Source organism: Actinia tenebrosa, unplaced genomic scaffold (assembly GCF_029948245.1).
Source record: "Actinia tenebrosa isolate PJP-AT-01 unplaced genomic scaffold, QUT_ActTen_1.0 PGA_scaffold13__45_contigs__length_12533684, whole genome shotgun sequence".
NCBI classification, from domain to species: domain Eukaryota; kingdom Metazoa; phylum Cnidaria; class Anthozoa; order Actiniaria; family Actiniidae; genus Actinia; species Actinia tenebrosa.
Window position 1 is genome coordinate 8,179,355 of NW_028292573.1, and position 72,089 is coordinate 8,251,443.

Sequence of the window (72,089 nt, forward strand, 5' to 3'; positions counted from 1 at the left end):
TTTCTGCGCAAGATCTTATATTGCGGTTTGGGGGAATTGTACTCACCTGACGGCGGCTTCTGTCACTAACAGCTTCTTCTTTGGAAGTTTCACGAACCCAGATGGTCGGAATTGCTCCTTTTTCCAGCTGGCGCCGACTTCCATCCTGGTGAAAAGCTCTCGAAAAACAGCTGTCTTTAAAATGATCGGAACAAATGACAAATCGTGTAGTAGGATTGAAGTTCACGCGATGGGTGCGCACGAACCGCTTCCATCGGTCACACTCTGGTTTACTGATCGGTGAGTAATGGACTGATATTCCCGATTTTTTATCAGAAACATTGCTGCAACCGTATACAACGCAACGGGCAGATGGCATACTTCAATTTGAGAAGCAGCGGCTAATAAATTTTCGATTTTGAATACCTTAAGATAGAGTTTTTCCCTAGTTGTCAAATTTTCCATATACATTAGCCACGAGTGTTTTGATTTTGGTTGAGTAAATGACGTCACAACTCCGACTCGACCCATTCTCCCTGAGCCGATTGCTTGATACAACGATTTTAATGGCGGACGGAAAAAAAGCGTCAAATTTTCGATCTTCCCCTTGGAATACAAAGAAATCATTTACACCTGTTATTAATGAGGTCACAAGGATTCCTTATTGAAAGTTTCAACTTGTTTTGAAATTTGTTCGATTTTCGTCCAAGTGGCCCTTTAAGAAACTGACCGTCTCTTTCTCCCTCTTCTCCAAACTTGTACAAGAAAACTCCATTCACATCAAAAACACGAACATAGTTTATGTCAAAACAAGATACAAAATATTTCCCGTTACCATAGGTGATGTACCGAGGCTGTTCATTATTATCAGGCATATCAAACTCATGAACTAAATCTCCTTGTTTACTGAACACCTTGATACTTGGTTTGATACCCAGTTCTTGTTTTCCCTCACAGCACACTGCGATGTTTTTATCATCGTTAACACACATTCCACTCGGTACAAACCATTGGTCATGTCTGTAGATGGTTCTTACATAAGTACCGTTCAAGTCAAACTCTTGTATCCTGCCTTTACCATCTAGACCATCACTGACAATTATTCTGTCTTCATTAAACACCACTCCACGTGGAAGATACAGTTGACCTTCTCCTGTTCCTTCCCTGCCAAACTCTCTTAAATAGTTTCCATCAAGACTGAATATTGGAATACGGTGATTACTCAACTCAGCAATGGCTATCTCTCCATTATCACTGACTGCTATCGAATATGGTTTATTCAACTGTCCTCTACCACTTCCTCTTCTTCCAAATGTTTTCACAGGTTTGAACAACTCCTTCACATCGAGTATCTCTACATTCTGAGACGAGTTCTTGATCCTTTCTCCTCCAATATTCACCTGAATTTCGTGCCGTCCATTTTTTTGTGGCTTAAAACTCACACGGTATTTTCCAGTTTGCTCTTCAGACACTTTCTTTTCCACCTCGTTGCCCTCCACATCTTTGATTCTAACATCAATAGTCTCGATTCTTGTGTGACACACTTCTCCTTCTGTATTCCTGGTGATTATCTTGCACTCGTTTATAAAACCACGAGGAGTTTTCACTGATTTAATTGTGGATCGAGCAGGGTCCGTCACGTTCTTCACAATCCTGCCGATGTCTAGCAGTGATTGCATGACTTGCTCTGTCACGGAGTAACGTATTGTCACGTTACGCTGAACTGGCTGACGGCACAAGATTGAAGGAGCTTCTGATAACATTTGACTTCTTTCTACAATCATTTGCTTACTTTCTATTTCCTCATATGCTACATCTCTCTCCAACAGTGCTCGGCAACGTTTCACAAATTCATCTGTATCTTTTATTCTTGTTTGAATAGCCGTTTGTTCTTCATTATTTGCTGTTGTTAGTTCCTGGAGCGTCTGCTGTAGTTCCTCCTTCTTCGCTATTCCGTGTTCTCTGGCCATGTTCCAAATCATTTGAACTACATCATCGACATCTCTCTTTGCCACATCAATCTCTCTTTCAATTCTCTCTATGTTTTCTTTAGATTGTTGTAATTCTTGTAGGTCGTTTTGTCTCCGTTGCTCGACTCGATTCATCGCTCCTTCGATCAGTTTCCTCGAGTCCTGTCCAGCGTCTTCTAAGCTCTGCAGTTGGTGGTTTAGATGATTCAAAGTAGCGCATTTTTGGCATACGCTGAGTCTACATGTGTTCTCTTGACAATAGTATTCAAGCTTCTTTTTCTCGTGTAGCTTACACAGCATCTGGTTTTTGATGAAACTGTTTACATTTTCCTCCTTAAATTGATCGAGCATTATTGGTTGGTGTTCATCTTGTATTTTTTTCAATAACCGATGGGCGTTGCAGCAATCCTCACATATCAAGCCATTACACTGCTGACAAAACGCCACCAAGACTCGCGGTTGTTCACAGCTCACACAATGGGGCAAAACTGGTTGATTAGCTTGGCTTTTCATCCCATGAAGCAAGTCCAGAAGAGAATCCAAGTAGAACGAAGAAGGTAGCTTCGAAGGATCGCCGTCTGGCACAACTATCGTCGTCTTACACATCGGACAGTCCATGCGATTGCCTCCTTGATTGCCGCTTGTGTGATACCACTGAGCGATGCATCTTGCACAGTAGCTATGAAGACAGGAGAGAGTTTTGGGGTGAGTGAATATATCTAGACAAAGAGAGCAGGTCAGTTGTTCTTCGAAGGTATCTGTGATGTCTTTGAGCGATTTGAATGCAGCCATTTTCACAGGGATGCGGAAAAGGAATGCAGTGAGTCAGATTTCTTGGAACTAGAATGTGATATTCAAAGGAGTCACGTGAAGACCCTGTGGAGAATGCGTCTAGGCACGCCGCCTGTGATGACATCAATCTTGGAGATGCTTGACCTGACCTTCACTAGAGTGAATCAAATTGCTCGACTGGGCTTTGTTTGTGACCTACCGAAATAGATATTCGCGGACACAACTCGAAACCAAAAAAAAATTACTTCTTTTCTCCGACTTCCATATATGGGCCGTAGGAATCCTACGAATCCTACGCGTGACGTCACTCTCCTACAAAGCACGCAAGTGGAGCGGACGCTCAGTCTAGCTATAACTGATCGGTAGAGTCTTGTCAGTTTTCTGTCAGCTTGGTAGTTTACAACGGCGTTTTCACGTTTTCGATCTGTAAGATACCCAGGAAAATGGCTTCAAACGAAAGAATTGTAAGTGTTATGCCAATGAGAAGCGAGAGAGTGATGTAGGACAACGGAAAACTCACAGAATAATAATAGTTAAAGTCAATTCACGTATTAGACGGTAAACTCCGTTCAACATAATTTACAGTTCAAATCTTGACGTTAAAAATCTTACCTTAACAGTAATATATTCATTTTAAACGATAGGCCGGTGACACGTAAAGCAAAGAAAACACTGCTCTTATTTTCAGTCTAACAACTAGCATATACGCTGTATATTAAATCAGTCATAGTTTGGAGATGAGCTTTACTGATCTGGAGTTTGTATTTATTCTGTTCAATATTTAGGACTATGCTTCGGATGAATCTGAACACCAAAATGGCGAGAGTGGGGTAAGTGTCTGTGCAAAGCATTTCTGTATTTTTGTCAAACCCTTAACTAATTGCTATTCTTTGTTTACAGCATTCTGAACCTGATTCAAGTAGTTTAGATGAGTACTCTAGTAGTGGCAGCGAAAACGAGGTACTTTGAAGACTAGTTCTATAATATTATTGATTCATATATATAATTACATTTTTACTTTTTATCTTGTGCATATCTTTATTACTTTTCTTGACTTTCTTGAAGAAGGACGAATGGCTGAAACATACATGTTTTTAGGAACAGTTAGAATTGCCTGTTTTCTCTTTTTATTTACATATATATACATAAAGCCATTTGCAAAAATTATGGCCGCTTCCAATATAAATACAAGTATATCAAAAGCATATCAAAAATTATGGGATAGCCTCCCTGATATTTTTGTCAAGTTGTCTATCACTAGGGCTTTCTGAAAAAAACATTGAGAAAGATGTCCAGCCCTGACTGATATACTTTCGATATACTCGTATTTATATTTGAAACGGCCATAGTTTTTGCAAATGGCTATATATATATATATATATAATATGTGTGTGTGGGAGAAAGTAGGGAGTAAGCTAGAAAAATACTTGCCCTAGTACACAGGGGTGGTAGATTAGTAATAATGACCTTCAAACTCAACATAAACATTATAGACGACTTTTTCATAGGGTGTTTTGAACAAGAGATATTGCTTTCTGTAGACTTAGAAGAGCAAAACAAATTGTGAATATAAAAGCAATTTTTGACATGAACAAATGGGCATACCAAATGATTTTGTCCTGTATACTTGGGAGTTATTTGGAAATTCACCCTGATCCTTACCAAGTTCATATCTAAGTACCCCCTTCCTTCATGGAAGCCGATGGCAAGCTTATTTATTTATTTTTAATATAAGAATTTTTGTTGTAATACATATATCTGTATTTCAATTTCTTTGATGATCTATAGGTTTGTTCGCAGAGATTTTTGCTTTATCTTTAAGCTGCTTTATATTAATGCTTATTTTGTGTGAGGAATATGCAAGGCATGCACCCACATCCCTGTTCACCCAACTTCATCTGTTTTATTGACTTGACTCATTCAATTAGGGAGAATGTAAAAATTTTGTAAGTTGCCAAAGAAAGGGGTACAATCAGCTAATTCTATTTAGCATACAGTTCATCGATGCTTGTTCCACTTGTATCGCTGCCAATATGTGAATTTTTTAGACCGTTTATATTTGCATAACGCAACAGGCTCATTAGAACAAATGATAACAAATACAATATTATTGTAAGAGCAAAAAAGTAAAATGTGCCTTACCCTAAGAATAAATTTTGAAGGACTTAAAATCTTTTTGACCTCAGGAGTTGTATTAAGGATTTAAATTTTTAGATTTTGTGATATTTTCAAGCAAAAATCCCATTTAAATTTTTTTTTAAATTTTATAATTTATACAAATTAATTACACATAATTTTAGAAAGTTTCAGTGCAATCTTAACAATCTTAATATGGAGCAAACTGAATGATGCAAAAAATTTGCACTCACTGTTTTGAAAATTTTTTTTTTTGGTAACTTAAAAAGCATTGAAATGAGAATTTGCCGCCTTATAGCCATTCAAACATGGTGGCGACAGCCCTTCACACACCAAGCTACCTATTATTTTCCCCTTTCTTTCGCATTTCTTTTCTGTAATGAAAGTTGATGGCAGCATAAATAAAAATTCTTGCTAAAGACATGACACTCAGTTCTGGTATTGGTGAAATTCTTAAACTGAAATTTCTCGGTACGTGTTTGAGAGGTGTACAGATTAAAATCTTAAAATTTTTTAAAATTATTAGGACGTCCAAACATACAATGGTTTTCATATCCAGACTGATTGAGCGGACTGAGGGATAGATTATCCATATCAGATACTATCACTTTAACTCTCATCAATTTATATATATATATAAATACTTCAATTTTTAACATTACAAATTAGAGGCTTTATACCATTAGTTTGAGTTGACAACATTATGCATAGGTATTCATCTATTTCGTGTTTCTTCTTCTTCTAGTTTGGAAGTCGAGGATAAAATAAGTTTGAATTTTTACTTACGCAAAAAAGTCACGATCGTTGCCGTGAGAAAAGGTCTTTTGCTTTCTCCGAATAAAACAGCCTTGTCGTCTTGGGACTTGGCAAAATCCTCCAAATCCATGAGGCGGGTTTCATACCGACGGAGGGTTTCCTCATCTAATGATCTGCCTTGGTTTTTGGCAGCTAATCGCTGTCCAGCAGAGAGATTGCTCGTGAGGAAAGAAGATATGTCTTCGTCCCTGCCTGACGATCTTTCGTAACGCTCGACATTAGGACTACGTCCTTTAAAATTGCTTTTTTTCTTGGCTTTTGACATTTCGCTTTAGTACTACACGTGAACAACGCTGAGTTTGGTATGTCAATAACAGATTATGAAGTAAGATTATGACGTAAACCAAACAGAGTAGTTCATTGGCTAGATTTGGTAGGATTCCTACGGACCCCATGCGGTGTATCCTACATATACTACGGATAGGGTAACCCTTCAATATCGGAACTTTTTGGCAGCAAAAATGCAAAAAATCCAAAGCAATTAGTCAGTTCTTTTGTTTCTTGACTAGGCCGGGAAAAGCTTTTTTGGGCTCATAGTTTCTGTGTCACCATTCAGTACTAGTCCTTTTGAGGAATGGATAATATTATAAAGACGGCAGTCGAATCAATTTTCAAAACATTCTTCTAAACAACAAGGGTAAATATGAAAGGGAATGGAGTGATCCTACACCACCCCACCCTCCACCCCCTCCTTCCCTTATGTGCTTTGCAGGCTAAGACTCGCAACACCTCACCTCCAAGGTGTAAGCTTGTTAGAATTGGAGCATCATTTGTTCCATGAATCTTTAGATATGCGGAGAATGCTCATCAAAACACAAAATTGGTGTTTGGTATGTACTGCAAAAGTTGTTTGACGTTCATCTAAACCTACTTCATCCTGATGATTCCACAGATACTCTGTGCTTTAAACCATTACACAACTGTTGAAGAGCGGATTCGTTCAATAATTTTAGGGGGGGGGCTAATTGAGTTTAGGGGGGCTAATTGAGTTTAGGGGGGGCTAATTGGAGTTTAGGGGGGGCTAATTGAGTTTAGGGGGGCTAATTGAGTTTAGGGGGGGCTAATTGAGTTTAGGGGGGGGGCTAATTGAGTTTAGGGGGCTAATTGAGTTTAGGGGGGCCTAATTGAGTTTAGGGGGGGGGCTAATTGAGTTATAGGGGGGGCTAATTGAGTTTAGGGGGGCTAATTGAGTTTAGGGGGGGGCTATAAGTGAGTTAGGGGGGCTAATTGAGTTTAGGGGGGGGGCTAATGAGTTTAGGGGGGGGGCTAATTGAGTTTAGGGGGGCCTAATTGAGTTTAGGGGGGGGGCTAATTGAGTTTAGGGGGGCTAATTGAGTTTAGGGGGGCCTAATTGAGTTTAGGGGGGGGCTAATTGAGTTTAGGGGGGCTAATTGAGTTTAGGGGGGGGGCTAATTGAGTTTAGGGGGGGGGCTAATTGAGTTTAGGGGGGCCTAATTGAGTTTAGGGGGGGTCAGTAGTATAGGGAATGGGGGTTCCAGCGCAATCTCAACACGGGGTAAGACCCGCGTCAAAAATCCACCTACGGACGACCCCCACTCCAAGTGTGGTTGAGGGCAACAGCGCACTTAAATATGTTAGTCTATATATGGAGTGCGAAGAATGTTAGAAGAGTATATTTTTACCCATTGTTTCGGCAACCATTTTCGGCTACCTTTTCTACTCCCGCACGGGTATTCCTGGTAGGCACATTTTGCGTGTCCACTGCGCTGGTAGCAAGCACCAGAAATGTCCGTAGGGAAGTAGGTGGAGGCGAAATGCCTCTCCATGGTAGCAAGGGCCCAAAAACGAGTCCTCGTAGCAAGGGCGCGGCAAGACACCGCTACCTTTTGGAAAATCCATAGTAGTAGCCCAAAACCTTCGACCCCTATATATAGAAGATGGAAGAGCAAAAGAGTATTTCGACTACATTGCAAGAGATGGGTATACGAGCAAAGAGTAGGCTACTAGCACATTTGCTGCTGGACAATGCCTGCGACGGAAACCTGCTGCCAGACATATCCAAGTGCGACTACTTGCGGGGCAACGAAGGACCAACCAGTCTGCAGCCGCTGGAAGGATTGCCTCCTTTCGTAGACGATGTGTTTGTCTATGGTTTTGTTTCCGAAGAGAATTTGTATGGAAAGAAGCTGCTTTGTAGGAATGCGAAGGCAATAGTCTCCAAGATATCCATTGCAGCCACGGAGACATTTGGGGTGTTCCTACCAACCAGCATAGTGCACACGTGCAGGCAGGGAAACATAGTAGACCGCGTCTCCAATATGGCAGCCAAGTGGTCCAGTTTGCATGGAGAACCCGCCGCGGTATTCGTAGCCAAAGTAGACACCTCGGAGTTGTCCATAGAAGCCGTAGACGAAAACATTTCCAAGTTTGCTAGGCTGCTACAAGCACACGGATATGGAATATACTCCGTGGACTACACACAGGATTTCTCCGGAACTTTGGATAGAGCTGCATTGGTGCGTCGTTTGCGGGAGTTGGGATACGTGCCGCAGCATAGTAGCGGTTGGCGCAACGGTACGATTTTGGAGAACACGCATGCTGTGGGAGAACATGTTTGCACTTGGATGGAAGACGGAAAACGTACGAAAATATACAACAAAATAGTATCCAACTTCGAAGCCGGAGAAGTGCAAAACCCAGTAGGAGCAAAGCTAGCAGAGTACGTGGATTGTCCGAACGACCACCTGCGTAGAACATTCCTGCACCCAGACGTGCAGAAAAGAGGATGCAGCAGAGTGGAAATATCCATCTACGGCAAAGACTTCTCCAAATCCCACACCAACGCTATTGCGGAGACCATAGAACCTTTGCAGGACATATTCGTAGTACAGCCGCCAAAGAATTTGTGGTTGGCTCTCGCAGAACACTTGGATAGATGCTGCTGCATTTGCTGCGAAGAGACGGGAGAAATATTCCTAGCGTGGTACTGCAATTTGGGAACACGGCGCATAGCCGGTGTGCGAGTTCGAGGCAACGAAAAGTGGGAACAATGCGTACTTTGGACGATAGCAGAGTTTGGGTTCCGAAAATGTCCTATATTCCGTGTGGATATTCTGGGAACAGACCCGGTGGAAATAGCTCCACTGCGCTGCTACACGAAGGACTCCCCAACCATACTAGCGGAGTCCAAGTTTCCCACTCGAGTGCATGCAAATGCCCCCACCATTGCCACGATGCTGCCCCCAACGGAACACGTGGAGTGGGTTTGGCGCACAAAGAAGGCACAAAGGATCGGAGTAGAAAAGAGTCCGTTCGGCATTTTGGAAGTGCCTTCCTCCCGCAGAATATCCTTCCTGTCCAAAAGAAAACGACAGCAAAGATTGGAAGACATACGGGACGATTTGGAAGGCGACGAGTGGGTCGAAGCCACGAAAAGATACCACGCAGAGATGTCGGAACAAAGGCAGTCCATCCTGCGGCAAAAGGAAGAAGACAGGAAAGCCATAGAAAAAGAGTTGGAAAAATATAGGAAACTATTGGATAGAATTTCCAGAAGGACAGACAATCTGCGTAGATTGTTCTTTGGAGAGGAAAGCCCAGAGACGCCTAGGGCCAAAGTGCATAGGATGGACCAAATACCTGCAGGAGACTACAAGATACTAGGATACGCGATCCCCAGAGACTTGGATGCCAACTGGTTGGCAAGAGGGCACCGCGTAGTATTGTGAAGGAATAGGGAAACTTCTGTAGCATGGGCCACAGAAGCCCTATTGGAAGCGTGTGCGGCTGGAAAGTTCGAAGCGAACGGCAACATACGCACTGCCATACCAGGAGAAGAAATATTGGTGGAGTGGCAGAACAACATAGCCACTGTCTTCGTGCCCGAAGGACCTGGTTTGGATACGTACTACGAATTGGTTAGGAAAATAGAACATCCCAAACACCCGGAAAGACTACTAGAAGTGCCTGCGCCACCCAACAAAGAATGTGTACAGGCGCTACATATGCATCCAGGCGAATACCAATGCTGGAAATACGCCAAAACCACCTACAGAAAAAAAGAAAGGACAATCCTATTCCTTTCCGAAAAATGCTCGGAGTGCGTTTTGGAGGGCTGCACGGTAGAACATGCTACTACTCCGGTTTGGGGACACTTTCTGGACGAGCAAAAGATAGACTGGACATCGCAGTCACCGCTATACTGCAAAATTGGTAGAGAAAAGACTACCAAAGCAAAGAAGAAAGACAGACTGGTGCACGTCTCTACTCCATCTCCGGAATCCTAGAATTTCTCTGCGGTTTCGTATCCTCCGCTGGATGTCTGTAGTAGACAACTTTGGGTGGTTGCATGCGCGCCCAAACAATGGCAGCTATGCCTGCGACTGCAAATAGTACGTTGCCGGCTATTTGCCAGTCTATTTTCGTGGATACTTCCTCTACTTCGTTCTCTATTTCTTCCACGTCTATTTTCTCGAACGAATCTTCTTCCTGCTCCATTTTGGCTAGCAATTCCTCCTTTGCGTCTCGGAGTTCTTCTCTAGCTTTTTGGAGATCGTCCAAGACTATAGCAAAGGAATCCTGCACTTCTAGGAAATGTTTCTGCAGGTCTGTAGTTGGTGGCTTTTCGGGGATTGCTACCTCCAGACCATTCTCTCGCTCTATCCTACGAATCTTTGGTATTCCTATGCCGTACTTTTTGGCTGCCTTTTGCAGCCCTACTCCATTTCTCCTATCTTCCAACAATCCTGCGATTTCTTCCTCGGATAGTATTTTGGGCGTTGCCATATATATCTACGAATACGGTTCGAACATAGCTAGGTACCTATGGATCCATAGGGGTATTCCGTGGGTCCATAGGATATAGACATGTATCTCTACATAGCTGCGGGTATGGTCGCATACGCGCTAGGAAAACAAAGAACTACACAAATACTTTTGGAGATCTTGGAAGGTCTCTACCGAGCGCAAAAGACTTTGCAAGGAATTCGCATACCAGGCTACATAGCCACTTTGGCGCAACTACCACGAAATAGATAGTAGAAGGGGAATGAATCGTTCCTCTCTTGCTCTGGTGGGAAAATGCTGCCCTTGCTACCATGGAGAGGCATTTCGCCTCCACCTACTTCCCTACGGACATTTCTGGTGCTTGCTACCAGCGCAGTGGACACGCAAAATGTGCCTACCAGGAATACCCGTGCGGGAGTAGAAAAGGTAGCCGAAAATGGTTGCCGAAACAATGGGTAAAAATATACTCTTCTAAACGAACTTTTTACATTCTTCGCACTCCATATATAGACTAACATATTTAAGTGCGCTGTTGCCCTCAACCACACTTGGAGTGGGGGTCGTCCGTAGGTGGATTTTTGACGCGGGTCTTACCCCGTGTTGAGATTGCGCTGGAACCCCCATTCCCTATACTACTGGGGTCTAATTGAGTTTAGGGGGGGCTAATTGAGTTTAGGGGGGGCTAATTGAGTTTAGGGGGGGGCTAATTGAGTTTAGGGGGAGCTAATTGAGTTTAGGGGGGGTCTAATTGAGTTTAGGGGGGGCTAATTGAGTTTAGGGGGGGGCTAATTGAGTTTAGGGGGGCTAATTGAGTTTAGGGGGGGTCTAATTGAGTTTAGGGGGGGTCTAATTGAGTTTAGGGGGGCTAATTGAGTTTAGGGGGGCTAATTGAGTTTAGGGGGGTCTAATTGAGTTTAGGGGGGCTAATTGAGTTTAGGGGGGGTCTAATTGAGTTTAGGGGGGGCTAATTGAGTTTAGGGGGGCTAATTGAGTTTAGGGGGGTCTAATTGAGTTTAGGGGGGCTAATTGAGTTTAGGGGGGGCTAATTGAGTTTAGGGGGGCCTAATTGAGTTTAGGGGAGGTCTAATTGAGTTTAGGGGGGCTAATTGAGTTTAGGGGGGCTAATTGAGTTTAGGGGGGGCTAATTGAGTTTAGGGGGGCTAATTGAGTTTAGGGGGGGGCTAATTGAGTTTAGGGGGGCTAATTGAGTTTAGGGGGGGCTAATTGAGTTTCTTCCGCCAACACAACGGAAAACAATGAAAAAAGATCCTTCTTCAGTTTTTTTTTCTGCTGAAGGGGAGCTTCAGCCCCCCTCCCCCCCCCCAACCTGGATCCGCTCTTGCTCTTGCACAATCAAAACACGCTTCAAGAGTGCCAATATTGCCCAACATTCCCCAAATACCTTCTACATAAAAAATACACTATTAAGCATTAATGATTAATATTATGAGCTGTAGTCATTGCTGATGGCTGATATCCTTCCGACTTTAAATAGGTATTGTCACACTGCTTTAAACCATATTTATTAACGATTTCATTGGCAAAACTGCTTTGTTTTACGCTGTCCAACAAAGTAACAACGAAAGTGTATTTCGTGCATTGATTGATGCTGGTTCTGATGTCAACAAAACTGATAATATTGGCAAAATCGCTTTGTTTTATGCTGTTCAACAAAGTAACAACGAAAGTGTAGCTCATATTTCAAATTTTTTCCTATTTACAGTTCAGATAATAAAACAAGTCATTTTAATCTACTCAGTAATATATCATTATTCGAGATGAGGGTGACACAAATATTCATAGAACTGAAATAACGTAATAATATTTTTAATGTTTTTGTAGTAATTTTTAAAGCAATTTTGTGCCATGTCCCGGCTTATCTACCACTTTTTTCGTCATCTAACCGTCAAAGCATGTTGTGGACTCACGAGGTGATGGATAGATGACAGAAATCGTGGTAAATGAGAGGAAATACCACGGAAGATTGGAGAAAATTAGTTAAAATTCCAAAAGATGGCTAAATTTTTAAAAAGATTTCTATAACCAAAAAAATAAATCATAATTGATTGAAAATGTTTTTCGAAACTTCTATTCTTACAGCAATTACTCCCTGTACGGGGCTCTTCCGTGAGGTACCCTCCACACGCACTACAACCACATTCTATATTTACAACATACAACAGTCAACTGTTTATAAAAAAAATATACTTAAAAATATAGAATAAAAAAGAAGTGTTTGACAAAAATCTTCAACATATTGACTTTTTTAAAGTTTGGGCATGTTTTCTCATTTCAGACCATGTGTCATTCTCTTGAGAATAAGATTCTTTGTTTGAGTTGTATCCATATTCATGTGTCTTCTCATGCACAACCATCAAACAAAGGAATGATACTCTAGGGAAAGACACATTCTCTTGAGAATAAGATTCTTTGTTTGAGTTGTATCCATATTCATGTGTCTTCTCATGCACAACCATTAAACAAAGGAATGATACTCTAGGGAATGACACATTCTCTTGAGAATAAGATTCTTTGTTTGAGTTGTATCCATATTCATGTGTCTTCTCATGCACAACTGTTAAACAAAGAAATGATACTCTAGGGAATGACACATGTTTAGTTGGACCTAGTGAAAATATTTTTCAAACGAATCTAAAAAATTGTTTCCTATTTAAGGTTTGGAATAATGCATTGTGGACCAAGTCCACTCCTTTCACAGTCCCTGCGCCTTTGGAAAGATACGACACAAAGGGTGAGCCTTCCTTTTGGCGCATGTGCAATTTTCTGGAAGTCAAATATAATCAATAAAAATCATGCTTTAAAACAGAGTTCTGTGTTTACTTCCAATTAAAATAAAAATTGAAAATATCGGGAACAATTTTTAAAATGTTTGACAAGTCTTTGAACCCATGCGCTCATATACCGGAAGTCAAAGAAATCCTGGTTACAAAAAATGGATTATGCCAAAGCCCTCGTTCTTCGTTGCAGACCAGAAGAAACGCAGGCTCTGGGTACGAGACTGATGGTGAGCTTGCAATGATAGAGACCTTTTTTAATACCTTCGACAATTATTCACGTCTCTATCATTGCAAGCTCACCGTTCGCCTCACTTCGCTGTAAAGGCACGGCTACCTTTCAAGATGGCGCAGGGATCTGTCAAGGGGACTATTCAATTTCACGTCATTCCCTTGAGTATTACTTCTGTGTTCACCAATGAATATTATTCTTAAGAGAAGGACGTAACATATGAAACATTAGATCTAGTTTACTTGCTCTATTGTCACAGAATCAATTGCACTATTTTACTATGACGTCACATCAAAACAATCTATTGTTTAAACGCAAAGGATCATGGTCGTCAGAGGAGGTCAAACCAACGCAAATTCACCAAAATTTGTTCTAAAACCCGTATCCATCCACGAAGAGAAGTAGAATAGCCAGCAAACACTCAGAATATTTTTAGTACATCTTAACACATTATATCTGAAAACCAGGCCATTTTAGATTAAACTGTTTCAGAGTAAATTTTGTTGAATTTTCTATTGGATTTGGCGATTCTATCCCCCACATAAACAACAGTGACGTCATAGTGAATTAGGGCAATTAGTAGCCTTTCTTCAAAACCCAATTAACATTTTGCAAAATTTTATACGAACTGACTCAATTGGATTGCCAGTCTTCATATTGTCAGTGCCCCATACTTCACTACCGTAAAGAAGGATCGGCTTTACTAAAGAATCAAATAATTTTAGTGTTTATGTAGGGTCGTGGTTAAAAAAACATCCCATTTCTTTTTTCAGTTTAAACAAAGCTTTTAAGGCTGGTTTTTTAAGTTCTTGCTGTGCAATCGAGAAATTCCCAAAAGCACTTAAGGTTAGACCTAGATACTTGTATAGCCGAACATTTTCAAGGATATGATCCCTATAGCAAAAGGTATAATTAATTAGACGTCGTCCTGCTTTGTTAAAGATCAAAACTTTTGTTTTCTCAATGTTCACTGTTAACCCATTACTGTTGGAATATAAATTTAGCTGGTTGAGTAATGATTGTAGATCCTTTGGGTTTTTGCCTAGTAATACTAAGTCGTCAGTGTATAGAAGACAATTTAGAAGTGATCCATCCACTAGAATAGGATCAGCACTTTCAGATTGTTTTAAAATATATGGTAAGTCACTAAGAAATAGATTAAAAAGAGTGGGACTTAGCATACAGCCTTGTTTTACTCCCTTATAGCAGAGAATAAATTCTGTTATTAGCCCCTCCTGTTTTATAGCTGAACAGTCCTCCTTGTACATTGACCTAATAATAGATACAAAGTTCCCTTGAAAGGGAATGGAGGGATCCTACACCCTCCACCCTTCCCCCTCTTTCCCTTATTTGCTTTGCAGGCTAACACTCAACACACCTCGAAGTTGTATTAAAGCTTGTCAGAATTGGAACATCATTTGTTCCATGGATCTTTAGATATGTGGAGAAGCCTCATCAAAACACAAAATTGGTGTTTGGTATTTATTGATGGTCTTGGAATGGTAATCCTGCGATCAGGAATCAAAATCAACAATGACCGCAGCTCTTTTTTTTCAATAGCACCGAGGGAAATCAAACCAATATTGTCATAGTGACGAGGTAGGTCTTGGTGGATGTCAATCAGTGTTGTCATAGTGACGAGGTAGGTCTTGGTGGATGTCAATCAGTGTTGTCATGGTATTTTCTGAAAACACGTTTTCAAGGTAGTGTCTTTGGTATGTACTGCAAAAGTTGTTTGACGTCCATCTAAACCTACTTCATCCTGATGATTCCATGTGAATGATAGTGAGACTAGGCAGGTATAAAAGTTGGATCGGATCGGAATATTTGAATCTTATTTGAATTGTTGAAATATTTGCGAATGTTTGATTTGATAGCCTACACTTCGTGAATATTTGATTTGATAGCCTACATACCTTTCTCAAGACGCGTTCATGCTCTTTTTTAACGGTGAAACATCCATATTATTAACGAAAAACAGTGAAAAGTCCAAAAATCATCCCAAAGTGCTGCCGCCATTTTGATTTTCGGGTCCCAGTCTTCTCAGAACGTACAGCGCACAGGGTGACCGCACACTTCCGAATCATTTAGCAGGAAAAAAGATTGAAAAAAGATTTGATTGTTCAAAGGCTTTTGACTACGTATCACACCATGTAGTTTCTGAGAAACTTAAAGTTGTTCCAGGTATTAATCATTATATAATCAACTGGGTAATTTATTTTTCTGAAAGACCGTAGTCAAACAGTATGCATAGATAATTTATGTGCTCCCTTGGTACCCATTAACCGCGGAGTTCCACATGGTACAGTGATTGGACCAATACTTTAATGATAAAATATGCTGATGATATAACATGTAGTATACCAGCAGTATCTGGTGATACCAGTATTCCTGATACCTTAGGCTGCGTTTATAATGTGTGGCAGAAGGAGGGGGGGGGGGGGGGGTGGTAGGTGAAAATTTGAAATGTCCAGAATAATTCTTAACACTCCCCCCTTAAAGTTATGCAAAAAAATACGATCCCTCCTAAGCAAGACTTCTAGCTTCTTCCAAAAATTGTGCATTCCCCCCATTTTTCTGATAAAAATTTGCCAATCCCCCCGTGCTTAGTAAACATTAGGGTGTGGCACATTTTAAGGCTAAGATTCAAAATTGTACCCAGTCACTTCTTTCACCCTCACTGTTGTTGCGCTGTGGTTGATGGGAAGGATTTCATGAGTTTGCAGTGAATCAACTGCATCCCAAAAGCCTTTACATGCATTCATCCCCTTCCAATATTCCATTGTGAATAGAAGGAATAAATTCTAGTGAACAGAAGGAATTTCAAGTCTGGTTTTTAAACTTCTTAGTGTGAATAAAATATTTATTAATTATAATAATATGTAATTATTCGCCTAAAGAATTCATGGTTCTGACTCCCCCCTAGTTACCGTTGCTATGCCCCACAAGCTCAACAAATTAGCTAGAATATCTCACAATTTTTTTTTTTTTTTAACTTTGATCACAGAAAATTGACCATAAATTTTTTCAATTTTTTACTGTCCTGTGAAACTAAAAGACAAAAAATGCTTCATAATCCTTGCCTTTGCAGCAGATATTGTGTAGTTGTTTGTGGAACAAGATTTTAATTCCACTGGGAAAACTGCTGCAATGGTGATTGGCTTGCTATTGTATGAGTCACTACCATCAATAGACTATTTACATTAGATGTCCTCGTCAAATTACTCACTTCCTTCCATAATAATAAAACACATATCACACATTACATCAACTGATAATATTTTTTTAAAAATCATTAAACTAAATACCGGTTATTTACAAACCAATTACTTTTCCTTTTGCTAATCAATCTTTACAACAAGATTGGCATTACTTCATCAAGTCTACAATATTATATAGATATCAACACAAAGATTAGCCTGCGTAGCGGCACTTTAAATAAAAGGGCCTCCCACGCTATGAAGGTGAGACAATACTGAATAGCTATAGCTTACAATATCACAATATTAGCACTAATATTAATATCACAGTATCTCATCAAACATAATGGTACAATCTAAACTAGGTGTATTTACATATCCATCAAAATGTTATCAGGGTTATTTTAACATTGAGTCTTGCTACAAAAAACATTTTAAAGTTCTGATCAATGTAGAAAGAATTAGCTGATACACAGCTGAAAAATATTTATTTTATTAAATTTTAACTCATCACAATAACAAAAGCAAAAAAAAATAATATTTAATATATATTTGTAAAAACCCTAGATGCATATAATTTTCAAATTTTCTACGTGCTCGCTAAAAATGATATTCACACTTCCATGTAAAGAGAATTAGCTGATACACAGCTAAAAAACATTACTTTTTTTAATTTTAACATATCAAAATAATTAAAGAAAAATACTTAATATTTAATTTTATCTGGAAAAATTCTTACTGCAAATAATTTTCAAATTTCTACGTGGAAAGAATTAGCTGACAAAGAATTACTTAACTATTATTTAATTTTAATCCTTTTTTGTTTCATCCACGTTTTTTTATTTTCATAATATTTAATTATTTTTTTCACTCATGAAAATGATAAAAGAAACAAATTTCTCTGTAATGATTTGGAAAAACAAAGAGAATCTACGAAACTAAGTTATACTAATTTCAAGTTTACTCATCAATAATGAGGACAAAATCAATGTTTTTCTCAAAGTTTTCATGGAAAACATAATGGAAGAGTTATTAGGGTTACTGTACTGTATGAAATGGATAGAAGTGTAAAGAATGGTTGATATCTATTAACAATAAACAGTAACTCTATTACCCCTACATTCTAGCACAAACACTCGACCATCAGCTGTAACTACTACATCAACAGGAACATTCGTCTGACCAACACCTGAACCACGGCTACCAATTGACCTTATAAACTGACCTTCTTGTGTGAAAAGTTGAACACGGTTCCTATAACCATCACAGACAAGAATCATGTCTGGACCATAAACAGCCAGTCCACATACATCATTAAACTGACCGTCTCTTTTTCCCTCTTGTCCAAACTTCCACAAGAAAACTCCATTTACATCAAAAACACACACATAGTTTATGTTAAAATAAGATAGGAAATATTTCCCGTTACCATAGGTGATGTACCAAGGCTGTTCATTATTATCAGGCATATCAAACTCATGAACTAAATCTCCTTGTTTACTGAACACCTTGATACTTGGTTTGATACCCAGTTCTTGTTTTCCCCAACAGCACACTGCGATGTTTTTATCATCGTTAACACACATTCCACACGGTACAAACCATTGGTCATGTCTGTAGATGGTTCTTACATAAGTACCGTTCAAGTCAAACTCTTGTATCCTGCCTTTACCGTCTGGACCATCACTGACAATTATTCTGTCTTCATTAAACACCACTCCACGTGGATAATACAGTTGACCTTCTCCTGTTCCTTCCCTGCCAAACTCTCTTAAATAGTTTCCATCAAGACTGAATATTGGAATACGGTGATTACTCAACTCAGCAATGGCTATCTCTCCATTATCACTGACTGCTATCGAACGTGGATTCTTCAACTGTCCTCTGCCACTTCCCTCTTCTCCAAAGGTTTTCACAGGTTTGAACAACTCCTTCACATCGAGTATCTCTACATTCTGAGGCGAGTTCTTGATCTTTTCTCCTCCAATATTCACCTGAATTTCGTGCCGTCCATTTTTTTGTGTCTTAAAACTCACACGGTATTTTCCAGTTTGCTCTTTAGACACTTTCTTTTCCACCTCGTTGCCCTCCACATCTTTGATTCTAACATCAATAGACTCGATTCTTGTGTGACACACTTCTCCTTCTGTATTCCTGGTGATTATCTTGCACTCGTTTATAAAACCACGAGGAGTTTTCACTAATTCAATTGTGGATCGAGCAGGGTCCGTCACATTCTTCACAATCCTGCCGATGTCTAGCAGTGATTGCATGACTTGCTCTGTCACGGAGTAATGTATTGTCATGTCACGCTGGATTGGCTGACAGCACAAGATCGAAGGAGCTTGTGATAACATTTGACTTCTTTCTACAATCATTTGCTTACTTTCTATTTCCTCGTATGCTACATCTCTCTCCAACAGTGCTCGGCAACGTTTCACAAATTCATCTGAATCTTTTATTCTTGTTTGAATAGCCGTTTGTTCTTCATTATTTGCTGTTGTTAGTTCCTGGAGCGTCTGCTTCAGTTCCTCCTTCTTCGCTATTCCGTGTTCTCTGGCCATATCACAAATCATTTCAACTACATCATCGACATCTCTCTTTGCCTTGGCAATCTCTCTTTCAATTCTCTCTATGTTTTCTTTAGATTGTTTTAATTCTTGTGCGTCGTTTTGTTTCCGTTGCTCGACTCGATTCATTGCTCCTTCGATCAATTTCCTTGAGTCCTGTCCAGCGTCTTCTAAGCTCTGCAGTTGGTGGTTTTGATGATTCAAAGTAGCGCATTTTTGGCATACGCTGAGTCTACATGTGTTCTCTTGGCAATAGTATTCAAGCTTCTTCTTCTCGTGTAGCTTACACAGCATCTGGTTTTTGATGAAACTGTTTACATTTTCCTCCTTAAATTGATCGAGCATTATTGGTTGGTGTTCATCTTGTATTTTTTTCAATAACCGATGGGCGTTGCAGCAATCCTCACATATCAAGCCATTACACTGCTGACAAAACGCCACCAAGACTCGCGGTTGTTCACAGCTCACACAATGGGGCAAAACTGGTTGATTAGCTTGGCTTTTCATCCCATGAAGCAAGTAGAGAAGAGAATCCAAGTAGAACGAAGAAGGAAGCTTCGAAGGATCGCCGTCTGGCACAACTATCGTCGTCTTACACATCGGGCAGTCCATGCGATTGCCTCCTTGATTGCCGCTTGTGTGATACCACTGAGCGATGCATCTTGCACAGTAGCTATGAAGACAGGAGAGAGTTTTGGGGTGAGTGAATATATCTAGACAAAGAGAGCAGGTCAGTTGTTCTTCGAAGGTATCTGTGATGTCTTTGAGCGATTTGAGTGCAGCCATTTTCACAGGGATGCGGAAAAGGAATGCAGCGAGGTAGATTTCTTGGAACTAGAATGTGATATTCAAAGGAGTCACGTGAAGACCCTGTGGAGAATGCGTCTAGGCACGCCGCCTGTGATGACATCAATCTTGGAGATGCTTGACCTGACCTTCACTAGAGTGAATCAAATGGATCACAGGTAGCCCAAGCTTGGTTTCTGTGGCGTCCTGCTATAAGGAAATGTATGGAGATTCATCAAAAATTTCAATAAAATCTTTGAAACGTGAAATAAAGCCTCGACATTTTACCCGATCATTGAGAAATAGCACTTCTTTCGCTCTGCGTGGTTATTTTTTGAATTTATGTCGTTTTAAGATTTTTTCCCCCACCAGTAAGAAATAAGAGAAGGTTGGAAACTCGAGTCCCAAAAGCGAACCATCACGGGTCTTTGAAACCTCGTACGTCTTCGAATTTTCCTTCCAGCGCCAAATTTTAGTCATGACCCTTCTCTCACATCCCTTGGACTCGAGTTTCCAACCTTCTCTTATTTCTTACTGGTGGGGGAAAAAATCTTAAAACGAGCTAAATTCAAAAAATAACCACGCAGAGCGAAAGAAGTGCTATTTCTCAATGATCGGGTAAAATGTCGAGGTTTTATTTCACGTTTCAAAGATTTTATTGAAATTTTTGATGAAACTCCATACATTTCCTTATAGTAGGACGCCACAGAAACCAAGCTTGGGCTACCTGTGAATGGATCGACTGGGTTTTGTTTGTGACGTACCAGAATAGATCATATCGGAACTTTTTGGCAGCAAAAATTCAAAAAATCTAAAGCAATTAGTTCATGTGATCGAAACCTTTTCTTTCTTGACTCGAGGAAAGCTTTTTTGGGCTCATAGTTTTTGTGTCACCATTCAGTACTAGTCCTTTTGAGGAATGGATAATATTATAAAGACGGCATTCGAATCAATTTTCAAAACATTCTTCTAAACAACAAGGGTAAATTTAAAAGGGAATGGAGGGATCCTACACCACCCCACCCTCCCCCCCCCCCTCCTTCCGTTATGTGCTTTGCAGGCTAAGACTCGCAACACCTCACCTCCAAGGTGTAAGCTTGTCAGAATTGGAGCATCATTTGTTACTAGGATCTTTTTATATGTGGAGAATACTCATCAAAACACAAAATTGCTATATGGTTAGAACTTCAAGTCTTCTCGGACAACTAGGGCCGTAGGCCCCGTCTGTCTTCATTATATAACCATGTATAAGGCGGACGTAAAAAGTCCACTGAAGACGCTGGTGACGACCATCTTCAATGCCCGTACTAAACAGGGCCCACTGTAAGTGGCTATGTTGTTGTGGTGTCCCTGCCCTCATCGGGAAAAGCTCATAAACAAATAAATAATAAAATTGATGGTCTTGGAATGGTAATCAGGATGTCAATCAGTGTTGTCATAGTGACGAGGTAGGTCTTAGTGGATGTCAATCAGTGTTGTCATAGTGACGAGGTAGGTCTTGGTGGATGTCAATCAGTGTCGTCATAGTGACGAGGGAGGTCTTGGTGGATGTCATGTGTGACTCTATGCTTTAAACCATTACATAACTGTTGAAGAGCGGATCCAGCCAAGATTTTAGGGGGGGCGAATTGAGTTTAGGGGGCTAGTTGAGTTTAGGGGGGGCTATTTGAGTTTAGGGGAGGCTAATTGAGTTTAGGGGGGCTAGTTGAGTTTAGGGGGGGCTAATTGAGTTTAGGTGGGCTAGTTGAGTTTAGGGGGGTCAATGGAGTTTAGGGGGGCTAGTTGAGTTTAGGGGGGCTAGTTGAGTTTCTTCCGTCAACACAACGGAAAACAATGAAAAAAAGCATCTAATTGTTCTTCAGTTGTTTTTTTTTCTGCTGAAGGGGAGCTTCAGCCCCCCTCCCCCCCAACCAGGATCCGCTCTTGCTCTTGCACAATCAAAACACGCTTCAAGAGTGCCAATATTGCCCAACATTCCCCAAATACCTTCTACATAAAAAAATTACACTATTAAGCATTAATGATTGTTAATATTATGAGCTGTAGTCATTGCTGATGGCTGATATCCTTCCAACCTTAAATAGGTATTGTCACACTGCTTTAAACCATATTTATTACAGATTTCATTGGCAAAACTGCTTTGTTTTACGCTGTCCAACAAAGTAACAACGAAAGTGTATTTCGTGCATTGATTGATGCTGGTGCTGATGTCAACAAAACTGATAATATTGGCAAAATCGCTTTGTTTTATGCTGTCCAACAAAGTAACAACGACAGTGTAGCTCATATTTCAATTTTTTTTCCTATTTACAGTTCAGATAATAAAACAAGCCATTTTAATCTACTCAGTAATATATCATTATTCGAGATGAGGGTGACACAAATATTCATAGAACTGAAATAACGTAATAATATTTTTAATGTTTTTGTAGTAATTATTAAAAATTTTTTGTGCCATGTCCCGGCTTATTTACCACTTTTTTCGTCATCAACCGTCAAAGTATGTTGTGGACTCACGAGGTGATGGATAGATGACAGACGATGATCGTGGTAAATGAGAGGAAATACCACGGAAAATTGGAGGAAATTGGTTAAACTTCCAAAAGATTGCTAAATTTTTAAAAAGATTTCTATGACCAAAAAAATAAATCATAATTGAATGAAAATGTTTTTCGAAACTTCTATTCTTACAACAATTACTCCCTGTACGGGGCTCTTCCGTGAGGTTCCCTCCACACGCACTACAACTACATTCTATATTTACAACATACAACACTCAACTGTTTATAAAAAATATACATAAAAATATAGAATAAAAAAGAAGTGTTTGACTAAAATCTTCAACATATTGACTTTTTTTAAGTTTGGGAATGTTTTCCCATTTCAGACCATGTGTCATTCTCTTGAGAATAAGATTCTTTGTTTGAGTTGTATCCATATTCATGTGTCTTCTCATGCACAACCATTAAACAAAGGAATGATACTCTAGGGAATGACACATCTTTAGTTGGACCTAGTGAAAATATTTTTCAAACGAATCTAAAAAATTGTTTCCTATTTAAGGTTTGGAATAATGCATTGTGGACCAAGTCCACTCCTTTCACAGTCCCTGCGCCATTTGGAAAGACACGAGACAAAGGGTGAGCCTTTCTTTTGGCGCATGCGCAAATTTCTGGAAGTCAAATATAATCAATAAAAATCATGCTTTAAAACAGAGTTCTGTGTTTACTTCCAATTAAAATAAAAATTGAAAATATCGGGAACATTAAAATTTTTTTTTCACAAGTCTTTGAACCCATGCGCTCATATACCGGAAGTCAAAGAAATCCTGGTTACAAAAAATGGATTATGCCAAAGCCCTCGTTCTTCGTCGCAGGCCAGAAGAACCGCAGGCTCTGGGTACGACATTGATGGTGAGGTTGTAATAATAGAGACCTTATTTAACACCTTGTACAATTATTCACATGTCTCTATCATTGCAAGCTCACCGTTCGCCTCACTTCGCTGTAAAAGCAAAGCTACCTTTCAAGATGGCGCAGGGATCTGTGAAGGGGACTATTCAATTTCACGTCATTCCCTTGAGTATTACTTCTGTCTTTACCAGTGAATATCATTCTTAAGAGAAGGACGTAAGATAGTAAGAAGGACGTAAGTACATTAGATCTAGTAAAGGTAAAAGGGTAAATTTTACAGCGTGAAAAGTTGAAAAAACGTACTGACGTTTCGGACGCTAGTCCTTCGTCGGAGTAGCGTCCGAAACGTCAGTAAGTTTTTTCAACTTTCACGATGTAAAATTTACCCTTTTATCATTAGTTTCATTTGAAACACCGACGCAGCTCACACTAGGTTTAAGCTAGTTATCTCTACATTAGATCTAGTTTACTTGCTCTATAATCACAGAATCAATTCAGACCACGTGCTATTCCCTAGAGTATCATTTCTTTGTTTAACGATTGCGCTTGGCAAGACACACGAATATTGATACAACTTAAAGAATGTTTTTCTCAAGACAATGAATGACACGCTGTCTGAAATGGGAAAACATTAAGCCCAAGGCAAAGACATCTATTCAATATTTCTTGAAATCCACAAATACAAGTTTAGATTCTGCAGGAAAATAGCTTTCAAAACTATCATATCAAGCGAGTACGCAAAATCTCACGTAAAAATACTTTTCACCTAAAAAATTTTAAAAAATTCCCGACAATGAATTACGATATTTCAGTCATTATAAAATATATTTTTTGAAATTTGTTCGTTATGAAAAAAAAAACTACATGGCAAATAAAAATATTGCCTTATTAATAAATAAAAAGCTCAAATAACTATAATTTGAAATATTTTATGATATACTACTCATTATATTCCCTGCAGTCATTCTTCCTCCGTAGAAATTGCACTTGCAAACAAAATGCACAGCAGTTTTCCAGTTGCCATGACGATGAATGACGTCATAGTAGTAACACCCACATTTGACGTCACTGTCATTGTATTATTCTGAGAGCACATGGACAAAACTGATGGGAAAGACTCCGGATTTTTTTGGATTCTTTTCTAATTCACCGACCTAAAAAATATAAGAAACAGCCATTTGTGTCTTTTTTGCTTTATTGGGTCAAAACAGGACTGACCCCACTACCCCAGGAAAAAAATTTGCTTTTTGTAATTTTCCGATTGCTAATCAAACACCCACTCTACCAAGCCCATAAAAAAAACCTCTGGGCCGATCTTAAGTCAGGGCATGACTAACTCACAGATAGAACCCTGAAACAATCTCTGGGCTAATTTATGTGAGGGCACGGCTAACTCACAGATCAAACCCTGAAACAACCTCTGGGCTGATCTAAGTCAGGGCATGGCTAACTCACAGATCAAACCCTGAAACAACCTCTGGGCTGATCTAAGTCAGGGCATGGCTAACTCACAGATCAAACCCTGAAACAACCTCTGGGCTGATCTAAGTCAGGAATGGTGAGAGGTGAGTGATGAGACCCCAAGGGTAAAAGGTGAGTGACCTTTACTTACCCACCACTCAGCATCTTCAGCATCACCTTTCACGATAATGATGTCACCTTCCTTGAACGAAAGCTCATCTTCGTTATCAGCCTCGCAGTCATAAAGAGCTTGAACCCGACGAGGACGAGAGGAAGAGGTCTATTATCAGAAAAATTAGATCAGAAGATTAGTTTAGAGCGGTTTTTGAATGACTTATAGCGCGTTCACAGTACGACATGCCGTAACATTGAAATGGCTTCCCATAAAAATGGTTATCGTATGAGTGGAAAACTTACGGTACTGACTTACAGCACGTACACGGTACGACATGCCGTAACATTGAAATGGCTTCCCATAAGAATGGTTATCGTATGAGTGGGAAACGCACGGTACTGACTTACAGCACGTACACGGTATGACATGCCGTAACATTGAAATGGCTTCTATAAAAATGGTTATCGTATGAGTGGGAAACGTACGGTACTGACTTACAGCAGGTACACGGTACGACATGCCGTAACATTGAAATGGCTTCCCATAAGAATGGTTATCGTATGAGTGGGAAACTGTACGCGTACTAAACTTAAACGGTATGACATGCTGTCACATTGAAATGGCTTCCATAAGAATGGTTATCGTATGAGTGGGAAACGTACGGTACTGACTTACAGCAGGTACACGGTACGACATGCCGTAACACCCAAATGACTTCAACTCACGTTGATTTTTACGGAGGGAGGAAACCGGAGAACCCGGAGAAAATCCTCATGGCAATACAGAGAACAACACATCAGACAAACACGATCCAGTCCGAGCCGGGGCTCAAACCGTGACCACAACGGTGATAGCCGAGCAGTAAACCACTACGCTTACCATTGGCAAAAAGTCTCTATACAGTTTTTTTTATCCATCTAAAGCCTCTTACCGGAGTACAGTGTAGCCTTGGAGGTAGCTCTGGTACTGGTGTAGAGGGGCCTTCAGGTAAACTATCGTCTTTATTTGGACCTTTGATTATAAATAATAATAAGGTATTTGATGCGGTTATCAAATACAGTGCAACCTCTATAATACGGACACTAAAGGCCCAGAACAACTGTCCTTTATATAGAGGTCGGGTCTATGAAACATAGAATGAATGGTGATTTGCCGGGACCTGAATATATCTGCCAGCAATATAGAGGTGTCCGTAATATAGAGGTGTCCGTAATATAGAGGTGTTCGTAATATAGAAGTGTCCGTAACATAGGTATCTAGCAGCTTTTCCTGTGCTCTTACAATCTCGTACCCAGAGCCTGCGTTTCTTCTGGACTGCGGCGAAGAAAGAGGGCTCTGGCATAATTCGTTTTTTTGGACCAGGACTTCTTGGACTTCCGGCATAAGAGCGCATGCGATCGAAGCCTCGCCAAAAATAAAAAATATGTTGACCAATTTCAAATTTTTATTTTGATCGGAAGTAAACGCAGAACCCTGTTTGAAAGCATGATTTTATTGAACATATTTAACTTCCGGAAAAACGCATACGCCACAAAATGGATTATGCCAGAGCACTCGTTCTTCAACGCAGGCCAGAAGATAAACGGGCTCTGGGTACGAGATTAGTGCTCTTACCTTTGTTTGAAGGCAGGGTTGAATCGGTTCTCGTCGGCGGAGGCGGCACAGCTGGAGGTCTAAACAAACATTTTGATTACTCTAAGCCATGTCTATCAAAAATGAGTATATTTTTACACAGCTGCAATGCTGGACTTTGAAGGGTGCATTCTTGATCTCAAAAAATCGCACGGTCTTCTCGTACAATTCGGATTTTATAGATACTCGTGATGTTTCGAAAGTTCTCAATAAAGGTTCGTCCAATAGAGGTTTTGCACCATCACGTGCCCACGTCCATAATACAGCTTGGGCTGCCTGTGGTTAGATGGCAGAACAATAAAATGCCTTTGCTCTTGGGAATTGAATTCTTTCTCATGTAAAACGATTGTATTGTTCCTGCCATCTAACATGGCTGCCGTCACGTGATGGTTCAAATCCTCTATTTTGAAAAAACCTTTCAAAACATCACTCGTACCTATTAATTCCGAATTGTACTCGAGATCGTGTGATTTCCAAGGGCGCTTTCCATTAAGTGACGTCATAGTCGCCATATTGGTTGACTTTGGATTATGCCAACCAACATTGCGGCCATTTCTTTTGTCCTTGTACAAGTGACGTTATAGCCACCATGTTAATTGATTCTGGGTCATGTAGACCAACATGGCGGCCATGTCTTTTGTCCTTGTACAAGTGACGTCATAGCCACCATGTTAATTGATTCTGGGTCATGTAGACCAACATGGCGGCCATGTTTTTTGTCCTTGTACAAGTGACGTCATAGCCACCATGTTAATTGATTCTGGGTCATGTAGACCAACATGGCGGCCATGTTTTTTGTCCTTGTAAAAGTGACGTCATAGCCACCATGTTGGTTGACGTGAACGAAAGATTTTGTCATGTCCATCTTGGTCCTTTACCTTGGTAATGTAGCAGCCTTAGGGCGTGGTGTCGACACTCCGCCATTTTTCACCTCCCCATTCACTTTTCCTTTGTCACCAGGTTTGCTCACCGTTCGTGGTCTCGGGGGAGGGGTGGGTCGATTTTGTTTGCTATCTTCCTTTTCTTTACTATCTTCTAAAGGTAGGGATTTCTTTTTGTGCAGACCGATCTTGGCAGCCACATCAACAGTGTCCTCACCAAACGGTGTCCTGCCCTCAGACTTCGATCTCTTGTGAGTAGGCACTGGAGGTGCTCTAGGTTTACCTTCCGCAGAACCGGGCTTTTTTGAAGACAAAGGAGGTACAGGCGGTGCCCGTTTCAAGTTCTCTGGGATCGTTCTAATGTCGGGTAATGTCGGGGGTTTGACGTGGGTGTCATCGAATTGAGGCTTGGGGGGAGGGGGCGGGGGAGGATGAGTAGATGGTTTACGGCTAACAGAGGAACATCTCATTGGGATTGGAGGCGGAGGGGATTCAGGCGATGTCTTGTTTGCATCTTCATGCCTACCAAACAAAAACAATTACATAATGGACTACTTCGACGATACGGTGGCCATCTTGGATCACAAGGTATTATTGGGCATCCATGGGGCAAATAAAGCTTTGTTACAGTAATGACGTCGATTGATATAGAGAGTTTTAGATTGACTTTTTTTTCTCCCCGCAAACGGCAAACGTGACCACATTTTCATAGTTTTCCTGTATTTCACTTTACCTTTTACAAACCTTCTCACCAAGCGCAAATACTCTTTTGTTTTTCTACTACAGTACTTGGACTTTTTTGCGATTCTTTTTCAGTAATTTAAAAGAATTTTTTACTGGTCAACTGACGTTTCACGTTTGCCGTGAACGTAAATCTAAAACTCTCTATTAACTGCTCACCACAAGAGAATACAACAAAAGATGAATCAAGACGGTACACCGATCACCTTTACCCATAAAAGAAAGACACACACACGAAACTCTACATATTTTTACGTCAATGATTGACAATAGAACTCAATAAACTTCTTTCTGTCTGACAGCAGAGTTTGAGTTTGTTTGATGAATTGTTCTCTCCTATGCTACGTGGGTTTTCTGCAGGTTCTCCGGTTTTCTCCCTCCGTAAAAATTAACATGTGAGCTGAGCGTTGTGTGCATATTAACATCGAATGTAGTGGTAGATCCCAACACGTGAGCTGAGCGTCGTGTGCATAGAATATTGAATGTAGTGGTAGATCCCAACATGTGAGCTGAGCGTTGTGTGCATAGAATATTGAATGTAGTGGTAGATCCCATCATCAACATGTGAGCTGAGCGTCGTGTGCATAGAATATTGAATGTAGTGGTAGATCCCAACATGTGAGCTGAGCGTCGTGTGCATAGAATATTGAATGTAGTGGTAGATCCCAACATGTGAGCTGTGCGTTGTGTGCATAGAATATTGAATGTAGTGGTAGATCCTAACATGTGAGCTGAGCGTCGTGTGCATAGAATATTGAATGTAGTGGTAGATCCCAACATGTGAGCTGAGCGTCGTGTGCATAGAATATTGAATGTAGTGGTAGATCCCAACATGTGAGCTGAGCGTTGTGTGCATAGAATATTGAATGTAGTGGTAGATCCCAACATGTGAGCTGAGCGTCGTGTGCATAGAATATTGAATGTAGTGGTAGATCCCAATATGTGAGCTGAGCGTCGTGTGCATAGAATATTGAATGTAGTGGTAGATCCCATCATCAACATGTGAGCTGAGCGTCGTGCGCATAGAATATTGAATGTAGTGGTAGATCCCAACATGTGAGCTGAGCGTCGTGTGCATAGAATATTGAATGTAGTGGTAGATCCCATCATCAACATGTGAGCTGAGCGTCGTGTGCATAGAATATTGAATGTAGTGGTAGATCCCAACACGTGAGCTGAGCGTCGTGTGCATAGAATATTGAATGTAGTGGTAGATCCCAACAAGTGAGCTGAGCGTCGTGGCATAGAATATTGGATGTAGTGGTAGATCCCAACATGTGAGCTGAGCGTCGTGTGCATAGAATATTGAATGTAGTGGTAGATCCCAACATGTGAGCTGAGCGTCGTGTGCATAGAATATTGAATGTAGTGGTAGATCCCAACACGTGAGCTAAGCGTCGTGTGCATAGAATATTGAATGTAGTGTTAGATCCCAACATGTAAGCTGAGCGTCGTGTGCATAGAATATTGAATGTAGTGGTAGATCCCAACATGTGAGCTGAGCGTCGTGGCATAGAATATTGAATGTAGTGGTAGATCCCAACATCAACATGAAAGCTGAGCGTCGTGTGCATAGAATATTGAATGTAGTAGTAGATCCCAACATGTGAGCTGAGCGTCGTGGCATAGAATATTGAATGTAGTGGTAGATCCCAACATCAACATGAAAGCTGAGCGTCGTGTGCATAGAATATTGAATGTAGTAGTAGATCCCAACATGTGAGCTGAGCGTCGTGTGCATAGAATATTGAATGTAGTGGTAGATCCCATCATGTGAGCTGAGCGTCGTGTGCATAGAATATTGAATGTAGTGGTAGATCCCAACACGTGAGCTGAGCGTCGTGTGCATAGAATATTGAATGTAGTGGTAGATCCCAACATGTGAGCTGAGCGTCGTGTGCATAGAATATTGAATGTAGTGGTAGATCCCAACATGTGAGCTGAGCGTCGTGTGCATAGAATATTGAATGTAGTGGTAGATCCTAACATGTGAGCTGAGCGTCGTGTGTACAGAATATTGAATGTAGTGGTAGATCCCAACATGTGAGCTGAGCGTCGTGTGCATAGAATATTGAATGTAGTGGTAGATCCCAACATGTGAGCTGAGCGTCGTGTGCATAGAATATTGAATGTAGTGGTAGATCCCAACATGTGAGCTGAGCGTCGTGTGCATAGAATATTGAATGTAGTGGTAGATCCCAACATGTGAGCTGAGCGTCGTGTGCATAGAATATTGAATGTAGTGGTAGATCCCATCATCAACATGTGAGCTGAGCGTCGTGTGCATAGAATATTGAATGTAGTGGTAGATCCCAACACGTGAGCTGAGCGTCGTGGCATAGAATATTGGATGTAGTGGTAGATCCCAACATGTGAGCTGAGCGTCGTGTGCATAGAATATTGAATGTAGTGGTAGATCCCAACATGTGAGCTGAGCGTCGTGTGCATAGAATATTGAATGTAGTGGTAGATCCCAACACGTGAGCTGAGCGTCGTGTGCATAGAATATTGAATGTAGTGTTAGATCCCAACATGTGAGCTGAGCGTCGTGTGCATAGAATATTGAATGTAGTGGTAGATCCCAACATGTGAGCTGAGCGTCGTGGCATAGAATATTGAATGTAGTGGTAGATCCCATCATCAACATGTGAGCTGAGCGTCGTGTGCATAGAATATTGAATGTAGTGGTAGATCCCAACATGTGAGCTGAGCGTCGTGTGCATAGAATATTGAATGTAGTGGTAGATCCCATCATGTGAGCTGAGCGTCGTGTGCATAGAATATTGAATGTAGTGGTAGATCCCAACACGTGAGCTGAGCGTCGTGTGCATAGAATATTGAATGTAGTGGTAGATCCCATCATCAACATGTGAGCTGAGCGTCGTGTGCATAGAATATTGAATGTAGTGGTAGATCCCAACACGTGAGCTGAGCGTCGTGGCATAGAATATTGGATGTAGTGGTAGATCCCAACATGTGAGCTGAGCGTCGTGTGCATAGAATATTGAATGTAGTGGTAGATCCCAACATGTGAGCTGAGCGTCGTGTGCATAGAATATTGAATGTAGTGGTAGATCCCAACACGTGAGCTGAGCGTCGTGTGCATAGAATATTGAATGTAGTGTTAGATCCCAACATGTGAGCTGAGCGTCGTGTGCATAGAATATTGAATGTAGTGGTAGATCCCAACATGTGAGCTGAGCGTCGTGGCATAGAATATTGAATGTAGTGGTAGATCCCATCATCAACATGTGAGCTGAGCGTCGTGTGCATAGAATATTGAATGTAGTGGTAGATCCCAACATGTGAGCTGAGCGTCGTGTGCATAGAATATTGAATGTAGTGGTAGATCCCATCATGTGAGCTGAGCGTCGTGTGCATAGAATATTGAATGTAGTGGTAGATCCCAACACGTGAGCTGAGCGTCGTGTGCATAGAATATTGAATGTAGTGGTAGATCCCAACATGTGAGCTGAGCGTCGTGTGCATAGAATATTGAATGTAGTGGTAGATCCCAACACGTGAGCTGAGCGTCGTGTGCATAGAATATTGAATGTAGTGGTAGATCCCATCATCAACATGTGAGCTGAGCGTCGTGTGCATAGAATATTGAATGTAGTGGTAGATCCCAACACGTGAGCTGAGCGTCGTGGCATAGAATATTGGATGTAGTGGTAGATCCCAACATGTGAGCTGAGCGTCGTGTGCATAGAATATTGAATGTAGTGGTAGATCCCAACATGTGAGCTGAGCGTCGTGTGCATAGAATATTGAATGTAGTGGTAGATCCCAACACGTGAGCTGAGCGTCGTGTGCATAGAATATTGAATGTAGTGTTAGATCCCAACATGTGAGCTGAGCGTCGTGTGCATAGAATATTGAATGTAGTGGTAGATCCCAACATGTGAGCTGAGCGTCGTGGCATAGAATATTGAATGTAGTGGTAGATCCCATCATCAACATGTGAGCTGAGCGTCGTGTGCATAGAATATTGAATGTAGTGGTAGATCCCAACATGTGAGCTGAGCGTCGTGTGCATAGAATATTGAATGTAGTGGTAGATCCCAACATGTGAGCTGAGCGTCGTGTGCATAGAATATTGAATGTAGTGGTAGATCCCAACACGTGAGCTGAGCGTCGTGTGCATAGAATATTGAATGTAGTGGTAGATCCCAACATGTGAGCTGAGCGTCGTGTGCATAGAATATTGAATGTAGTGGTAGATCCCAACATGTGAGCTGAGCGTCGTGTGCATAGAATATTGAATGTAGTGGTAGATCCTAACATGTGAGCTGAGCGTCGTGTGTAAAGAATATTGAATGTAGTGGTAGATCCCAACATGTGAGATGAGCGTCGTGTGCATAGAATATTGAATGTAGTGGTAGATCCCAACATGTGAGCTGAGCGTCGTGTGCATAGAATATTGAATGTAGTGGTAGATCCCAACATGTGAGCTGAGCGTCGTGTGCATAGAATATTGAATGTAGTGGTAGATCCCATCATCAACATGTGAGCTGAGCGTCGTGTGCATAGAATATTGAATGTAGTGGTAGATCCCATCATCGACATGTGAGATGAGAGTTGTGTGCATAGAACATCGAATGTAGTGGTAGTGCGTTTGAGCGAAAAGTGTCCCCAATTAGTCCGAAAGCGCTAGAATCACTAGACACTTAAATAAAAATATTTCAGCACATGATGACCAGTGTTTGACTACCATTTAATTTGGAACAGATAATGAAATTCAAATTAGGTTGAAACACCGAGTTTTTGGTTGTCAAAACCTGCAGTTATAGTTACTAGTGGGCTATCACTAATAGATCATTAGTAGCTTAGCCAATCAGAATGCAGGATTTATGATAAACCAATACTAGGTTTAGACTAAAAGTCTATGAAATCCTATGAAGATTAAAATGGTTTATCACTAAACGTACCCTAATTTTGGTCCATGTCCAAAGGTGCTGGAAGATACCGCCCCAGAAGCTGGGAAGGCAATACTAGATCTGACAGACACAGCGACGGTTTCCCCAGACCTGGGGGGTGCGGGAGGTTTTCTTCTCATGATCACCGGGGATGCATTAGGTTTTGATAACCTATCCCCAGCTCCCATCGGCGTGTAATGACCGGGAAACTCATCGGTGAGACTGAGCCCTGATATGAGCGCGCTGACGGCTTCTTCGTCCTGTTGATGCGTTGAACTGTATTTGGTTGGCGTGACAAACTGGCTGACTGGTCTTGATGGTAAGACTCGACGGTGGCGGGGAGGAGTGGGGGGACCTGTTCGACCCTGAAGACAAAAACATTAAAAGACACATTAACCTTTCACTGTGAATAAGTCGGAGTAAAATGACCAATCTGCGAACTACACGCTCATTGGTTATTTTGATGTTGTCACAGGGACAGGTCGTTTGAGAAAGTATACATGATGTTGCATAGAAACTTTAATCGCTCTGTCCCCGCGACCTGAAGAACAAATACAGTCTATATTGGCTTCCTGCAACTATTGCTAACAACTATCACAAAAATCATTAAGAATTGTCTCTGTGATCTGATCTCGTGTGAAAGACTTTAATATTAATAACGTTGATGGTGATGATATTGATGATAGCGATGATGATGATGATGATGGTGATAATGATGGTGATGATGATAGTGATGGTGATGATGATAATGATGATGGTGATGATGATAGTGATGATGATGATGGTGATGTTGATGATGGTGATGATGATAGTGATGATGATGATAGCGATGATGATGATGATGATGATGGTGATAATGATGGTGATGATGATAGTGATGGTGATGATGATGATGATGATGATAGTGATGGTGATAGTGATGATGATGATGATGATGATAATGATGATGGTGATGATGATGATAATGATGATGGTGATGATGATAGTGATGATGATGATGGTGATGTTGATGATGGTGATGATGATAGTGATGATGATAGTGATGGTGATGTTGATGATGGTGATGATGATAGTGGTGATGATGATGATGGTGATGATGATGATGTTGATGATGGTGATGATGATAGTGGTGGTGATGATGATGATGATAGTGATGATGATGATGGTGATGTTGATAATGTTGATGATGATGGTGATGACCATGACGATGATAATAATAACAATATAAATAATAACAAACTTTATCAATTTCTCAAAACTTTATGGATTATAGATATTTCCTCGTGTTTCAGCACGATTCGTCATTTGTCGTGATAAAAGGAAAGGCTATCAGGTGGATGGTTTAGTAACAACTACCTTATCAAACTTGGTGGAGTCGTTCAGTGTTTCGTCGTCACTCAGGTTAGCTTTGATGTCAGCGATGTCAATAGGTACGTCATATATACCGTCAGCCTTTAGAGAAAACATACATACAACCAATAAAGGTTTTGCATTATCACGTGCCCACGTCCATAATACAGCTTGGGCTCCCTGTGGTTAGATGTCAGGACAATAAAATCCCTTGGCTCTCGGGAATTGAATTCTTTCTCATGTAAAACGATTGTATTGTTCCTGCCATCTAACATGTCTGTCGTCACGTGATGGTGCAAAGCCTCTATTAAATTAACTATGTTGGCCAGAACTCCATTCCTCCCTTCATGGATTTGTTGCAAGAAAAGTTGATTACTAGATTTAAAAAAGAAGTTAAAACATAACTATTTAGGCAAGCCTATTTTAATTATATATAATATTTTAAATTAAATTTTGAGCTCAGAGTAACTGTGAGTTTTGGTAAATTTAGTTTATCTAGTTACGTTTATTTTGATTTTCTATCTGTAAATATAATGAATAGGACTACATGATTTTAGATATAGTTTTAGTACAATTTGATTCTTAATGATTGTAAAGAGTGTAAAGCACAATTTGATCATACATTTTAATGAATTTTGCGCTATATAAGTAATAAAATTATAATTATTAGTATAGGAAATCGCACGATCTCGAGTACAATTTGGAAATTAATAGACTAAAAGGCTCGTGCAATTACGAGAACTTTCAAAACATTACGAGTGTCTATTAATTTCCAAATTGTACGAGAAGATCGTGCGATTTTTTGTTTATAGTTCACTCAACGAAATTTCAGTAAAAAATGCGAAGCGACGCCGTTCATCTTTGTCTATTTGGAGGCCGATTTTCAGTCCATCGCGCAACTGAAATGCATAAAAAAGATTAGTTCTTACGGCTTTAAAATTTTATTTATATGTTTTTTAAGTACAAAATGATAGAAAATAATTGTTTTGACATTGTTTTGGCCGTGTTGCCATAGCGACTTAATTCGCTACTCCTACGGAGTACAATTAACGCTATAATTGTACTCCTCTCGACCAATCAGAGTCGAGTAATTTTGTTGAGTGTACTATAATTATTATTATTAATACTCTTGTCAGATAAAGTCATGGTTTCCAATCAGATCCAGAGGAATTAAAATCTTGTCCAAGTACTACAAGGATAACGAGGCAATTTTCTTTTCTTTTCGTCGGACAGTAACCAAATGAAACAATTTATAAACAACCTTCCACCAATCAGAGTCTTAAATTATGAGATATTCTTGACAATAGACTGTTTTCTCAAGGTTGCGTGCGCATCCAAATTTAAGGAACTTGACGGGCCGCGATACCAGAACACGAGCTTTATAATGAGAATTATATCATATATTTCTATTAGATTTTTCGATAAGAATTCATAAAATCGATTATTCTCGTCTTTAAATATAAAATTGGCTTCTCAATTTTACAGAATTTGCGTTTTTCAATTTTGTGGCCCGTCAAGTTGGATGCGTACGCAACCTTGAGAAAACGGTCTATTTGTTGAGCTTGTGGGACATAGCAACGGTAACTAAGGGGAGTCAGAACCATGGATATCATATTTATTTTCATTCTCAATGATGAACTTCGTTTGTTCGTCCATTCGAATGGTCACTCGTTAAACAAATTGTGCAGACTTAGAATATACCGTATTCCAATTAGTCAAAAACCGCTGTGTTCTTTGATTAACGACACATTTACTCAATTATTCGCCGAAGATGAAGTGATTATCAATGAATATTCACCGAGCAGCAAGTTAAGTATCACCATAATTGTTTTAGTATAATTCTAGACTTGAATATCAAAAAAAGACGAAATTCAGGATGAAACAACGTTTTAGTTGCTTTCGATCATAGTTTGAGAAACCTCATAATTACCGCTTCAGCAGTGAATATCGTTTCAGAATCACTGGTCAAGTCTAAAACTATACTAATCGCACCACTCAAACACAAAAGCTGAAGTAAAGAATGCACAACTTCAACAATACAAACACTTAGAAATTCCATGGACCTTCACTGGAACATGTGAGTATTCTAAACAAAATTGAGGCTTACCCTAAGCAACCGTACAGAGCATTTACTTCCTCTAACAGCTCCAACTGCAGTTTTTTTTTGTTTTTTGTTTAAGTGCCCCTCACCTCTCAACTCAATATCCTCAATATTTTATATAAAAATACTATAGAATCAATACTGAAAATATTGAGTTAAGTGTGAGGGGTACTTTTAACAAGGGCGTGTCGTGTACTAACCTATTTTGAGCAAAGAAATCAACAATGTGTAGTGAGGTAAGATCTTCTTGTTCCACGGCGACATGTAAAGCAGTGTTCAGCGATGGCTGAAAAAAGAATGACAAATAAAGGTGAGGCACACCGGGTGCCATGTTGCAAGCGACATTGCATGCCACTTAATTTCTTAGTGCGCATGCTCGACGAAATGAAATATATCAATTTCGTCGAGCATGCGCACTAAGAAATGCGTTTCTTCTGGCCTGCTGCGAAGAACGAGGGCTCTGGCATAATCCATTTTTTGAGACAAGGATTTCTTGGACTTCCGGTATAAGAGCGCATACGTTGAAAGACTTGCCAAAAATAAACAAAACATGTTCCCTATTTCTAATTTTTATTTCAAACTCTGTTTGATAGCATGATTTTCATTGATTATATTTTTAGATATAATAAAAATTCTGGAAAATTGCGTATGCGCCAAAAATGGATTATGCCAGAGCCCTCGTTCTTCGCCGCAAGTGAGAAGAAACCTAGGCTCTGGGTACGAGATTGTCTGGGTACGGGATTCGTCTAGTCTGTGTAGGTTGCTTGAAAATCAGGCTTAAAAACACGACACGAGTATTCAATGTTTGCAACATAGTCGTGCAATATTTCCGCAACACTACTGTGTCTCGTAAGTTACTGAGCAATTGTTGTTCGTATTCTCACTTCGTACGCGAAAAGTTGTTTTTGGTTCAATGAACAGATCAGGCTTCTGCAACAACAGATAATGATGATGATGAGGGGCTGATCATCATTTTTGCACGAATCGTAAATAAAAATAAAATAAAATAAAACCTACGTCTCCTGGTAAAGGGGTTGTCAGGCCGACTCCCTCTCCGAATCCTTGTAAGACGGCTAGAATATCACGAGCCTTGACAGCCAGATGAAGTTCCTGTAAGAAACAAAATAACCTCATCATTAGAATATTCCAAGGCCCTCCGCTGCTCAGCGCAACGACATGAATTGATTTTGTAAGTCTTTTAGCATATCTGGAGCGAATGATTCCAGACCTGTAAATATTCGTATTGTACAACTTACTTGTAGAATCTTGTCTGGTCCATCGCCAGATTTCTGAGCATACTGGTGCTTGATGTACTTGGCTCTGATGAACTCTTTCTTCTCTTCCCTGGAAACAACAACAACACCCATTTAATCATGATCATTAACATCATTATCATCATCATCATCATAATCATCACCACCATCATCATCACCATCATTATCACCATCATCGTCATCTTCATCATTATCATCATAATGCATCATCATTATATCATCATCGTCATCATCACCATCCTCATCACTATCATCATCGCCTTTACCATCATCAACATCACCATCATCATCACCATCACTATCATCATTACCATCATCATCACCATCATTACTATTACCATCATCATCATCATTATAATCATCATCATCGTCATCGTCATCATCATCATAATCATCACCACCATCATCATCACCATCATCATCACCATCACCATCATCATTACCATCACCATCATCATTACCATCATCATCATCACCATCACTATCATCATTACCATCATCATCACCATCATTACTATTACCATCATCATCATCATTATAATCATCATCATCATCATTATCATCATCATCATAATCATCACCACCATCATCATCACCATCATCATCACCATCACCATCATCATTACCATCACCATCATCGTCATCATCATCATCATCACCATCATCATTACCATCATCATCACCATCATTACTATTACCATCACCATCATCATCATCATCGTCATCATCATAAGTAACTGCTATCTTCCTCGTAGTCATTTCACTTACATGTTACTTGTAGCTGTTGGCTTCTTGTTGTAGTCGAGTGTTGCTTCCATGATCTCATTAAAACCACCATTACTGATTGCCTTTGCCAACTGCAACAAAAACAATAATCAGTATATCAGTATGTTTAGGATAACTGTGCCCATAATAGTAACACTGTATCACAAATACGACCAGTCCAAGCAGTCAGTTAAAAAAACAGATTTTACGACCACCACTTCTCGTACGGGGCTCTTCCCTCCACACGCACTACCACTACATTCTATATTTACAACATACAAGACTTAACTGGTATGTTGATTTTTACGGAGGGAGGAAACCGGAGATCCCGGAGAAAACCCTCGTGGCATAGGAGAGAACAACACATCAAACTAACTCAATTCACATGTGGCGACCGCAGGGCTCGAACCAGCGACCCGACACGTTGGACTGGCAGCAGTGAAAGACGACGCGTTAGCCGCGAACCCCAACCATGCTACCCATGTTTGATCAAGTATCAGTACTCATCTACCTGACCAAATACGACGTTCTGATTCGTTGTTGACCTTATGAGTTACTAATGAGTTTGTGTTGTTATATATGATGATAAAATCCTTTGAGTAATCTTACCAAGAGTTCTGAAGTTCCCAGGTTATCGAGTGTAAATGAGCGTACTCTAGATACATGGACACTGAATTACTAATGAGTTCGTGTTGTTATATATGATGATAAAATCCTTTGAGTAATCTTACCAAGAGTTCTGAAGTTCCCAGGTTATCGAGTGTTAGTGAGCGTACTCTAGATACATGTACACCCATGTCGCGATGAACACCTGAACACTCGATACATGTCAAGACACAAAGGTTCGTAGACAGCCATGTGGGATCTAGTCAGAAGGGAAAGAAAAAAGCAATGAGAGCACATGGCATGCGCGCGCACTTTCAGTTGCGTCATTCCTATTTAAAATGACAGCTATTGTAATTTGTATTTTATAAGAGAAATAAAAAACTTGCTTGCTGTGCTGTGTGGAGTCATAAAGCACTTGGGGATTGGCAGAACACTCTAGGAGTATCTAGTGTTCTGCTAATAGAGAGTTTTAGATTGACTTTTTTTTTTCCCCGCAAACGGCAAACGTGACCATGTTTTCATAAGTTTCCTGTATTCTACTTTACCTTTTACAAACCTTCTCACCAAGCGCAAATACTCTTTTGTTTTTCTACTACTTGGACTTTTTTGCGATTCTTTTTCAGTAATTTAAAAGAATTTTTTACTGGTCAACTGACGTTTCACGTTTGCCGTGAACGTAAATCTAAAACTCTCTAATACTTCTCTCGTGTTCTGTCAACCCCCGCGTGAATTGTAACTGCACACAGCACGCGCGCACATTTTCTATTTCTTTATTGGTAAAATATTTATCTATTTATTTTATTTTATTCAGTATTTTAGCAGGAACATCTAATTTAGCACAGGCTAGTTTAAATAGAGTCCTATATGATATCCAAAGAACTAAAGCCTGATTTCAGTCTGTTTCATAATCTTATGGCTGAAACAGCAAAGGATCGAGTGCTAAAACAAACTGTGTTGTAAGTGTGAGCAATACATACCTTTTGCTGTACAATCCACACATGTGTCATTACCAGGAAGCCTTTGCACCTGTTCCACGATGCTTTGTCTTAACTGTGAGAAAGATATATAACGGTGAAAATACTATTTCAAAAAGTCAATAATAATTCATGAAGGAAACACAATAGAAATCATGACCATGAAGGTGATTTTATATCTGATATAGATTCGTCTTCATTTGCCTAAACTTTAACTTGGATTTTCTCTATCAGACTTGGTTCATTACGTAAAGAATTCAGTACACTATGAGAACATACATCATGAGTTTTTTAAGCCATTTAATAAACTCGCAGATCGTGTTTTATCGCTCAGCACCATTAAGGCATGGCTCTTTTGAGGAAGTGATGGAAAATCAGTTATTTATTCATATCTTTGACAGTTTACTATGAATCTTTCCCAAATTTGGCTCGTAGTAGTAATTCTTCAAGGCAAGCAATTACCGCATATCTGTTACCAGGGAAACCAGGTCACGTGACCACAAGGCCGCCATCTTGGATTTTTAAAAAAAATCGTTTGTAATCGTATTGAAACTACTTCAAAAGTCCTGAAAATCCATATTCCTTTTGATATTTGCAATACCTATATGGATCTAATTGGATATCTTGGAAATTATATTTAGTTTAATTTTTAGAATATTTTTAATTTTTTGGAAAACATAGAAAATATTCTAAAAATTAAACTTAAAATAATTTCCAAGATATCCAATTAGATCCATATAGGCATTGTAAACATGAATAGTAATCTGCATTTTCATGACTTTTAAGTAGTGTTTAAAAAACGAGTAGGAGTGTTTTATCAGGTATAAAAGCACGAGGCGTAGCCGAGTGCTTTTATACCTGATAAAACACGATCTACGAGTTTTTTGAACTGCTTAAAACACTCATGAACAATTTATAAGATTTTGGTTCAACTGGAGCCACCATACACGTCACGAACATGGATTTTTATACTTCGATAGAGATTTGACGTCACGGGCATGCGCAATCAGATTCAATAGAAGCTCCCACACGTTGGATATTGCGTGCCAAGGCAAAGATAGGCACGTTAGTCAAAGATTATTAGGGTTGACTATGACCTTGATGAAGCTCTAAGTCTTCATCTAAACTTGGATGCATACTTCATCCCTGATGAAGTCATCCTCATAGTATTCGAGTGGTCTTTATATAAAAATCACATGTGTCTTTATATAAAATCACTTGAATACTAATGAAGAGGACTTTATCGGGTATAAAGGGTCATGCACGTGACGTGTATGGTGGCTCCAATTGGACCATAAGCTTATGAATTATTAATGAGTGTTTTAAAGATGTTTCGGTACGTTTACAAACGGCTTGTTTAAAAATCCAAGATGGCGGCCTTGTGGTCACGTGACTTAGTTTCCATGGTAACCAAGGCCCTAAGGTTCCTTCTTTTCACAAAAGACATTAACTTGCCAAGTTTGGGGAAGATTCGTAGAAAACTGGCTATGATATAGCTAATCAGTTTTTCATCTGAGAGCCATGTCTTAATGATGCTGAGCGTGCATTGAAGTTGACTAGGATTCTTTAAAGGATGTCTTGTGGATACCAAAACATTAACTATCCTCTACTTACCTCTTTGATATTATGTACTATTGATGATGAACCATCCCGTGGCTTCAAACGAATATATATTTTTAGTAAAATCATCAGCTAAGTTAGCCGTGCCATGACTTAGATCAGCCCTGAGGTTGTTTCAGGGGTTGATCTGTGAGTTAGCCATGCCCTGACTTAGATCAGCCCAGAGGTTGTTTCAGGGATTGATCTGTGAGTTAGCCATGCCCTGGCTTAGATCAACCCTGAGGTTGTTTCAGGGTTCGATCTGTGAGTTAGCCGTACCCTGATTTAGATCAGCCCAGAGGTTGTTTCAGGGTTTAATCTGTGAGTTAGCCATGCCCTGACTTAGATCAGTGCAGCAAGTACTGTAATATATAGTACATCTCACAGCTCCTGGCTCTTACCAGCAGCAGTAAGGGGGACTCGCGAATCGCCGGCATTGCCAAAAATCACAAATCGAAAAACACCAGGGGGGGGGGGGGTGGGGTTTTTGGAGCAGTGACGAGGCCCTACAGGGGGTCTTGCGCGATCGGGTGGCAGCGCGAAAAGTCCCTTACTGCTGCTCTGTTGGGTACTGCAAACGGAGGTTAAAATATTCCTTAGATATAGATGGACGCCATCAAGAGCATACGAAACAAAACTGTGCGTAAGCTAAGAACTCAGGTGTTGGATCGCCTGGACGCCGACTTTGCCTTCACAACATTTATGGAGGGAGATACAGATGAGACGATGAACGAAGAAAGAGCAGAAAGAATTATCGACATGATGCCCGAAGGTAACTACCGTTTGGAGTTGACGTTTATAAAGTATTTAGACGGCGAGTGGATAATCGAAAAGGGCCGTAATCCTATTCGGGCGTCAGGTAAGCAAAACCTGTTTGTCTTAAGTGAAAATACGCGCCCGGGAGCGTTAGTAGGCATTGACATGATGTTTTACGAGGTCGCTTACCCAGTTACTGTGGTCATTTACGGTGCGTACGAGATTAAGAAGCCCGACGTTAAGAAGCTCAAACCAATGCGACATCCAGGTAACTGTGTTGCGAAGTTAGTAAGAGAGTTCTTTGAGGACTCCACCCGTGGTAGTAAGTTAACTTTAAAGAGAAGAGAAGCCATCAGGAAATGGGAAAAAGACACACATAAGGCCGGAGCCACCATAGACAACATCAAGAAGTTAGAGACTGCCTTAGAACGCCGCATACACGTAAAAGATATCACTGACGGGTTCATTTACCCAGGTACGCACAAATACGGAGGTAGAGGTGCCCCCATAATCATCTACCAACACAATGGACACGCTTGGCGAGAACTTAGGTTCCCCAAAAAGAAGGAAACTAAGGTCTATAAAGCTTCTCCGTTGATAGAATTAGTCCACGAAAACTCCGTTTGGTTGATGGATTCGGAAGGAAGTCAGTTTATGACGCAGGATGGTACTCTTTACCGCCCCGAAATTGAACACCAACGCATTCAAAGTGCCTGTGAAACCTTAGGGGAAGACTTCTCAGACGAGGTCCTTAGCTCTCGTAGTTTGGACTTCTTAGCCGCAAAGAAGAGGAACGGATGGAAGTCCACGCCTAAGGAATTCGCCGACATAGCCAAAGCCTGTGTAGAGCATGGTCATGGAGGTCTGTGGAACATGGAGTATGACGAAAACGAATACGTCTCCTTAGACATGAAACACTGTTACCCCGCAAGTTTTAAAGGATTGGGGGATTGTAAGGAGTATTATGACCGCTACGGACATCCAGACTCACAGTTCTTTCGTGTGTCCTTAGACGGCAGCTATGACGCCCCAGCTACGGGGTTTGTAAGATTAACCTCATGGAAGTTAGCAAAGGGCTTACACCCCATAATTTACGCGTGGTATGGTAAACATTTACAGGAGAAGGAATGGATTCCCGTGCCGTTGTTAAAGTTCTTTGAAGAGCATAAACTTATGACGTACACCGCCCACGAAGCCATATTGTGTCACTCCTCCTTCACAAAATGGTTACCTGAGCATAACCCCACCGCGCGGGTCGTCATAGGAAAGTTCACTCAGGGCGCAAAAGAAGGCGAAAAACATATGCAGCGACGCTTAATAACGGACGAAGGAGAGTTAAGCTTCCTCGTAAAGCGCGCACATGATGATGGATCGATGGTATCTGTGGAAAAGTGGAACTACTTCGTAGAAGGTCAAAAAGAACATAAGTGGAATGCACTGTGTTACTACCAAGATCACAGACCGCAATATTACCATTTACGCGCCAGTATGTTAGCATATGCGCACATTAACCTTCTTGCGATGCTGCTACGGTTCGACAAAGAGGACATACCACGTGTAGCCACGGATTCCCTGTACGTAAAGCCCGAAGTGTTAGAAAAGATGCAGGAGTTCTACACCGAAGACGAGTTAGCGGAAAGTGGTCAATGGCGCGTTAAAGACGAAGAGATAAAAGCCTGGAGAGAACGTGTGGAATATCATGGTGGACACACAAAAGGCGCCATTACCCCCACAGAAGAGCCATTACCGTTAGTTACGGACCCCATTTCCTACCAACGCTTCTCTTACCTTTACGGAACGGGAGGCAGTGGTAAAACTACCAGGGTCTTGGAACTCTTTCCAAAGATAAAGGTGTTAACGCCAACGCACCGTCTGGAAAGAGAATTAACGGAGATGGGTTACGACGCGCAGACCTACCACAGCTTCTTTCGCTGGAATGGTCAAAAGTGGGTACCAGAAGCCATCCACGACATACCCCCGGTGATACTTTGGGATGAGATTTGCACCGTTCCCTTGGAAATACTGCAGGAGTTCGTAGACTTCCTAAAAGGGAAATGCCAGGTGATATTTGCTGGGGATCCATGCCAACCTCCTCCAATAGCCGGAGAAATGCCCCACGAATGGTTAAAAGGAATGGTAGACCACTGTGAAGAAATCAACACCGACTACCGCAGCAAAGACCAAGTACGTAAATTAAAGGCGGAATTAAGGGGCCTTAGCGACGCGGAACAAAACAAGATACTACGTAAGCACATACGAGCGAAGAAATACGAGGACTTCCTTTACACATGGCATCCAAAGGATTTGGTGCTAAGCAGCAAGCGCGCAGCACAGGCCCGCATACAGAAGGACCTGTTCGAAATACACCAGGAGCGCTTTCCTGGTCATTTGGTGCCTGTTTGTTATAAACCCCACGATACCCGCATGCAAAAAAGAGACGTCTGGGTACCTGGTACCGACATCCAACTGCAAAATGCGGTAACGCATGATAAAGCCTGGGTACCCATAGAAAAGGTGGAAAAAATAACCTCCCATCCAGACTGGCGCTTGGGCTATTGCATGACAGTCCACAGCGCGCAAGGGCTTACCATAAGAGAAACCTTATGGATCATAGACCAGCGGCTGTGTTGGAGCAACCTTATTTACACCGCTGTAAGCCGTGTGGAGTACGCAAAACAGTTAAAGAGAGCCTGGGGTCCGCAATTGCGTTACGACCGCACCCCAGAGGACGTAGCTAAGGAGAATATCGCCAAGAAACTCCTTCGCTACAAGCGCCACGACGAAGAAAAGAGCAAAGATCCCCGCTATGCGGGGATAAAGTTCGACCTATGCGTGGACGACGTCTATAAGAAAGGGGCAAGGTGTGCCAAATGTAACATACCTCTACTATGGAGGTTTGACCCAAATGACGATCAGCAGTTCTCCGTGGATCGCATAAATAATAAACGCGGGCATTGCAGAGGCAACGTAAGACTGACATGCCTAGAGTGCAATCGGGCGCGTGGTGCTGCGCTACTTTGAAGGGCAGCTAGCACTACTCTGAGTCTTTGGGGACTATGAGCAGCTCTTCCATGACAAATCCGCGACTTGGGCCATTTAGGTAATACAACACAGGTTGCCCTTCCTTGGTGACGGACTTCGAAATCTCATACGTTTCCAAAGACCAGTTAGGATCCGTGGCTCTCTTACTGCCACCTTCGAGTTCCCCCGGCTGATAGAGGTATCTGACCACTATGTTGCGGGGTAGCTTTTTTTCCTTCAGTCCGACCGCCCTCGAACTTCTGACGTAGGACTTGTGCTCCACGTGTTTCTTTTTTATGGCATCCTTGGGTTTCATCCCCGTAGCCCTGGCCGCCTCGTTGTTCAAAGCCGCGATGACCTGGGGGAGCCGCTGAGTCCATTCCCTGTTGCGTTTGGAGGGATCTTCCAGCTCTTTCCAATACTGGTACCCAAAGAGACGCTCGGCCAGGGTCTTATTGAATCTTTCAACGATGCTCTGACCCCTGTGGTACTCAGCTTCGGCTCTCCTAATCTTAGTGCTGTGGTCTTTCAGGGTTTTGGTAACCACGCCCATGAACTCCGTCCCCGCATCCACTTGCAGCAGCTTAGGCCATTTCAAGACGCGCTTATAAATCCTACCTAGGGCTTCTGCGACTTCCCCAGAATCCTTGCTGGTTATGGGTTCGGCGTCCTTGTATCTGCTTGCGATATCAACTACGGTCAAAGCGTACCTATAGGTCTTTCTTCTCACCTTGTCGTGCGGTAAGAAAAGCAAATCTGCCTGATGAACTTCATTAGGGGCATTTACGGTGAAGCTGGGCCTGGGAATGTACTTAGGCACGGGAAGATAAACCTGCCAGAGGGTTTGTTTTTTCAACCAGTTCTTAGCCGTTTCTTCTGATACCCTGGCCGCGGTCGCGAGTTTCTTGATGGCCGACGCTCCTTTCCAATAGCCTTCAGGCCCATAGTAAATCCTCTTGAGTTTGTCCTCTACGCGGCCCATTATATGAATAGAATCGCGCTTCGCTTGATTCAAGCGAAGGATAGGACAAGATTGATCTTACGTCCGTTAAAATCCACCGTCTCTCCGTCCACTTTAATGGTGATGTTTATGCTTTCTACCAAATTAGACAAGTCATAGCTTAAAGAAATGGGGGTGTATTCTACCAGGTCAAATGGATTACCCTTAGGTGGAAACTTGGACATAAGAGAAGACTTTTCTCCATTGTTGTAACTATGGACCAAGTCGCAATAGACTTCGTAAGAGGATGCGACTTTCCATTTCACAGGTATGGCTGTGTTGGTAATCGTCTTGCCTGAGGCACATAATAAAGATCCCAATGGGTCAAGCTTTCCAAAAGTCATTGAATAGTTTGGCATATTGTGTTTGAGGGTCATTTCGTGCGGCAACCCCGTGGTGAGAGTATAACCGTGTTTTGCTAATTCCTTGGCCAGTGTGATTGGTGTGTAATGTCCATCGGGCAGCAATACGGCTTGATAGTTAGATCCTCCTGTATGCTCAGTGACTATGCCCCTAATCAGGTTATGCCAAGAATTGTACAAAGAGCAACTAACCAACCGAACCTTATGGGCTTTAATGGGGGGATTCAAGTAAGTGGTAAAGTCATTCTTGTCGCTTTCCAAAAAGACGATCATTATATTAGATACGCCAAAGCTACGCCTCCCGCCAGCCCTGCGACTCCTACAAAGACCAATTCATTGTCTTTTTGTTTCTTAGAAGGCTGGTAGTAATTCTTAAACTGAGGCTTTCTTAACCTAAAGTCGGGGTGCGCCTGTGCATAAAGTCTAAAGGCGTAGTCTGTATTTTCGAAGTTCTTATCCGCCTGCATCTTGTCTTGGTAGTTTTTGTCCAACCAATCCCTGTAAGCTTGTCTTTTTTCATTCCAAGCCGCCACGTCTCGCTGATATTTCTCCAGCGCTAAGTCGTGCCTCTTCCTCTCAGCGGCTAAATCTCCGCTGCGATCACCTCTAACTAATCTATCCAAATACTGACCACCATAATTAGCTCCAGTGAATGCTAAGGCTGCAATAACTCCACCTGCAAGCAAACTGGCCATTTATATATTACGCCGTAGGGAGGTACTTTTCCTTCCGTAGGTAATCCTTTAGCATGATAGCCCCGCCTACGGCAGCGGTCATTTTAGCAAAATTAGCGAAGCTCTTGCTTGGGTCTTCAGTAAAGTCTTCTTTGAGCACTTTCTTACCCACCCAACCAATACCCGCAACGATGGAAGTAATGATAGCTGCTTCTTCAACAGTTTTCAACAACGCGGTTGACATTATATTACAAAGCGAGAAGGTTATTACTCCATTTCAGGGATCTTACTTTTTCTAACAGCCGGCTCCACAGGTGCGTGCACGGGCGCGTGATATGTTGGTGGTTCTACCTTTTTCGTTGCCTTCCATTGTAAGTAAAGGCTGCCTGCTGCTATAGCAATTCCTATCGCGCCAATGACGTAGCCGGGATTCCAAAAGGATTCCTCTTCTCCTACCTTTTCCTCTTTCTTTGCTTTGTTCTTCCTGTTCATCTCCGCGAGCTTCTTTCCAGCGGCAACTCTGCCTGGAGATTTAGCCTTGGTAATCTTGGTATCTTCTACGGGTGGTTGTTCTTCGGTGCCACTCATCTTATATCTAAGGACTTGAAGGACTTGACAATGACTTAAGGACGACTTGACAATGACTTAAGGACGACTTGACTAAGTACTTGACAACGACTTAAGTAAGTACTTGAGGCGACTTGACTAAGTACTTAAGGATAACTTGACTAAGTACTTAAGGATAACTTGACTAAGTACTTGAGGCGACTTGATCAGGTACCTCAGTAAGTGCTGCCTGGAAGACCTTTTCGACTTCTCTGTCCTTCTTGAAGTCCTTCCAAGATGTTCCAAAGGAACCTAGTACCTCCTTCAAGTCGACGTGCTGAGCTACGTGCAAAGCCACAGAGGCGACTGCCATTAACTTACCGCACTTCAAAGACAACCACCCACAGGTTATCTTAAGTTCTTGGGCGATGACATAGTCCTCGCTTATGTCCTTCCGCAGTTGCTCCACGTCGTCTATGGGCAGTGCAAGTCCAAGCAATTTAGTCGCAAGTCGGATAGCGGAGTCTGCTACGGCGTCCGTGGTCTTACTTGCAAGGGCAGCCTCGTACCTCTTATGGAACTTCTTGACTTCATCTTCTGACAACTTATTAACCTGCTCATGGGTAAGTTCCTTGCCTATCATTTCTTTGCACTTCCCCGAAGACACCAGGATGTTGAGTTGTTCCTTGAGGTTACTTTCATCTAACTGCGTGGGGACTTCATCTAAGAGCTGCTCAATGTCCATATACATTAGGAATCATAGATTCCAACCGTGTAGGGAAACCTCAAAGAGAAGATCATTTTGGAATGTTGGTGCGTCTTTAAATGCCGCATGTATTCATGCAACTGTTCCTTGGATATCTCACCCCCATAGTCGCTTAAGATGGTTTCCAGGTCACTCCGGCTCGGAGTATAAAATACGACAAGTGAACCTATGTTTTCCCTAAAAGGCTTAGAGACGCTGGTAAGCTGCTGGGAAAGCAACCAAACGCTGATATTGTCATGCCTTACCGCTGAAGGCGAGTTTAACGAGCTCGGAAGTGCGCCTTTTTACGTCGTCCCCGCAGGCAATGTCATCCAATATGAGTAAAGTCTGTGTATCTTTAGGGAATTGCTTATGCCAGAACTTCAAATGGCTGGATAACTCATTAGGGTCCAAAATATCCACAAAGAAGTCGTCATCTTTCACTCCTATGCCCGTCCAGGTGCGGTTATTCACGTAGGTGGGGCATAATAGCACTATGTAGTCAAAGCGGTATCTAAAGGGTCCTAATAGCTGCTCTACCACGAACTGGGTCTTTCCGCAGCCGGTGGGTCCTACTATCAGAGCATTGCAGGGAATATGGTTCGGATCCATTATATATACGATGGACCCAGTGGACGCAGTAAGAAGGATTGCCGCCGACGCAAAAGATAAAAGAGACACCATAGAAATGCAAAGGGAGGAGATAGACCGGCTGCGGGAGCGCGTGCAGGAATTGTACGATGAAATGTGCAGTCTGAAGCGCGCAGAGAGGTTTGGTGCGCTTTTGACGATGGCCGGTTGGGCAAAAGAAAGCGTGCAGGACTTTATGCGATATCCGCTGTAGAGCTGTTTAAAAGACACTTCAGAATGTTGAGTGTATGGTTGTTAAATTGTTAAGGATGTCTGCACGTGCTGTTTAAAAGACACCTAAGAATGTTGAGTGTATGGTTGTTAAATTGTTAAGTATGTCTGCATGTGTCTTTTAAAAGACACTTCAGAATGTTAAAGATAAGGTTGTTAAATTGTTAAGGATGTTACTTCTAAGAAAAAAAGACACCTTAGAATGTTGAGTATAAGGTTGTTATATTGTTAAAGATGTGCTGTTTTCATTAAGAATGGGATTTACACAAACCTTATTCTGAGACATCTCTTAAAATAGTAGTCTTAACAATTTAACAACCTTATACTTAACATTCTTAGGTGTCTTTTAAACGACTCATACGCATATCTTTAACAATTTAACAACCTTATACTCAACATTCTGAGGTGTCTTTTAAAGCAGCATACACACATCTTTAACAATTTAACAACCTTATACTTAACATTCTTAGGTGTCTTTTAAAAGCAGCATGCATATATCTTTAACAACCTTATACTTAACATTCTTAAGTGTCTTTTAAACGCAGCTGTATGCTCCCGCAGACCTGTTTTAAAAGATACCTCAGAATGTTAACAATAAAGTTAAAAATACGTTATATTGTGGTTAAGGTACACTTAAGTATAAATGAACTGTTCAATGTGTAAAAAGGTGTTCAGCACCAAGCAAAGACTACAATACCACGTTCGTCGTGGCGTTTGCACAAAGAAACCAATTAGTAAAGTTTGTAAGGATTGTGGTAAAGAATTCAGCACCGTTCAAAAGATGCAACAACATCAGGATAAACGCATTTGTGGGCTTTGTAAGGGCTGTAATAAGGAATTCCCTAACACCTCCGAGCACCTGAAAAGGGGCGTCTGTGAACAAAGCAGACAGTGTAGTTTCTGTAATAAGATACTAAGCAGTCGTCAACGTTTACAGACGCATCGGAAAACACATGAAGTCAACTATCGATTTCTCTTTGGGAGCTACGACTTGGAAGGCGTGGATTGCTACCAATGTGCGGATATGATGAGTCGCTGCCCGCATAAAGAGGATTACTTAAGGAATCGCATAGATTACCATAAGAAGATAGTCCGTACTTACCCCTCTTTCGAACGCGCAGAAGGCGTTCCGTGGACTAAAAGGGAGTATTGGAGGCAAGAGTGCGACCGTTGTGGTTGCATCAGAGAAGAGGAACATATCTTCAACTGCCTCGACAAATAAACGTCCTTAACAATATAACAACTTTATACTCAACATTCTGAGACCCTTTTAGAATGGGGTTTGTGCAAAGAGTCTCAAATCCCATTATTTTTATTTATTATTATTAAGGATAATGAATAATAATAAATAAAAATAAGAACCCCTTTAAAGGTATATGCTAGCCTACGCAGCCGCCTTCTTTGGAGGATTCCTAATCACCCTTTCAATATATGGACTGTATTACGTGCGAACTACCAGCCGATTGCATTACGCCCACTCCTGCACCGCGTAAAAAATACACCTGCCTTCATTGCGGCAAGGTATTTCTTGAAGGATCCTTTGTGGGGCATTGGTGCTCCGCGGAGCAGCGGACTTTAGCAGACGTCCTTACGAATGCAGAGGACTCTCAGGCTCCCAATTAACCACGTCAAATACCCACCTGCCATCCTTTTTACCATGACTCATAACATGGGTAACATCCTGCCCTTCGATGACGTACCTTATCCTATCGGGCGCCCAAAGGGTGTATGTTCTTTTTTTATTCTTTAAGACCAAACGCAGGCGGTCCAAGTCTTCAAAGACCACATAATTCTTTATCTCGTAAATCTCCCCCACCTGCAAATCCCTCCAGTGCGTTTGTATGAACTTTAACTCGTTAAATTTATCCTTGTCCATATATTCTATGAAATATCTTTAAGTGTGTTGCCAACGTCTCCGAGGTTTTAAAGACCTTACAACACCACCTGCAGGGAATTCGTAGGTGTTCAGCATACGCAGTGATCTCCCTGCAAATGACATCGTAGTCGCTGCTTATGAGCACCTTATAGCCGTTTTCTTCATACCTCTGTAAGAGCAGTTGCTGATCCTCAGATAACCTGCCGTTGCCTTTTGGGGTCTTTAGCTCTATGCAGAATCCACAGTAATGTGTGTGCGCATTCAAGATCATTAAGTCGGGTTGACCGCGTTGATATCCTTTCTGCCAGCACTTTATACGTTTGCCGTCCGAATCCTGCAGTTCACCTAGACCAGGGGCTATGAGCATTTGGGGGTAAAACTTGCGGATGTAGTCCACCACCTTTTTATGCAGGTCAAACTCATCTTCTATTTTGAATACTAACTTGTTTGGACCGTCGAAGCGCTTGTCTATTGCATATTTACCCGTTTTTCTTAGCGTAGGAAGAACGTCACCTAACACCCATTTCCTGAACTCCTTAGCTACGGACTTTTCAGATCCGAATATTAACTCATAAAGACCCATTTCAGTGATGTAAACGGAATGTGGTTGCGCATTAAGGGTGTCAGTCAGATTGACACCCTTTATAGACCTCAAAGTTACCTTGTTTTCCTCTGAGACGTGATCAGACGCCGCTTTTCTGGAATTTACGTAACCCAAGGCATCAGCCACGGACTTCGCTTTAAAGTACAGTTTGTCGCCTTGCACTATGCATTGCAGTTTCGTACCGTTGTTTTCAAATATTTGCAGCATTGTATATCTAAGAAATATTTTAACCCTAATATGCAACACTTTTAAGTTGGTTCATTTCCACGCTCAGTTGCGCGTCAGACACGACGAAGACGTAGCAGTTTATCTTATCGCCGTCGCCGGCACTGGTGTTCTTGGTGCGCTTGATCTCCAATGTTATGCCATCCTGGGTGTTTACCAGCCGCAGACCCTGACCATGTAGGTCTTCGTCGTTAATGGTGCGCATATCAATCCACAGCGCATACTTATCCTTAAAGAATTCCTCGGGGCTAATTTGGTCGCCAAACTTGCGCATTGCCTCCCTGTACACGTCTGCGGGCTTTATTCCCTGGGAGTAGACCTTGTTTGGAACGCCGTTGATATTCACGCCGACGTTAGTAATGTTGGGGCTGTGAAAGGCTTCGGAGTCGCGCTTACCGGCTTCGTAGGGTTTGGCAAACACCAACATCAACCCCGTGAGACTTCTTCGGGGGAGGTTAATGCTTTGGTTGATAACCTCATCCGTCTTATCCAGGAAGCTGAACGTCTTATACATCACTACGTGGTCGTACAAGAATGCCTTTCCGGAGCTGTATTCCATGCCGGCGCTACGGGCCAGCTCTTCGCTGTACACGGTTTCGTACTGTAATTCTAGATTAGTGATAGAATAAGGATCAACAGTCCCGCTAATTGCGCTGTCCATTCCTCCTATGACGTTCGTAGTGTCCGCCAAGGTTACTTCAAACTGTAACTCGGATAACTGTCTGGGGTAATACGCGCCATGGTTCGTAATTACTTCGAAATCCAAGGGGATAACGTACTTGGTACCGTACGCAGTTACTACCCTTGTTGCGTCTGCTACTGCGGTTGCTCCGCTGGAGTCAGTAGGCGCCGGGTTGGTGTCGCTGCGAAGCTTACGAAGGATAACGCTTCCAATTCCCTGCTCTATCTTTTGTGCACGGTCGAAGGCTGTTAGCCATAAATCTTTGTACGTGGTGTACAAATCGTACCTATTTAAGTCTAAGAGGGATTCCCCGGCAAACTTGATTCTCATCTTAGAGACGAGGTTCCTACCCACATTATTGACGGTATAGCGCTTGTCCTTGGTGCTTGGTTGTATTGCTAGGTCAAACCTTAACGCCAGGGTGCCAGGAACCAATACTAGGTTATCCGTTAGGCGGGGAACGCCCACATACAGCGTTTCTCCAGGCTTTGCGCTGCTGGGCGTGAATGTGACCCGATGAAAGGTGCGTTCTGCTTTCAGTCCGCCAACCTGCTTAGGTAATACGTTGGGATTTAACTTTGAGCTTATCATATATAATGGAAGTAGAAGGAACGGATTTTGATCCCCTTACCGAAGAAGGCCAAGTTGATATTAATGACGAAGAATATGAAACCCTGCTTCCTGATGACAATGTAGACCCCCGAGGCCTTTTTGATAAATTGCTGAGCAAGTATGGCAGCAGGGCCCGCGATGCTATGCGTTCCTTAAGAGATAAATTCAAGTCTAAGAACCCCCACACGCCCATTCCAGAATACTTACAAATGGAATCCCTTGGCGTGCGGTCGGACTTAATAGCGGACCTCATCAAGGACCTAAGGGAGCGATACCCAAGCCTAAACCTGGCTCTTTTGGACTTCCAAATAGGAGACAAAGGGCAGGTTCAAGTTAGAGAATCGGGTAGGGAAAAATGGTATAACCTGTATCAAAGGAAGAATTCCCACCTGCTTAACAACCAGCTTCCAAAAGGAGTCACAAATGCGCTGGGAACGCCCAACTTGACGATGCTAAGCACTTTGACTCAAGAGGAAACAAAAGTTGCTCAAAGGGCCTTTATTAGAGGTATTTCGAACCCTGGCTACAAAGATGCCCTCAGATCCGCAATCAGACTGCAAGAGGAGCGCCAGGAAAAACTCAACCAATTAGAGACCGTCAAAGAGGAAAAAAGCAAACAACTTGAAGAACTTCCAAAAGATAGCGACGCGACTGGAGGCTTAATGAGATACTTAGAGAAAATAAGGGCTGAAAGGGAAGCACTTAAGAATGAAATACAGGAAAATAACATAACCATCGATGACCTTACGCGACAACTTGATGACGTAACCAAGGAAGAAGGCGGTCTTACTAGTCGCTTCGAAGCCGTCCAAGAGGAAAACCAAGCATTGCAGGAACGTATAAGAGAATTGGAAGACGAATTCATTAAACAAAATAAACTAACTACTAAGAGCCATGCCGACGAAATCGTAGACTTTAGGAATAGACTTTCTAAGGCGTTGGACGAAAAAAGCGACGCAAGGAATCAGCTAAGGGCTGCTTTGAATGAAGCGGCGGGAAAAGACACGGAACTACAGCGCTTAGGACAAGAATTAATGGAGTCTGTTGACAGAGAAAGGCAATTGATGGTGGACAAGGCAGTGGCGGAGGAACAAATACGGCAACTTCGACAGGCCGTCGAAGACTTGGAGTACGAAATAGATCGACAGCGAGTAATAATCGAAGATCAAGCTCGCCCTGAAGAAGAAAGGGAGGCAGCCCAAAAGGAAGTAGAAACCCTTCAGGAAAGACTGGCGGAATTACAAACGCAAATAGAAGGTAAGGAAAAGGAGCTGGGGCTTACCACCAAGGAAAAGATAAAAAGAGCCCTTTTGAAATATGGTCTTCCGCTGGCATTTGCGGTCGCTATTTCGAGCGTAGTAGGCGTGATCTTGTCCGCGCTTAAGGCTACAGGCGCTGGCGTAAAGAAATTAGGCAATGGGCTGACGGACTTGGGAAAAAAGATGGCAGCCGGTCTTCCTGGGCTGCTGGGTTCGGTTGTTTCCTTGGCACTTAGGGCCGGCGGAGAACTGTTGAAGTTCGTGGGGAATAACATTTGGATCTTGGTCGTCGCTATTGGAGTGGTACTCCTGAAGAAGATGAAGGGTTAATCTTATCAGGCTTATCGTCGTCGGGCGCCCGAGGCGTCCTCGACTGGGGATAAGTAAAGATAGTATTCGCACCGCCTTGATAATGCGGAACTAGCGGCAGCACGCTCATGGTGCTAATGGGCTTGTGATTCCAAGTAGCATCCGTCGAAGGGTTAACAGTCGGGGCGGCATTTATTCGTATGCGGCCGGCATCGCTGGGGCGAACTTGAAGCTTTGCATATTGACAATTAGCTATCATATGGAAAGTTACCGGAGTCATGTCTTCCGTTTGCGGAGGAACGGGCTCCGACGAAAAATGAACTGGATGTCTGGTATTACTTTTTACCCTGTATGGCGGTAATGGGTGGTTATTCTCATCAACGATCCTAAAACCGGCATTGCATGAGTACCCCGCCGAAATACAAATAGTGCACATGATCAATCCCAGGCCTCCAACCTCCACCCACAATCCGGCGTCTTGCCACTTGTCGCCCACGTACTCCTTTTCCTCCAGGTAATGGAGAAACCAATCTTCCTTCGCGTGTGGATTCATATATTTCAGCAAATAAATTTGCTTCTAAAGGCTAAGCACCGTAAGAGTGCTAATGGTAGCGTGATTATAAGGTCGATCTCTTTGGTCATGTATGCTATTTATCGTTACTACGCCCGTGTCGTCTACTCTCATTTGCAGCTTTACCTTCCCGTGGCAATCAGCAACCATGTGGAAAGTCCAAACCGAGATGTTTTCGGCGCTGCCGGGGTTGGGCTCTACGGAGAAATGCGTAGGCTCCCTGTTGTTCGTCTTATTTCTCATAGGTTGCAGTATGCCATTGTCATCCAGGAACCTGAAGCCCACGTTGGCGTGACTGCTCGTGCCAATGCAAATACTACAAAGGATTAACTTCTTCCCTGAGTAGTTCAAGTCTACAGACATCCCCGTGACATCAACCCAAGATGCCTGGGTGTATTTTTTCTCGCCTGTGTAAGTCGTATAAACACAATCTACTCCAGCTACGTAGGGGTTATTCATCGCCATATATAATAGCTCAGACCAATGCTTGCAGCTGCTAAGCCGGCCTTTAGCAGGTTATGGTCATATTCCTCGGTAACCTTCTTTACTGGTTTCTTTGGTGGCTTTTCTACATGCGCCTTCTTTGATGGTTTTTCTACGTGCTCCTTCTTTGGCTTCTCCACGAAATGGGGAATGTTCCTAAGAGTGTCAGAGTTCACGTCATTCACCCCAAACTTCATATCCTTGGTTGCTCGCTGAAGTTTGTTGTTATAACCCACGACGGAATTGGCGTTAATAACCAAATTACTTGGCATTAACCAACAACCAGGTGACAAAGCGTAATCCAGTCGCACTTTAGACTGCTGCACTGCATGTTGATATCTCTGCACCGACTTAGAGATCTCATTCTCGATAACAGCGCTTTCGAAGAGGACAAGGAATACTTGTTGCGTTTCCTGCGACGCACCGGAGGCATCTACGATGGGGCTGCGAGTGCTAACCTGGGCCCCTAGAATGCAGTAAACAAAGGCTTCGATGCTTCGATTAATCCTTGCGAGATTCTTTAGACCAATGCCCTTTGCGGCAAAGAAAGGCGCCCAAGGATATTTCTCTTTGCTTTCTATGAAGTAAATCAAGTCACCTTTTGACGCTTTACCCCCTAAGTCGGAGAATTCCCATCTGCTAGGATACCCCATACCCGGAGTTTCTATGCTGGCGCCAACATACGAAGCATAGGTGTAAGTCTCTCCTAAACCATGGGCGGCACCCTCTTTGTTGCGAAAATCAGGGTTGGTAAGCTTAAACTCATTCCTTAATCGCTCCCATGCGACTTTGTCATATTTGTTATCCTTCGGCTTAAAGATAGTGTCACTAGGAAGCGGTGCTCCTAACTCAAACAATATCCTACGAATAGTAAAAGCAACATGAAATCGCAGGAAAGGAATATGGAACATGTCCGCGGCTATACCGCATCCTTTAGTAGCAGCCCAGACAGCAAAGTTTAACTGCTGCGGCCAATACCGCATGTTGGGACCTGATAACCATTCTCTGGATTCTTTCCCTGAGGTATGTTTCATGGCAGTTTCTCTAAAGATGTCTCTGACTTTTATTTTGAAAGTCGTAGAACCCACGGGGATTTCTAAGGAGGTAACCATCTTAGCAAAGTCATTTGCGCCGCCTTTGTTATCGTAAAATGGGTAATCCTCCGTTGCCGGTAATAAATTCTCTGGAAAATTAGGCTGCCTTTCTTTATGCTCGGGTTTTGGGTTCTTTGGCTCCAAGTCCGCATTGCTGTACATTCTGGAGCCTTCATAGTAAATCCCATCGGGTCTTCTTTCGAACTTACTAGGGTCTGCATGCGGAAACATCTTCCTAAATGCTCTCCAGTTGGCATAATCCCTGTTGTCGTGATGTGGCTGCTCCTCTATGTTATTCCCAAAAGCGTCGTACATTAGTATATAATGGATGTCATACCTTCAGCACCTCAGTTGTACCCAGATGTTCCCACCATAGGTCCTACAGAATTAAACGCCGAGAACTTTCGTCTGAATAAAGCGAACTTAATACTGGCTTACTTGGAAGGGCAAGCGAAACACTACGAAGAGGTCAGGAAAAAGTACGCCAGAGCCCGAAGCATACTACACAAAATCGCGATAACTTCCGGCTCCATGTCCGTGGCGTTAACAGGCACTGGCGTTGCTACTTCGCTTACCGGGCCTGGAATAGTCGTTGGCGTTCCTTTAGCCAGCGTTGGAGCTGTCTGCGGCATTGTTTCCGCTGTTACGACAGGCATTATAAAGCAATTGTCCGGTAAGATATCCAAGCACGACACTCATATAGCCCTGGCAAGAGCAAAGGCTAACACCATTGCCGACTTGGTGTCTCAGGCTCTGCAGGACCGCCGCATAGACGACACGGAGTTTTCTTTGATCCTCGCGGAGGAAAAGAAATACGGGGAGCTAAAGTCGGGTAATAAAAAAACCATCGTGAAAGATCTTTCCGAGGAATCTCGCAAAAAGATCTACCAGGAGGCAAAAGAGGAGCTCCAAAGAAAACTCGCTCAGTAGACATCTGCTTTGAAAAGAACGTAGGGGGATTTCGACTGCACATTTCATCTTCTCGGAATCCATTCTAATAGGGGGTGGTTGGGGTCTATTTTGTAAAATATTTCGTAAATTACGTCGGGGTAATAAGGAATATCCTTATCCAGCCGACAGAATAACCACTCGGCCCTTTGCATATCTGGGACATGAGGAATACGCCTACCGGTAATTCCAGACAAAAGATAGGGAATAGCTTTGTAATATTTCCCTAGTTTTAATTTTTTTAATGTCTTTCGTAGACTTTGCGGGGTTGGCTCTTCTAAGTGGTCTATGATTTTCTTCCTTACTTCATCGCTTAAATATATCGGATGTAAACCTTGGATATGACTCATCCAGTCCCTGAAGTATTTTAATCTCTTATATGGCGTTTTCTTACGACCTCCATTGGCGTAATACTGCTCTTTGGTAGCATTTGGTACGGCATTACGAATATTCTTACCACACTCGTAACACTGTGCTGACGTGTCATCTTCTATTTGCATTTTTTTACCACAACACCAAAAGGGTTCTGGCTTGGGTACGATAACTTTAGGTCTTAGACAAATTATGCAAAAGTCGTTAACGAACTTCTTACATTCGTGCATCGTATATCCAACAAATATTTTAACCTCCGTTTGCAGTACCCAACAGAGCAGCAGTAAGGGACTTTTCGCGCTGCCACCCGATCGCGCAAGACCCCCTGTAGGGCCTCGTCACTGCTCCAAAAACCCCACCCCCCCCTGGTGTTTTTCGATTTGTGATTTTTGGCAATGCCGGCGATTCGCGAGTCCCCCTTACTGCTGCTCTTACCTCACTATCATTGTCTCCAAAGGCTTTCTCTAGGGCTTCTTTCCTACTATTACTGATGACAGACACTCACTTGTGCCTCCTGACATGGCTGCCATCACCTGATGGTACCAGGCCCCTATTCAAATTTGAATCAATGTGTACTGTTTTAATTCATATTACTGTGCAACTTCACCAACCAAGGCCTCCCAAACAAATTAGCCAATCACGCTTTAGTATTTAAACAATAGAATCTGCACAAAAATTTTCACATTTTCCTCATTTAAAGTCATATATTTTACTTTATACGAGTGTGTGTATGATCAGAAGTGAACAAGAAACAGTTTAAAACCCAGACTTCACTAATTTATCTGATATGCTGCGTTAAAATGTGAGTTGGCAAAAGCCCAGTGAGGAAAAGCAAACATACATGACTGGTAAACTTACGCATTTAAGTTGGCATCATCTTCTGCTTGGAATAAGAATGTTCAATTATCTGCATCAAGAAACAAGGATAATGTATTACCTGCGCGACATTATTTTGAATCATACACAGACATCCTGGAGATCGTCACGCAATGCTACGATCTTCATGTGGAGCGTTGCGTGAATGAGAAGAACGAGAGTGAGGACGAAAACGAGGATGACAATGAGGAGGACGACGAGCTGGAGGAGGAGGAGGAAGTGGAGTAGGAGGAAGAGGAGGAAGAGGACAAGGAGGACAAAGATGTGCAAGACAATGAGGACAAGGAGAATGAGGACAAACAGGACTAGGAGGAGGAGGACGAGCAGGAGGAGGATGAGCACAGGGCTGTCAACTCTCCCGGATAAACCGGGAGTCTCCAGATTTTGGAGCGTATCTCCTGGTCTCCAGATTAGAGTCTCAAATCTCCCAGATAATCCTGAAACTGACCATTTCTTGTGAGACCTGGGTTTCACAGCCATAAAATTCCAATTATTTTGTGTTTGTGTTATTTTACATCGCTAACAAAATCAAAACGTTCCACATGGCTAATCTTGCAAGCAGGCCATTGTAATGTAAGCGATAATCTGATTGGTCAGAAATAAACCAATCACATCAAATGTTACAAAGCGAAAGACGTCTTTTCGGGCACTTTTTGACCCACTGTGACGTCATGTCCCTTCCCTATCAATTCTCCAGATTTGAATATCTCGGGGGTTGACAGCCCTGTGAGCAGGACGAGGACAAGAAGGAGAGCAAGAGCAAAAACAAAAACAAGGAGAACAAGAACTCATTTTTCCAATAAATCAATGCTTCATACTTACGAGATACTAGTGAAAAGGTACATAAGTAACAAAGACATGAACAAGCTCAACGAAACAATCTCATTTTTTTTTCCAATAAAGCAATGCTTCATACTTACGAGATACTAGTGAAAAAGTTCGTCTCTTTCCTTCCACTTCTTCCTACACATCCATCCAAAAAGAAGATTTCTTAACACTTTTAATGATTATTATTAAAGAATGATGCGATTTGTGTTTCTTCAAGCATATTTTTCTCAGAAAGAAGCATGAATCTAACCCGTGACCTTCTGTTTGCGTTAGTCAGACGCTCTAACCTGAGCTACTGGAGCTTGTAAATTTGTTCCGAGGAAAATATGCTTGAAGAAAAAACAATAATTACGTTCTAATTCGCTGTAAATTATTTTCTACCTAAATTCTGTCTAAATTCATGACAAACAAACGTGATGATTGTTGGATGCTAGTGAGACTAGGCAGGTATAAGAGTCGGATCGGATCGGAATATTTGAATCTTATTTGAATTATTGAAATATTTGCGAATGTTTGCTTTGATAGCCTACACTTTGTGAATATTTGATTTGACAGCCTACATACCTTTCTCAAGACACGTTCGTGCTCTTTTTTAACGGTGAACCATCCATATTATTAACGAAAAACAGTGAAAAGTCCAAAAATCATCCCAACACAGTGCTGCCGCCATTTTGATTTTCGAGTGCCAGTCTTCTCAGAACGTACAGCGCACAGGGTGACCGCACATTTTCGAATCATTTAGCAGCAAAAAAGGAATAAAAAGTTTCTGTCATTTGATTGTTCAAAGGCTTTTGACTACGTATCACACCATGTAGTTTCTGAGAAACTTATGATTGTTCCAGGTAATAATCCTTATATAATTAATTGGGTAATTGATTTTTTGAAAGACCGTAGTCAAAGAGTATGCATAGATAATTTATGTAGTCCCTTAGTACCCATTAACCGCGGAGTGCCACAAGGTACAGTGATTGGACCAATACTTTAATGATAAAATATGCTGATAATATACCAGCAGTATCTGGTGATACCAGTATTCCTGATACCTTAGGCTGCGTTTATAATGTGTGGCAGAAGGGGGGGGAGGGGGGAAGGGGCAAGTGAAAATTTGAAATGTCCAGAATAATTCTTAACACTCCCACCTTAAAGTTATGCAAAAAAATACGATCCCCCCTAAGCAAGACTTGTAGCTTCTTCCAAAAATTGTGCATTCCCCCCATTTTTCTGATAAAAGTTTGCCTATCCCCCCCGTGCTTAGCAATCATTAGGGTGTGGCACATTTTAAGGCTAAGATTCAAAATCGTACCCAGTCACTTCTTTCACCCTCACTGTTACTGCGCTGTGATTTATGGGAAAGATTTAGTGAGTTCGCAGTGAATCAACTGCATCCCAAAAGCCTTTACATGCATTCATCCCCTTCCCATATTCCATTGTGAATAGAAGGAATAAATTCAAGTGAATAGAAGGAATTTCAAGTCTGGTTTTTAGACTTCTTAGTGTGAATAAAATATTTATTAATTATAATGATATGTAATTATTTGCCTAAAGAATTCATGGTTCTGACTCCCCCCTTGTTACCGTTGCTATGTCCCACAAGCTCAACAAATTAGCTAGAATATCTCACAATTATTTCTTTAAAACTTTTATCACAAAAAATTGACCATAAATTTTTTCAATTGTTTATTGTCCTGTGAAATTAAAAGATAAAAATGCTTTATAATCCTTGTCTTTGCTGCTGATATTGTGTAGTTGTTTGTGGGACAAGATTTTAATTCCACTGGGAAAACTGCTGTAACAGTGATTGGCTCGCTATTGTATGAGTCACAACCATCAATAGACTATTTACATCAGACGTTACTTAAATTACTCACTTCCTTTCAGTCATCTTTTCCTTCCACTACTGCTATCCTACTTATGGAGTTGATGTTTGAGTTTGAACTTCCACAATATTTCTTACTTCATTAGTTCATACACCTTGAAGAAATATTATATTGTATCCTTTGAACAAGAATGAATTAGTAAAAATAAATTTGATGATATTAAATACTTTTGGTAAAATGTCTTGTCTTTTGAGTGTCCACCTGATTAGTTGTGCTTGTTAATGATGATGTCACCAGTTAACATGTGGGGGATGGGGTGGGGACCACATGGGAGTGACCACTTGATGAGCTATGCTTGTTAATGATCATGGCACCAGTTAACATGTGGGGGGTGGGGTGGGGACCACATGGGAGTGACCACTTTCTGAGTTGTGCTTGTCAATGATGATGTCACCAGTTAACATGTGGGGGGTGGGGTGAAGATGTTTTTGACTGTTGTGAGAGAGAACAGTATGGCAAGCAAAGGTTGTTACTCTTTTCTTACTATACTTTCATTGATAAAATCAAGAGAGCAGAAATAATAGAGCGAAGCTTCTCATTGTGAGCTCACCATGTAAATTCCTGCTTGTGCTATTTTTAGTAACCGGATGCAGTTTCTGTTCATGCTCTTTCTGTTTATTGTTTTAATCACCAAAAACGAAACGGAAATAGCGTGCAAGCAAGTTGATGACGCACGGGAGTAGGGTAAGGCGAAATTTAAACTTCAATGTTCCGGTTACTAAAAATAGCCCAATCGCAAATTTACATGGCATGCGCTTCAATATAACAAGTTTCCCTCTCTTATTTATGCTCTCTTGATAAAATGTACTAATGATAAATAATATAATATAATAAAACAATATAAAACACATATCACACATTACATCGACTAATAATATTTTTAATCCCTAAACTAAATATGGGTTATTCACAAACCAATTACTTTTCCCTTTGCTAATAAATATTTACAACAAGATTGGCATTACTACATCAAGTCTACAATATCCCTTCATCTAGTATACAATAGCATAGCCTGCGTAGCGGCACTTTAAATAAAAGGGCCTGCCACGCTATGAAGGGGAGACAAATCTGAATAGCTATAGCTTACACTAATATCACAATATTAGCACTAACACTAATATCACAGTATCTCATCAAACATAATGGTACAATCTAAACTAGGTCTATTTACATATCCATCAAAATGTTATCAGGGTAATTTTAACATTGAGTCTTGCTAAAAAAAACATTTTAAAGCTCTAATAAATGTAGAGAGAATTAGCTGATACACAGCTGGAAAACATTTAATTGATTAAATTTTAACTCATCACAATAACAAAAGAAAAAAAATTTATATTTAACATATATTTGTAAAAACTCTAAATGCATCTAATTTTCAAATTTTCTACGTGCTTGCTAAAAATGATATTCACACTTCCATGTAAAGAGAATTAGCTGATACACACCTAAAAAACATTACTTTTTTTAATTTTAACTTATCAAAATGATAAAAGAAAAATACTTAATATTTAATTTGATCTGGAAAAATTCTTACTACAAATAATTTTCAAATTTCTACGTGGAAAGAATTAGCTGACAAAGAATTACTTAACTATTATTTAATTTTAATCCTTTTTTTTGTTTCATTCACGTTTTTTTTATTTTCATAATATTTAATTATTTTTTTGACTCATGAAAATGATAAAAGAAACAAATTTCTCTGTAATGATTTGGAAAAACAAAAAGAATTTACGAAACTAAGTAATACTAATTTCAAGTTTACTCATCAATAATGAGGGCAAAATCAATGTTTTTCTCAAAGTTTTCATGGAAAACATAATGGAACAGTTATTAGGGTTATACTGTACTGTATGAGAGGGATAGAAGTGTAAAGAAGTGTTGAATGGTTGATATCTATTAACAATAAACAGTAACTCTATTACCCAGATATTCTAGCACAAACACTCGACCATCAGCTGTAACTACTACATCAACAGGATCATACATCTGACCAACACCTGAACCACGGCTACCAAATGACCTTATAAACTGACCTTCTTGTGTGAAAAGTTGAACACGGTGATTATTACCATCACAGACAAGAATCATGTCTGGACCATAAACACCCAGTCCACGTACACCATTAACCTGACCGTCTCTTTCTCCCTCTTGTCCAAACTTGTACCAGAAAACTCCATTCACATCAAAAACACGAACATAGTTTATGTTCCAATGAGATACAAAGTATTTCCCGTTACCATAGGTGGTGATGTACCGAGGCTGTTCATTATTATCAGGCATATCAAACTCATGAACTAAATCTCCTTGTTTACTGAACACCTTGATACTTGGTTTGATACCCAGTTCTTGTTTTCCCCAACAGCAAACTGCGATGTTTTTATCATCGTTAACACACATTCCACGCGGTGCAAACCATTGGTCATGTCTGTAGATGGTTCTTACATAAGTACCGTTCAAGTCAAACTCTTGTATCCTGCCTTTACCGTCTGGACCATCACTGACAATTATTCTGTCTTCATTAAACACCACTCCACATGGAAGATACAGTTGACCTTCTCCTGTTCCTTTCCTGCCAAACTCTCTTAAATAGTTTCCATCAAGACTGAATATTGGAATACGGTGATTATCACAATCAGCAATGGTTATCTCTCCATTATCACTGACTGCTATCGAATGTGGATTCTTCAACTGTCCTCTACCACTTCCTCTTCTTCCAAATGTTTTCACAGGTTTGAACAACTCCTTCACATCGAGTATCTCTACATTCTGAGGCGAGTTCTTGATCCTTTCTCCTCCAATATTCACCTGAATTTCGTGCCGTCCATTTTTTTGTGGCTTAAAACTCACACGGTATTTTCCAGTTTGCTCTTCAGACACTTTCTTTTCCACCTCGTTGCCCTCCACATCTTTGATTCTAACATCAATAGACTCGATTCTTGTGGGACACACTTCTCCTTCTGTGTTCCTGGTGATTATCTTGCACTCGTTTATAAAACCAGGACGAACTTTCTTGACTGATTCAATTGTGGATCGAGCAGGGTCCGTCACATTCTTCACAATCCTGCCGATGTCTAGTAGTGATTGCATGACTTGCTCTGTCACGGAGTAACGTATTGTCACGTTACGCTCGATTGGCTGACGGCACAAGATCGAAGGAGCTTCTGATAAAATTTGACTTCTTTCTACAATCATTTGCTTACTTTCTATTTCCTCATATGCTACATCTCTCTCCAACAGTGCTCGGCAACGTTTCACAAATTCATCTGAATCTTTTATTCTTGTTTGAATAACCGTTTGTTCTTCATTATTTGCTGTTGTTAGTTCCTGGAGCGTCTGGTTCAGTTCCTCCTTCTTAGCTATTCCGTGTTCTCTGGCCATGCTGCAAATCATTTCGACTACATCATCGACATCTCTCTTTGCCTTGGCAATCTCTCTTTCAATTCTCTCTATGTTTTCTTTTGATTGTTGTAATTCTTTTTGGTCGTTTTGTTTCCGTTGCTCGACTCGATTCATCGCTCCTTCGATCAATTTCCTTGAGTCCTGTCCAGCGTCTTCTAAGCTCTGCAGTTGGTGGTTTTGATGATTCAAAGTAGCGCATTTTTGGCATACGCTGAGTCTACATGTGTCCTCTTGACAATAGTATTCAAGCTTCTTCTTCTCGTGTAGCTTACACAGCATCTGGTTTTTGATGAAACTGTTTACATTTTCCTCCTTAAATTGATCGAGCATTATTGGTTGGTGTTCATCTTGTATTTTTTTCAATAACCGATGGGCATTGCAGCAATCCTCACATATCAAGCCATTACACTGCTGACAAAACGCCACCAAGACTCGCGGTTGTTCACAGCTCACACAATGGGGCAAAACTGGTTGATTAGCTTGGCTTTTCATCCCATGAAGCAAGTCCAGAAGAGAATCCAAGTAAAACGAAGAAGGTAGCTTCGAAGGATCGCCGTCTGGCACAACTATCGGCATCTTGCACATCGGGCAGTCCATGCGATTGCCTCCTCGATTCCCGCTTGTGTGATACCACTGAGCGATGCATCTTGTACAGTAGCTATGAAGACAGGAGAGAGTTTTGGGGTGAGTGAATACATCTAGACAAAGAGAGCAGGTCAGTTGTTCTTCGAAGGTATCTGTGATGTCTTTGAGCGATTTGAGTGCAGCCATTTTCACAGGGATGCGGAAAAGGAATGCAGTGAGTCAGATTTCTTGGAACTAGAATGTGATATTCAAAGGAGTCACGTGAACACCCTGTGGAGAATGCGTCTAGGCACGCCGCCTGTGATGACATCAATCTTGGAGATGCTTGACCTGACCTTCACTAGAGTGAATCAAATGGATCACAGGTAGCCCAAGCTTGGTTTCTGTGGCGTCCTGCTATAAGGAAATGTATGGAGATTCATCAAAATTTTCAATAAAATCTTTGAAACGTGAAATAAAGCCTCGACATTTTACCCGATCATTGAGAAATAGCACTTCTTTCGCTCTGCGTGGTTATTTTTTGAATTTATGTCGTTTTAAGATTTTTTCCCCCACCAGTAAGAAATAAGAGAAGGTTGGAAACTCGAGTCCCAAAAGCGAACCATCACGGGTCTTTGAAACCTCGTACGTCTTCGAATTTTCCTTCCAGCGCCAAATTTTAGTCATGACCCTTCTCTCACATCCCTGGGACTCGAGTTTCCAACCTTCTCTTATTTCTTACTGGTGGGGGAAAAAATCTTAAAACGAGCTAAATTCAAAAAATAACCACGCAGAACGAAAGAAGTGCTATTTCTCAATGATCGGGTAAAATGTCGAGGTTTTATTTCACGTTTCAAAGATTTTATTGAAATTTTTGATGAAACTCCATACATTTCCTTATAGTAGGGCGCCACAGAAACCAAGCTTGGACTACCTGTGAATGGATCGACTGGGTTTTGTTTGTGACGTACCAGAATAGATCATATCGGAACTTTTTGGCAGCAAAAATTCAAAAAATCTAAAGCAATTAGTTCATGTGATCGAAACCTTTTCTTTCTTGACTCGAGGAAAGCTTTTTTGGGCTCATAGTTTTTGTGTCACCATTCAGTACTAGTCCTTTTGAGGAATGGATAATATTATAAAGACGGCATTCGAATCAATTTTCAAAACATTCTTCTAAACAACAAGGGTAAATTTAAAAGGGAATGGAGGGATCCTACACCACCCCACCCTCCCCCCCCCCCCCCCCTCCTTCCGTTATGTGCTTTGCAGGCTAAGACTCGCAACACCTCACCTCCAAGGTGTAAGCTTGTCAGAATTGGAGCATCATTTGTTACTAGGATCTTTTTATATGTGGAGAATACTCATCAAAACACAAAATTGCTGTATGGTTAGAACTTCAAGTCTTCTCGGACAACTAGGGCCGTAGGCCCCGTCTGTCTTCATTATATAACCATGTATAAGGCGGACGTAAAAAGTCCACTGAAGACGCTGGTGACGACCATCTTCAATGCCCGTACTAAACAGGGCCCACTGTAAGTGGCTATGTTGTTGTGGTGTCCCTGCCCTCATCGGGAAAAGCTCATAAACAAATAAATAATAAAATTGATGGTCTTGGAATGGTAATCAGGATGTCAATCAGTGTTGTCATAGTGACAAGGAAGGTCTTGGTGGATGTCATGTGTGACTCTATGCTTTAAACCATTACATAACTGTCGAAGAGCGGATGCAGCCAAAATTTTAGGGGGGGCTATTTGAGTTTAGGGGGGGGGGCTAATTGAGTTTAGGGGGGCTAGTTGAGTTTCTTCCGTCAACATAACGGAAAACAATGAAAAAAAGCATCTAATTGTTCTTCAGTTGTTTTTTTTTTTTCTGCTGAAGGAAGGCTTCAGCCCCCCTTTGCCCCCCTCCCCAACCTGGAAAACACGCTTCAAGAGTGGCAATATTGCCCAACATTCCCCAAATACCTTCTACATAAAAAATTACACTATTAAGCATTAATGATTGTTAATATTATGAGCTGTAGTCATTGCTGATGGCTGATATCCTTCCGACTTTAAATAGGTATTGTCACACTGCTTTAAACCATATTTATTAACGATTTCATTGGCAAAACTGCTTTGTTTTACGCTGTCCAACAAAGTAACAACGAAAATGTATTTCGTGCATTGATTGATGCTGGTGCTGATGTCAACAAAACTGATAATATTGGCAAAATCGCTTTGGTTTATGCTGTCCAACAAAGTAACAACGAAAGTGTATTTCGTGCATTAAATTGATGCTGGTGCTGATGTCAACAAAACTGATAATATTGGCAAAATCGCTTTGGTTTATGCTGTCCAACAAAGTAACAACGAAAGTGTATTTCGTGCATTAAATTGATGCTGGTGCTGATGTCAACAAAACTGATAATATTGGCAAAATCGCTTTGTTTTATGCTGTCCAACAAAGTAACAACGAAAGTGTAGCTCATATTTCTATTTTTTTTTCCTATTTACAGTTCAGATAATAAAACAAGCCATTTTAATCTACTCAGTAATATATCATTATTCGAGATGAGGGTGACACAAACATTTATAGAACTGAAATAATGTAATAATATTTTTAATGTTTTTGTAGTAATTTTTAAAACAATTTTGTGCCATGTCCCGGCTTATTTACCACTTTTTTCGTCATCTAACCGTCAAAGTATGTTGTGGACTCACGAGGTGATGGATAGATGACAGAAATCGCGGTAAATGAGAGGAAATACCACGGAAATTGGAGGAAATTGGTTAAAATTCTAAAAGATTGCTAAATTTTTAAAAAGATTTCTATAACCAAAAAAAATAAAATCACAATTGATTGAAAATGTTTTTCGAAACTTCTATTCTTACAGCAATTACTCCCTGTACGGGGCTCTTCCGTGAGGTACCCTCCACACGCACTACAACTACATTCTATATTTACAACATACAACACTCAACTGTTTATAAAAAATATACATAAAAATATAGAATAAAAAAGAAGTGTTTGACTAAAATCTTCAACATATTGACTCTTTTTAAGTTTGGGAATGTTTTCCCATTTCAGACCATGTGTCATTCTCTTGAGAATAAGATTCTTTGTTTGAGTTGTATCCATATTCATGTGTCTTCTCATGCACAACCATTAAACAAAGGAATGATACTCTAGGGAATGACACATGTTTAGTTGGACCTAGTGAAAATATTTTTCAAACGAATTTAAAAAATTGTTTCCTATTTAAGGTTTGGAATAATGCATTGTGGACCAAGTCCACTCCTTTCACAGTCCCTGCGCCATTTGGAAAGATACGACACAAAGGGTGAGCCTTTCTTTTGGCGCATGCGCAAATTTCTGGAAGTCAAATATAATCAATAAAAATCATGCTTTAAAACAGAGTTCTGTGTTTACTTCCAATTAAAATAAAAATTGAAAATATCGAGAACAATTTTTGAAATGTTTAAACCCATGCGCTCGTATACCCGAAGTCAAAGAAATCCTGGTTACAAAAAATGGATTATGCCAGAGCCCTCGTTCTTCGCCGCAGGCCAGGAGAACCGCAGGCTCTGGGTACGACATTGATGGTGAGGTTGTAATAATAGAGACCTTATCTAACACCTTGGACAATTATTCACATGTCTCTATCATTGCAAGCTCCGTTCGCCTCACTTCGCTGTAAAGGCACGGCTACCTCTCAAGATGGCGCAGGGATCTGTGAAGGGGACTATTCAATTTCACGTCATTCCCTTGAGTATTACTTCTGTCTTTACCAGTGAATATCATTCTTAAGAGAAGGACGTAAGATAGTAAGAAGGACGTAAGTACATTAGATCTAGTAAAGGTAAAAGGGTAAATTTTACAGCGTGAAAAGTTGAAAAAACGTACTGACGTTTCGGACGCTAGTCCTTCGTCGGAGTAGCGTCCGAAACGTCAGTAAGTTTTTTCAACTTTTCACGCTGTAAAATTTACCCTTTTATCACTACTGTTTCATTAGAAACACCGACGCAGCTCACACTAGGTTTTAGCTAGTTATCTCTACATTAGATCTAGTTTACTTGCTCTATAATCACAGAATCAATTCAGACCACGTGTTATTCCCTAGAGTATCATTTCTTTGTTTAACGATTGCGCATGGCAAGACACACGAATATTGATACAACTTAAAGAATGTTTTTCTCAAGACAATGAATGACACGCTGTCTGAAATGGGAAAATATTTAGCCCAAGGCAAAGACATCTATTCAATATTTCTTGAAATCCACAAATACAAGTTTAGATTCTGCAGGAAAATAGCTTTCAAAACTATCATATCAAGCGAGTACGCAAAATCTCACGTAAAAATACTTTTCACCTAAAAAATTTTAAAAAATTCCCGACAATGAATTACGATATTTCAGTCATTATAAAATATATTTTTTGAAATTTGTTCGTTATGAAAAAAAAAACTACATGGCAAATAAAAATATTGCCTTATTAATAAATAAAAAGCTCAAATAACTATAATTTGAAATATTTTATGATATACTACTCATTATATTCCCTGCAGTCATTCTTCCTCCGTAGAAATTGCACTTGCAAACAAAATGCACAGCAGTTTTCCAGTTGCCATGACGATGAATGACGTCATAGTAGTAACACCCACATTTGACGTCACTGTCATTGTATTATTCTGAGAGCACATGGACAAAACTGATGGGAAAGACTCCGGATTTTTTTGGATTCTTTTCTAATTCACCGACCTAAAAAATATAAGAAACAGCCATTTGTGTCTTTTTTGCTTTATTGGGTCAAAACAGGACTGACCCCACTACCCCAGGAAAAAAATTTGCTTTTTGTAATTTTCCGATTGCTAATCAAACACCCACTCTACCAAGCCCATAAAAAAAACCTCTGGGCCGATCTTAAGTCAGGGCATGACTAACTCACAGATAGAACCCTGAAACAATCTCTGGGCTAATTTATGTGAGGGCACGGCTAACTCACAGATCAAACCCTGAAACAACCTCTGGGCTGATCTAAGTCAGGGCATGGCTAACTCACAGATCAAACCCTGAAACAACCCCTGGGCTGATCTAAGTCAGGGCATGGCTAACTCACAGATCAAACCCTGAAAAGACCTCTGGGCTGATCTAAGTCAGGAATGGTGAGAGGTGAGTGATGAGACCCCAAGGGTAAAAGGTGAGTGACCTTTACTTACCCACCACTCAGCATCTTCAGCATCACCTTTCACGATAATGATGTCGCCTTCCTTGAACGAAAGCTCATCTTCGTTATCAGCCTCGCAGTCATAAAGAGCTTGAACCCGACGAGGATGAGAGGAAGAGGTCTATTATCAGAAAAATTAGATCAGAAGATTAGTTTAGAGCGGTTTTTGAATGACTTATAGCGCGTTCACAGTACGACATGCCGTAACATTGAAATGGCTTCCCATAAAAATGGTTATCGTATGAGTGGAAAACTTACGGTACTGACTTACAGCACGTACACGGTACGACATGCCGTAACATTGAAATGGCTTCCCATAAGAATGGTTATCGTATGAGTGGGAAACGTACGGTACTGAGTTACAGCACGTACACGGTATGACATGCCGTAACATTGAAATGGCTTCTATAAAAATGGTTATCGTATGAGTGGGAAACGTACGGTACTGACTTACAGCACGTACACGGTACGACATGCCGTAACA

At 41.1% G+C, this 72,089-nt stretch overlaps 5 protein-coding genes and 1 long non-coding RNA gene across 7 annotated transcripts in view; 1 reads left to right on the forward strand and 5 right to left on the reverse strand.

Annotated features, from left to right (window-relative positions):
- Window positions 1-602: 602 nt before the first annotated feature.
- Window positions 603-2,830, reverse strand: LOC148911755 (E3 ubiquitin-protein ligase TRIM71-like). Its single transcript, XM_089028993.1, has one exon. It carries the CDS (start codon window positions 2,739-2,741, stop codon window positions 603-605), a length of 2,139 nt encoding a protein of 712 aa, XP_088885119.1. The 5' UTR covers window positions 2,742-2,830.
- Window positions 2,831-3,049: 219 nt separating this feature from the next.
- Window positions 3,050-13,263, forward strand: LOC148911756 (uncharacterized). Its single transcript, XR_016119569.1, has 4 exons — window positions 3,050-3,205; window positions 3,527-3,571; window positions 3,642-3,701; window positions 13,116-13,263. It is a non-coding gene; the product is annotated as an uncharacterized LOC148911756 (long non-coding RNA).
- Window positions 13,264-16,299: 3,036 nt separating this feature from the next.
- Window positions 16,300-20,221, reverse strand: LOC148911757 (E3 ubiquitin-protein ligase TRIM71-like). The gene has a single exon (XM_089028992.1). It carries the CDS (start codon window positions 20,020-20,022, stop codon window positions 17,755-17,757), a length of 2,268 nt encoding a protein of 755 aa, XP_088885118.1. The 5' UTR covers window positions 20,023-20,221; the 3' UTR covers window positions 16,300-17,754.
- Window positions 20,222-22,197: 1,976 nt separating this feature from the next.
- LOC148911758 (arf-GAP with SH3 domain, ANK repeat and PH domain-containing protein 1-like) lies at window positions 22,198-42,263 on the reverse strand. The gene is made up of 15 exons (XM_089028745.1): window positions 41,869-42,263; window positions 40,258-40,330; window positions 39,406-39,539; window positions 38,678-38,766; window positions 37,892-37,979; window positions 37,653-37,745; window positions 36,808-36,921; window positions 36,465-36,542; window positions 34,541-34,636; window positions 33,197-33,549; window positions 27,522-28,046; window positions 26,626-26,684; window positions 25,943-26,022; window positions 25,048-25,176; window positions 22,198-24,589 (listed from the first exon to the last, which is right to left on the reverse strand). The coding sequence occupies exons 1-15, from the start codon at window positions 41,941-41,943 to the stop codon at window positions 24,515-24,517; spliced, it is 2,061 nt and encodes a 686-aa protein (XP_088884871.1). The 5' UTR covers window positions 41,944-42,263; the 3' UTR covers window positions 22,198-24,514.
- A 21,035-nt stretch (window positions 42,264-63,298) lies between these two features.
- LOC148911759 (E3 ubiquitin-protein ligase TRIM71-like) lies at window positions 63,299-66,716 on the reverse strand. The gene has a single exon (XM_089029041.1). The coding sequence runs from the start codon at window positions 66,602-66,604 to the stop codon at window positions 64,331-64,333; it is 2,274 nt and encodes a 757-aa protein (XP_088885167.1). The 5' UTR covers window positions 66,605-66,716; the 3' UTR covers window positions 63,299-64,330.
- A 2,269-nt stretch (window positions 66,717-68,985) lies between these two features.
- The window catches only part of LOC116306489 (arf-GAP with SH3 domain, ANK repeat and PH domain-containing protein 2), a 34,405-nt gene continuing 31,301 nt past the window's right edge, over window positions 68,986-72,089 (reverse strand). For both annotated transcript variants that reach the window (XM_089029275.1, XM_089029274.1), the window contains 2 exons: window positions 71,598-71,726; window positions 68,986-71,139 (listed from right to left, as the gene is read on the reverse strand). In XM_089029275.1, the coding sequence (XP_088885401.1) occupies window positions 71,065-71,139; window positions 71,598-71,726 (204 nt within the window). In that variant the 3' untranslated portion in view covers window positions 68,986-71,064. The remainder of the gene's footprint in view (window positions 71,140-71,597; window positions 71,727-72,089) is intronic.

What these genes read in the sequence shown, in the direction of transcription:
- LOC148911759 (XM_089029041.1), bottom strand. Translation starts at nt 66,604, where the DNA reads ATGGCTGCACTCAAATCGCTCAAAGACATCACAGATACCTTCGAAGAA.
- LOC148911758 (XM_089028745.1), bottom strand. Translation starts at nt 41,943, where the DNA reads ATGATTTTACTAAAAATATATATTCGTTTGAAGCCACGGGATGGTTCA. An exon ending in ACGACACGCCCTTGTTAAAA is followed by an intron (nt 36,543 to 36,807) that starts GTACCCCTCACA and finishes TCTTTACTTCAG; the next exon opens with CTTTTGTGTTTGAGTGGTGC. An exon ending in CAAGGCTACACTGTACTCCG is followed by an intron (nt 25,177 to 25,942) that starts GTAAGAGGCTTT and finishes TTCTGATAATAG; the next exon opens with ACCTCTTCCTCTCGTCCTCG.
- LOC148911757 (XM_089028992.1), bottom strand. Translation starts at nt 20,022, where the DNA reads ATGGCTGCACTCAAATCGCTCAAAGACATCACAGATACCTTCGAAGAA.
- LOC148911755 (XM_089028993.1), bottom strand. Translation starts at nt 2,741, where the DNA reads ATGGCTGCATTCAAATCGCTCAAAGACATCACAGATACCTTCGAAGAA.